A 65,000-nucleotide genomic window follows, 5' to 3' on the forward strand; every position below is an offset into this window, starting at 1 on the left:
ACACGTCAGATGGCGGTAACAAGACAGTGAGATAATTTAAGACATTTAACTTCTGTTCAGTCAACATCCAGTACACAGTTCTTTAATCATTGCTGGAAGTGTCACTGGTGGTTCTGCATTTGCAAGCTGCTGGGCACAGGGATGGGAAGTAGAAACATGAGGATGGGAAAAAGTGAGGTCTTTTCCAGCCTCCACCACATGGTCTCAGGACATGGCAGCTCTGGGTATTGCATGTGTGCTTGTCGCCACACTGCTGTCTGATAATGTGTGCATTTGATGTGGAAGGACAAGGCATCACTCTTCGGTGGAAGGGTCTCCAGTGCATGGGCTTTGACAAACATGATTGAACGTGCCTTGTTCACAGTGGTGGTATTTGGCACTTTGCAGTTGAACAGTTCTGCATCCTTGGTAGTTTGGTCATTAAGGTCAGCCTCACCTAGACATTTGAGCAGATGATGGTGCTTTCATGCCATGCCCTACCAAGTAGGAGGTGGTGTCTCTGCCAGGGAGAGCATGAAAATGCCGGCATGGTTTCCAGCACTGCTTGTTCAAATGGTAGTTGCTCCACAATGGCATGAATTGGGATGTACTTCCTCTTCTTGGCTGTCCCAGCCTTGAGCGAAAGTTTGGAACATGACAGCTTGTGAAAATAAGCCGAAAACAACACCAGGACATCAGTATCCCATGCAACTACCTTAATACTTGTTGCCTGACTCTCTACACAGTGGAGAATAATCCTTGCATCAGCCTCCTCATGCCGGGCTTCTAATTTCTCAGTGTCTACTAGGTCAGATGATTCCACTCTCACTTCAATACTGAAGCCACCAGCAGCTAAAACTGTCTTATTGTTTGGTGCTTGCAACATAAATTTGTCTGCTTTGTTTTCTGGATGTGCCAGAAAATTCCCTCACTTGGATGTCAGAGGAACATTCCTACTCTCTATTAACCTTCTGATTGCCCCTGAGCCATGACCATGCATTTCCCTAGTTCCACCTTTGATTGAAGCCTCATGGTATCTGTCAAATACTACATCAGTCCGACTGAACAGTACTCCACCTTGTAGAACAGGTCCAACAAACACATCAGCAAGGTCCCCAAATGTGATAGCTCTCTGAGGCTTCCCAATGACAAACACTAGTGCCTGCCCATCAATGATAAGTGATACTTCCTCACAAAGATTTGTGGCTTCAAGGCCAGGAGGACAAAGGATTTGTGCAGTAAGTACCTGAGACAGAATTGCCTCTGACCCTGAGCAAATGCTTCCATTCATTTCTGCAAGAGTTCATGTGTCATTGGTTGCACTGCTTTGCAAATTTTGGGGCACCTCACTGGAGAACAGGTTGAAAGTCTGTAGGGTTGTGCGAATGTGTGGTTTGCTGTGCGTGGTGAGAGGGTGATACAGGTGCTCCAAACAAGGACAGACACAAAGTTCACGGTTCACGGTTTAATTCCTCCAACCCCTTTTCACCGTTCAGAAATAATAAAGCTGGCTTTATCCAGCAGTAGGTATCGCCAGCACAAAAATCAGGGTTTACAGTCTCGAAATAATAATAAAGAAAACACCAACAGACACGTCTTCGGACAGTGCTCTTGGTGGAGGTGCGGTGCTGGAACAGTGAGTCGGCTAAGTGCAGGTGCAGTGAAGTTCAAGTGAATCGCTGGCCCCAAGGCTTCAGCTCCCAGCTCCATGCTCGATCAGTCTGGTGACAAAACACACATGGTTGCAAAAACAAACACCCACTTAGCTCCGTCTCTCAAAACACAGTCCTCGTTTCCTCCCATCAACTACATCAAAGGAACCAATCACAACGTCATGTCCCCCTAAAGTACCCATAGCCCCACCCTCTCTGATAGCTAGTTCAATCACGTCTCCTCCAATTAATGAATGAAACTTCACTCACCATACTAGGGCGGTGACTCCTGGTACCGTGACGTCGTCCTTTTCCTGAATGGCCGGCTTCTGACTCCCCTCATGAATGAACTGCCAAACCATTCAGTATGGGGCACGTAGTTCCTGCTGTGCAATGCTCTCACAGGTCAAGAGGTAGATTGTTGATACAGATTCATTCGCTCTTTGTCACAGGTTGTCAGAAAGTTGTCTTCATCTTGATTGTCTTCTTTCTGTCTGCCTTTGGTAAATTCATTGTGCAGGAAGGCATCATCTGACCCTAGGCCATACACGTCTGACACCCTGGGATCCTTCAAGAAGTTGCTTGATGAGATTCTGGGATCAATAAGCTACTAACAACCAAATGAGCAAGGTGGGCCAAATGGCCTCTGCTCGTTTGTAAATGTTCTTGTGTTCTTATGTCTCTTGTTTCATTGGTGAGATGAGACCTAAGATTGTGGGAAAGTGCCCATCCGCTCAGAGCTGAGGATGTCTTTGTAATGCCAATGATGATACCTCCCTTCTTTCCAGTACCATTCAGCGATTCCTGACTGATTCAGCCAGAATCTTCACTTCTATGGGAAGCCTGTGTATCTCATTCACGTAGATCGTACCCCAGCGGGCATAGTTTGTGTGATTGTACCTCATGAAGAAGGGAAGCATGGACTGGAATGCATGTAAATGGAGTTCCCAAATACCATCTCTCTGAGCAGGAGAAGAATCTCTACGATTTGCATGTAGCTCCACCAGAATTTGAAGTTGGCATTGTCATTGGATGCTACAAAAGCTTCCATGACATCTCTGAACTCTTTGGTAGCAAGCAGGCAGAGCATGTCTTCAAGATCATTGCTTATTGATTTGTCCTCTATCTCTCCTCATGACCTGTAGGGGGCAGCTTGTGTGCTCCCATTCCTCTGGCATGGGCTTGCCAGCCATCACCTGTTCTGCTGTTCTAGGCCTAAGACTATTTGTTCTATTTTGTTTGCTCTATTTTTGAATGTGTCAGTATTTCAGATGCACAAGCCAATAGCTATACCTGAACAATGACAATCAATTAAGATCTGCAACCTCAAATTCTGCAGAATTAAATGTTTATTGTTAAGTATTAGTTTTCATAATGATAAAATCATGTGGTAATACTGTAAGTTCTGTTTTTCTGGTGGCCCCCAAATCCTTTAGAAAAAATATATTTTACTCAAAAATGCCTGAACTTTCTTATAGAGCTTCATTTTTCAGATTTGTGACTAGTCTAGTGTATCATAAGAACATAAGAACATAAGAAAGTTTACAAACGAGAGGAGGCCATTCGGCCCATCTTGCTCGTTTGGTTGTTAGTAGCTTATTGATCCCAAAATCTCATCAAGCAGCTTCTTGAAGGATCCCAGGGTGTCAGCTTCAACAACATTACTGGGGAGTTGATTCCAGACCCTCACAATTCTCTGTGTAAAAAAGTGTCTCCTATTTTCTGTTCTGAATGCCCCTTTTTCTAAACTCCATTTGTGACCCCTGGTCCTTGTTTCTTTTTTCAGGCTGAAAAAGTCCCTTGGGTCGACACTGTCAATACCTTTTAGAATTTTGAATGCTTGAATTAGGTCGCCACGTAGTCTTCTTTGTTCAAGACTGAACAGATTCAATTCTTTTAGCCTGTCTGCATATGACATGCCTTTTATCCAGATTGTGATACACACAATAACTGGTCTTAAAGAATGTCTTTAGGAAGTTTCATCACAATTGGATAAGCAGTACTCTAGATATATGTAAGACTGACTATAAATGTAGGGGGCAGATGAACAGATAAACAGGAAGCCTCGATGTACTGTGCACCCACATTCTGATACAAAAACATGTAAACAATGTCCTCAGCAAGCTTGATCAGTGTGACCAGATAAGAATGAGAGTTCACACACGCAGCTGACTGGGTTCAGTAATATAACCACACCGCTGAACGTTGCTGACGTTCCTTCCTACCAGGCTACTTGCACTTTTTGAAAAGGTGAGAATTACTGATTTTTCACCCAATGTCTTCTTTAAAATCCGCTATGCTGTCACATTGGTTGAACCACAATGGCTTCCAAACAGTCTTTATCGTCAGCAGACCAATAGCTGTTTTTGTCTGTTTAGCTATTGAACCAATGCAGGATTAATGCCTAGATTAAAGTCACTAAGCACAATAAAAAAATTTAAAAAATTTAAAAATAAATGAATCGATACGACACAAGTTTTTGCAGTTTTTACTTGTTAGTTTTTAATGTGTTTTTTCTTTCTAATTGATAATTGCATAATCTCTCAGCTGGCCAGATAATGCAGCCACAGATATTCCCCCTGCACATATCCTTTGGTCCATTATGTCTTTGTTTTATTATATTTATTTACATTATGTAGGGTTTCAATATTAATAGGTTTCGCAAAAGTTTTTAGGGTGCTGTGACGAAGTGCCACACCGCCCCTGTGTATATTTTCTGTTATGTTGTATGTTTAATGTTGGTGTATAGTCATTGGTACACGGGATATAAACGGGTCTGTGTAACACGAGTGTTTAAAATGTATATTTGTATTTAGGCACGAGGATTGCACAGCACTTCACGTGCAAGTAAAAAGTAATAATATGTGAGCACGGGGAATTGCAATTTATTAATGCACGTGCAGTTGTACCGAGACTCCAATTGAATGATTGATTAGCAGTCGAGTCTCGGTACAGCTGCATAAAAACAACGTTTTCACCCACTCGGGGTTGGGTGTTCAGTGAGTGGAGAACGGGAGAGAGAGGATAAAGAATTTAATAATAATTGCTATTGCGTGCTGGTGGGACCAGCACGATACTTGTTTATTTAGAAACTCACCGTGTTTGTCAGTGTGTCTGTCCGTGCACCGTTTTGTTAAGTATAGTCCGTTTTTGTTTGTCTCTTTTATTTTGGCGTAGAGTGCCGTGTTTCTGTTCTCGTGTTTAAACCTTTATTTTGAATAAACCAGTGCAAGCAAGCGCCATCATCATTTCATTTCATCCTGTCTGTTGTGTATTTCATTCCTTCCTGGTTCTGACGCCGCCCACTTCGGCCGTCTCTGTGACAGGTGCATATTTCAATCATACTAAAACAATTTATATTATTTATTTAATTAGTGATATAAAAGGAACGTTGGGGTGTTTTATAAGAGGAAATTACAACAATGCACTTCAAAAACGTGAATGAAAACGAAAGTTAAATTAAATTGCCAATTAATATACAGTCTATTTGTTGATTTTGCCCTTTTTTTGTTTGTTTTGATTTTTTGAATCACTGCTCTGTGCAAGAAGTACTTGCTGTTTTTTACAGACTTTCCCCAGGCCGGTTCCCTTGGAGAAACGTGAAGCTCTGCTTTATGCAGTGGCCTGAGGCCCGTACTGGCCATGGGTCGGTTTCAACTACATCACCCAGGAGCGTGCTGGACCCAACAATGGGCTATGTAGTAAACAAGAAGCAGTGGAACATATATTCAGGAAATGCAACATATATAATCAACAACGAAACAGATTCAACAGGAAGTTAAGGGATATATATATATATATATATATATATATATATATATAGTAAGATAGCATCAGTAAATGATATTCTGAAGGTAAAAGAGAGAGAAAAACAAACAGAGAAAGAGAAATGTATATTACAATTCTTAAAGAGCAAGGGAAATGGAAGAAGCTATAAGGACCTAACTACAGTAGATACACAAATATACAGGGCGCGGGCGCGCATCATCTCCATTTAGATGGCATGCACCAACAAACCCTAAACGGAAGAAGACGTCTTGCGAGATTGCAGATAAAACTCAAGTGTAAAATTGTTGCTGCTGAAATGAGCAAGGGAAAACATTGCTTTGAAAGCCCTGTAATAATATCACCTGCTTATTACAATAGAACTCTGCATGCAAATAAGTCGTTTGAACGCAGAGCCTTTGCTTGCTCTGTTGTTTGGAGTGTAAAATCCAAAACAACGTAAGTACAGCTGGCTGCATAGAAATGGTGGCTGGTAATACATTTAATCGAGTGTTTGCACAAGTAATGGAATAAAGCAGAATTGGTTCATGTTAGCCAACATAAGTTATGATTTGTGTAAAAGCTTGTTTGACTGAAAACTGAAAAGAAAAAAAAACGTTTAAAAGTTTCCTCTGTGTTCAATAACTACCACCAGCTTGGAAAGGAACATGTGTGCATAATCTACTGTAGCATAGCATGTATGACTTGTGTGCAGGTCCACTCGTGAATACAGGCATGCCAAAGGTTATGACAGACTTCAAAAAGAGAGGAATCTTGTGGACCTGAAGTGAAACTAAGGAAACTAGATAGGTGTCTGGTGAAGTACTGTAGGGGACATTCCAAAGATAAAACTAAAACCTAGGGGAGAGGCCAGTTCACGTGTGACATTGAATACAAATCGAAGATGACAATATATTCTTAGGGGTTGCACCTCTTTTATCCTAATTTTCAGTCTCTCTAATGATAGTAAATACCGGTTTCAATTTCTCTGTCTTTTACCTTGTTTGTTAGGATCTGTGTCCGATGTGAGAGCCCTGTCTGCAGGACCTGACTATATGCCTACAAAATCCCTGACTGTGTGCAAGTGTACCTAGAAGAAAATTGATGCTGTTTTGAAGGCAAATGGTGGTCACACCAAATATTGATTTGATTTAGATTTTTCTTCTGTTCACTCACTTTGCATTTAGTTAATTGATAAATATACATCTATTAACATGTCTATTTTTGAAAGCATTTTTGAAAGCATTCTTACTTTACAGCATTTTTTCACACCTGCCTAAAACTTTTGCACAGTACTGTATGTATATATATATATATATATATATATATATATATATATATATATATATATATATATATATATATATATAACATTTAACATTTAAAAATAATATTTTTATTACCTTGTACACCAAACTGTGGTGTCATTTTTTCTCTGAAGGTTTGGTTAGTTTTGGTTAGATTGAAATCCCAGGACTTAATTACAGGATTTATGAAGACGGGTTAAAATAATTCAATCTCTTTAGCCTAGAAAAAGGAAGGGAAAGTGGGGACATCTTTAAAATCATAAATGGTGTCAATAAAGTTACCCTATAACACTATTTCAAATGTAGCACAGAGAGAAGAACAAGTGGGCAGCTGAGTAGAGTTTAGAACAGAAGGTTGGAAGCACTGTTTTACACTGAGAGTTATAAATGCATGGAATAGACTGCCAGATGAAGTAGTAAGATCTAAAACACTGGGGATATTAAAAAAATTAATTAAGACTAGATTGTGTGCTTTTAAATTGGGTCCCCCAATTGGGAAGAGTGGTGTGCTAACAAGGGATGAGCCTTGATGGGCTGAATGGCCTTTTCTCATTCTCAAACCTTTCTTCTGTTCTTGTATCAGCTCCAAACAGACTGTCTTTCCAAGTCGTGCTTTCTCTCTTCTACTCGATCCTCCTCACAGACAGGATGTCTGTGTGTGTAAAACCACTTTAAGCTTCACAGCCTCTGTTCCAGCAGGCTTCCTCTATCAGTTTGTAGCACAGCCTCTTCAAAGTTCCTCCTACTTGATAAAACGCTGGATTACTTTTAGGTTCAAATCCCACCTCTGCCACTGACTGACTCATTGTGTGACCCTGAGCAAGTCACTTAACCTCCCTGTTCTCCATCCTGCGGATGAGATGTTAAATGTCCTATTGTAAGTGACTCTGCATATAATGCACAGTTCACAGCCTTCCCCAGTAAAACGCTTTGTGATGGTGGTCCACTATGAAAGCCGCTATATTATTATTATTATTATTATTATTATTATTATTATTATTATTATTATTATTATTATTATTATATCTTTTCAGTTGGCTCATATTGCCTTTCTCTAACAATTCAGAGTTCTTTTTGTTGTTTTTAACAGCTATTGGATTAATATTTAAGTCTACTGTGATTCTACTAGATTTGCACAAAGCCTATAACCAGATGTGTTTAATGTGAGATTAGATTAGAATAGTAACAGTATATCAGAGGAAGTCTAGCTAGAACATAACAAAGCAGAAAAGCATGTTGTTCTAGAGGAGGATCTGAGAACGGGACGGTAAACAAGCTCAGATGCAGAACAGCTAACCTGTGGGCCTCTCTTTCAATACCAAGTGTGTGTGTGTGTGTGTATATATATATATTTTAAGTGAAAGAGCCCTCTCATGCGGGCTGTACCATGTGGTAGATGACCACGTCTGGAGTTATTCGTCCCGAGCCGTAGACGAGGGCGCTAATGAAAGTCAAGGTCATCTATCACACGGTAGAGCCCGCATCGAGAGGGCTCTATCGCTATCTATCGCTATTAGAAAATAATTTATTTATTTTCTCTTTTAAAAAAAAACTTATATTTATAATTAGAATAGAAAAACAACATACACGTAGAGAAAACTTTATTATTATTATTATTGCTAACATATTTATTTATTGGGGTCTTACTCTTTCTTATTATAATTATCTGGACATGTGCAACTGTTGAATAATCCGTGTAGTACTGAGTCTGACTCGAAACTTGGGAGTGGATTGGTTGGTGCGGAAAGAACTGAAACAGGGTTGGCAGTTTGATTGGCTATTTTTGGGGGAGAGTGTTGTTTGGATCCAGCCAATGACATAATTGTGTCCCATTGTGTCTTCCCTGTTGATTTGCTGTCCAGTAGCTGTGAATTGAGCTTTCATTAAAGGACCCTGTCACAGACATGATTTACCTTGTCTCTAGACCAGCGTCAGAAAGTATGTTTAAGTAGTCTTTTTATGTTATCAAATTAGTTGTAGATTAGAATGTTAAGGGAAAAAGCCGGTATTGCGTGGATTGATTTTAAATATAATTCAGTTAAGCACTTCAACGTTCCAGGGGGCATCTATACAAAATAGAAGCCAGCTAGATTTGGAAGCTGATTGGCTGTTTGCACTCAATCTTTTTCTAAATATTTTATATATATATAATATTATATATATATACACACACACACACACACACACAGAGTACCAGTCAAAAGTTTGAGTACACTTGCTTGAAAGCAGGTTTTTCATGATTATCTATGTTTTTAACTGTATAAACTTGTCTATAAACACTTAATATTTCATTATATGATACGTGTACTTATATAAGCTGATAATCATAAGTGAATTGCATTCAAAAATTTAATTTTTAAATAAAAATATAAATTTTGTCAATTTCAATGAAATGGTCACCCAAAGCAAGGGGATTTCAGTTTGAAGCCCAAGTCAGTTAAAAGTCTGAAATGTGTATAACACGGTGTTAGAACACTGGCCTAAGTATAAAAGTGTCTTTGTTAGATGTTCTCTGAGTTAACTAGCATGTTACCTAACTAACCTTTTGTCACCAATTATTGTTAACAGGTGAGGGTCCATGATTACTATAAATATAGGTAGCATAGGCACAAGTTTGTCATTCCTGAATGTAAGGGAGCAGAAAATGGCAAAATAAGCTCAGTTAAGCAAAGATAAAAGACAGTCTGTAATTACTTTAAGAAATGAAGGTCAATCTTTAAGACAAATCGCAAGAACTTTACAAGTGTCTGTAACTGTTGTGGCCAAGACCATCAAACAATTTGAAGAAACTGGTATTCATGAGGACCAAACATGGTCAGGAAGGCCAAGGGTGACCTCAGAATCATATTGCAAGTTCATTCGAGTCACAAGTCTGCGAAACTGGTGATTAACAGTCCCTGAAATACAAGCTCAGCTAAATGCTACTAGAAGTACAGATGTTTCAACATCAACTTTTAAGAGGAGATTGTGTAAAGCTGGCCTAACTGGAAGAATTGTTGCAAATAAACCATTGTTAAGAGTGCAGAATAAGAGGAAGAGACTTGCCTGGGCCAAAAAACACAGAAACTGGATGTTTGAGGAGTGAAAGTCGGTCTTATTGACCGACAAGTCAAAATTTGAAATATTTGGGTCCAACCGCTGAGTATTTGTAAGACGCAGAGAGGGTGAGCGCATGAGTTCTGCACGTGTGGTTCCCACTGTCAAGCATGGAGGAGGCAGTGTCATGGTCTGGGGTTGCTTTGCTGGTGATCTTGCTAGTTGGTGATCTTTGGATTTTCATCAGACCACAAAATCTTTTGTTACATCTTTTCAGAGTCTCCCACATGCCTTTTTGCAAATTCCAAGCAGGATTTTACATGGGCTTTTTTCAGAAATTATTTTCTTCTTGTCATGCTTCCATATAGGCCAGATTTGTGGAGTACCTCAGCTATGGTTGACATATGGACAGTTTCTCCCATCTCAGCCACGGAACGAGTTGGCATTGGCCTCTTGGTGGCTTCTCTGACTGATGCCTTTCTTACCCGGCTGCTCAGTTTGGGAGGACAGCCTGCTCTAAGCAGATTCTGGGTGGTGCCGTACACCTTCCACTTCATAATGATCGACCTGACCGTGCTCCAAGGGATACTCAATCCCTTTGAAATCTTTTTATACCCCTCCCCTAATCTGTACCTTTCCACAACTTTATCCCGGAGTTGCTTTGAAAGCTCCTTGGTCTTCATGGTAGTATCTTTGCTTTGAATGCACTACCCAACCGTGGGACCTTACAGAGACAGGTGCATTTAATCTGAACCACTTTTATTGCACACAATGGACTCCATTTAACTTGTGTGAATTCTGAAGGCAATTGGTTGCATCTGAGCTTATTTAGTAGTGTCATAGCAAAGGGGGTGAATACTTACCTAATGAAGACTTTTCAGGTTTTTATTTTTAATTGATTTGTTTTTTCACCCCCCCCCCCCCCCCCAACCCATTTTTTCACACATTGAAAGTGTTGAGTAGGTTGTGTAAATCAAAGGGAAAAAAAATCCCATTTAAATGCATCAGGATTTCAGGTTGTAACACAACAAACTGTGAAAACATCCAATGGGGGTGAATACTTTTGTAGTTTCTTTTGATTACATGCTGTTAAATAAAAGATCTACATTTTATGTTCATGTCACTGTTATTTATCAATCCTAAAATTACAGGTGATGCAAAACTTTTGACCAGATATATATATATATATATATATATATATATATATATATATATATATATATATATATATATTTTTTTTTTAATACAGTTTTCAGTGGCTGTCAAAAGAAAATATGTGTGTTTAGAAATAATCTAAAAAATGGTGGGATTAGAAACAGAGGATTTTTAAAATTAAGTTTAAAAGTTCATTGCGATGGCAGTGTGGTTCGGATTGTATGCCAGTTTGGCTTGCCGGGGTCTGAATTAACAATAGTCTACTGCAGTAGTTATCAACAAGTACCAGTATGAGCCTCTATTTCACTGAGCCCTGTATCTGTGTCATGCATTCAACTGAAAGTAATAAAAATAATAATCTTTAGTTTATATAGCGCCTTTCATGTACATCTCAAAGCGCTGAACAATAAAACATAACAATTTGTTCATACAATAAAAGCCATTGAATAACAATGTTTTCTCTACTTCGATTTAAAAGTGGTTCCAGAGTCACTGTCCCTTATGAGTTTTGGGAGGTCGTTCCACAGCCATGGGGCTAGACATGAAAAGGCTCTGTCCTAAAAGATCACCACTTAGTTCCTAGTACCTCGAGTAGACTGAATCATAGGATCACAGAAGCGGATTGGGGTATATGGAACCAGAGGCTCACAGATATAGCTTGAGTAGATTGAATCATAGGAACACAGAAGCAGATTGGGGTATATGGAACCAGAAGCTGACAGATACAGCTTGGCGCTAACCCATGCAGAGTCTTGAAAATCAACAATAGGATTTTAAATTGTACTCTGAACTCCACTGGGAGCCAATGTAACGTGGCAAAGACTGCAGTAATGTGATCAGTGAATTTGGTTTTAGTTAAAATTCTGGCTGCTGAATTTTGAACATATTGTAAAATTTTTAATTCATTTTTTGAGACACCAGCTAGCAAAGCATTACAGTAGTCTATACGAGAAAAAAAGGCATGAATCAGCTTTTCTGCATCTGCTTTAGTAAGACAGGAGCGAATAAGAGTAATATTACACAGATGGTAAAAATAAATTTTAGTAATATTACGAATATGCTCATAAATAGCCAAGTTTTGGTCAAAAATAATACCAAGATTTTTTAGACTAGTGCTAGGCTGTGTCTCAAGTCCATCTACAACCAGTTTAAAATTTCCACTTTTATTTAATTGATGTGAGGAGCTCACCTGCATTACCTCAGTCTTGTCAGGATTCAATTTTAAACAATGTAGCTGCATCCAGTTCTTAATGTCACTTAGACAAAGCGTGAGACACGAGATTGATAACTTCAAGTCTGGAGAAGTGTGCATGCAAATCTGTGTGTCGTCTGCAGAACAGTGAAATATTATGTACAAAGGAGATTGCTATGCACTGAATTTGCAAGGCTTCTTTCTTAGAGCTCCTGTACTGCTCTGCAGTGTTTGACAGTGCCTTTACTACTGTGCTTTACTCTTTTGTGCTGTTTTTATTTTGCTTTCCTATTTACAGAGAAGAAAATCCAAATTGTGCTGCCTATGAAAAAACCCAACCCCAGAACGCAGTGAGTCTGATGAAACCCTGTGGAGTTTTACAGAGGAATCTGATGCTCATTGCATGTTTTGATGAAATCTCAAGACATTCTCAATGGGAGTTCTGTGCACACACCCCGCAACAATGATATTCTCAGTGGGGACTCGATGTACACACGTTGCTCCAATGACATTTTGATTGAGAATTCTACCTACATGAATCAACACTCCCAACTTGACAATTCAGGTCAGTCTTTCATTTCTTTTTTTAATTAGCAAAAGTATAAAGTATACATTGCAAATGAACTGCGCTTGAAACCTGCATGTCCGGTTGTGATCAGAGGCATTTTTAAACCATGAAAGCAAGGTGACCTCAACATCAGGATATTGAGCAAATCGGAAACGCTGACGACCTGCATCTGCAGTTTGCTGTATTATAGACAAAGTGTTCACAGGAATGTTGAAATCTGGAGACTTTTTGATCGTGCTGCTTCACTGATACGTGAACACTGTGGATTAGGATCCGTAGTAGATTACAGTACAGAGGCTCTGATGGATGCAAGTTAATGCATTATCCAATTTTTTCCAATTGTTACTGCCTGACTCCGGTGCAGTATAGTTGTTTGCTAGCATGGCATGTTCATGTCCCGCCAGCACAGTAACAGACGACACACTGTTCCATTTAACCTTGGTATTCCAATCATGCCCTGATCAAGTACTATGCAATGGAAGAGCTGAAAACAGATCCAGTGTTTCCATCCCTGTGGTTTTACACACAATGCAGCAGAAGCCACTGAAAACAATTAGTTAATCATGATTTACCATGCTTACTAACTAATCCATTAAGATTTCCCTTTTCGACTACTTAGAAAGCAGAATTTTGGAAGTGACTTTTTTTAAAATCTAATTACCACTAGGGGGTGTGCAACTAATTTCTGAGCCCTCTGAAACTGATTTTCCAATAACTGCCACAGTTGCTGCTAAAGTGTTCAGTAAATGATTTTAAATAATCATTATCCTACAATTAATCTATCTTTTTTGTTGTTTTTATTTGCGTATTTCAAAAGCCTGAAGTGTCACATATGCAAAAAGAAATACAGAACTGCATACCACCTTCAGGGTCATATCCAAAAACATCACAGCGTCTAAGCAACTCTGATTGCATTCTTCTTCAAGGGTCTGGTCACTAGCATGTACCCAGCGACTTCACATTGTTAATGCAATCATTGTATGGGCAGAAGAGACTGATGTTTCCCATGCAAACGTCTGTTGACATTTACATCTAAGCAAAACCTACAAATGCAAGTATCCGCAGCACAAACGAAGACGATGCTCGAATCAGGTTTGGAAGTGTAACCTGCTCGTTTGGTAGCGTAGCTCTTTTACCCACAGTGCACATCTGGTGATGTCACATCCACATTCAATCAGTTGGGTCTGTGGCTTTGTCTCTATCATCCCAACACACTTTTAGCAATGTATCAAACTCCCAGTCTGCTTTCGTTTGCTCATACCTCACACAGCTGAGCTTCAAACCCTCAGTAAGAATGCGCCGAGCTAACGATTATTCAGCAGAAACAGCAGTTTGTAAACAAAGAGGCCTTTGTCGAATTTTGTTGGCTACCAAAAGGTTTGTTTTGGTTTTTTCTCAGGGGAACAAATTAGTTTTGTGTACACCCGTTTTATTTTTAATTACATACTTTAATTCATGTACTTGAATGTCTTAAATAATGTACAAAATAGAGAAGTTATTTTTGTTCCACACATCAAAACAATAACTAGTAAATGCTTTTGGATTTGATAGAAAACAAGTAGGTAGAAAACGAATATGCCCAGTTGAAGAATGCTGGTGTGACAGCAATGGAAATACTATTGCAGTTGGTAAGCATCCCTTTAAGATGGCTGTCATATTGGGCAATATAACTTTTTGCTTTCCAGAGTTCCCACACGCTGCAAGATCTTTTCTTCATACTCGGTACACAGTTTGATTGTGGGGATCATACATGCAGAAATAAGCCTCATTAACCCTATGTAACATTTCTGACGTGTATTTGCTGTGCCAGTGTCTGTCTCAATGATACCGAACACACACTGTGACAATATCCGTACAGACAGCTGTTTTCTGTCATGCTTTCCAACACTACACAAGAAAACAAGCAAGACTGTTCAGTGACACTTTGTTTATTATTAGCACAGCACATACAATGCTAGGTAATGCTTATGAAATACATAATACAGCGCATACAATGTTAGGTAATGTTTATTAAATACAGAATACAGCGCTGTGAGGTCCAGGCATTCTGAAACATGACTTAATGCTATCATTGGTAATTTAGAAAAATAGTGTGTTACTACAAAAGTATAAATTAAAACTACTACTGGTAGTTAAGAAATATTAAACACATAAACACACATGAGTTATAAGAAATATCTGGCAAGCCCTGTAGAAAACACTGCCCTAAAATGTAGCGTTTGTTTAGAGATGAACACATCCTAAAGTTAAATCAGGGTTAAGTTTGTATTGCCTGTAACTAATATGACAGAATGCAAAAAAACAGGATTGAGTTCTAAACAGAATATGTTAATTGAGTTTCTATTTATTCAGGACAAGAGACAGTATTTCTATAAAACCCACATGTGTGATGGCAGTAGAAAGTGAACAGCTTGGTTTGCTACAGATAACGCTATATACATACATTTTAATTTTTTTTCCAAAAAAGGACTATTTGGTTTCTTTTTGTCTTAAAATCTTCTTTACTACAAAGCAACAGTACAGAACATTAAAACCATGTTTTCTGTTTTTGACTTCTCACAGAAACACACACTGTGCTCTAAGTGTCTGTCTTGCAAGTTTACCAAGTGTACAGTATAAAGGTACAGTACTATACAGAATAGTTTTGAGGAGCAAAGGGATGCCAGCTTGTTTCACAGCAGTGCCCTCTACTGGGATGAAACTATGCAGCTTATATGTACATGCCAGTTCAATATAGTCAGCACTTGGATATCTGTTACCCAGACACACGTCAGTCGCGTTTTACCACCCTTGTACGAATAAAGTCAATCCCCATTATATACATGTAACAAATTCATGCATTTACCCCTCACACGCGATTTCCAGCTGTCACCAGTTGTGATATGAAGCCCATCTCTTCAATGTTACAATTGAGTTGTTTAACCATTACAGCCTGTGTTTTTTTTGTTTGTTTGTTTGTTTTCTGGCATGACAAATCAGTCTATCTTTATTGTGCACTGCAGTTACAAAGCGCTTCCTCCAAAAACAAAGCGAATGAGACAAGGCACAGTAATGTAAAAGTTACACAGTCATTAAACAGTTTTAGAGACTGTGATGTATTTATTTATTTATTTTCATTTGCAAGTGAACTGTGACATTAGGGTCTTATCGAGCACTGTATTCTGCAATTTTGAATACTGTTAATTCTGTATTTTTTTTTTTAATCTTTTGTTAAATTGCATTGCCTTTTACGTTGTACACAGTTCTGTTCATTGGTAACATTTTGGTTTCATTTTGCTGTTGGGTCGTTAATGGGGATTTTCACATACTGCTACAATACGTACCGGATTTAAAAGTATACAGTCCACATGTCCAGTCGTCTCTTTTGGAAAGTGATATTTTCAGAATCATACCGTTCTGTATTAAAATAACACTTCTGTTGAAATTATAATACCGTACCAACAAAACCAACTAAATCAAAATGGAAGCCCACTTACTTAGTCCTTTCATCTGTGTATTTCTGACATGGTATCTTTTTTTGTGTTCCCTGCTGTGTTACTCCCCCAAATTGCGAGGTAACAAATTTCAACTAAAGAATGAATGACTCCCTGTACAGTTCCTCAAACATATTTGCTCTCTGTATGAAATGACTGTGCATGGCAGGGGGTTGTTTGGGTAGCAGGGGGCAGGTTACACCTCAAACCAGATGAAATAATCAGATATGCGTCGCACTCTTTTAACTGTCGCTGAAGTGAAAATTGTAGAGTCGGGTGAGTGAGTGCTGACTGTACTGCAATCCTTTCCAAGTGTCAAACATTGACATATCCAAGATGTAACAGTGTCAGATATAACTACATTCAGCTTCTGCTTCACTGCAGGTAAAATACATGCATTTTAATACAAACACTGATATAGTTGTGCCCCCTCACAACCCACAGAAAGGCTTTGTCTGGCTAATTATTTCTAGATGAACTTGAATCATATTGTCTGCTGTTAGTTTCACTTTGTTGTTACTCAGAAAAACAGGCAGAGAAAGTGAACACCCAACCCCCCCCTTGGGTTATTAGGACCTGAGCGTGAAACAATAACACAAAATAAACTATTAAATATATAAAACTGCAACCCCCCCCCCCCCACCCCCACCCCCACCCCCCCCCCCCCCCACCCCACCCCCCATTGCCAGCACAGTGCCAGTCTGGGTGTCCGGGGTAGGTCTACACAGTATATAATCCCCTTCACTCTGATTTTCAGCCCCCTTGTAAACTAGAAGGAAAAAAAAAAATGGTGTTGAAATTTCCTTTGTTTTTGAAATTGTAACCCTCTGGGACATAAAACATCCACCACCCTTTTAAGAATAAAAATAAAATCTTTTTTCTTTGCGGTGAGGGAGCAGCTGTATTAATGAGTGTTCTCTGGTAGTTTAGAGACACAGTACTCTACACTCTACAGTATTCACACAGCATGGAGATGCTTACCCTCCTATACATTCAGTGTCTGACATCCAATATGTTCTGTTTCCCTCACAAAAATAGTTTTATATACAATGCATTATATACCAACGCTGCTTTCCTGCTTACTTTGAGCAGGGCTGCTATCAATACTGATGTAGCACTTGCAGCAACACCCAAACATACAATGATATTTAAAAGAAAACAAAAACTTACACAAGGGCAAGTTCGAATGCTGCTGTGACACGTGGTGCCTGTATGTGTAAATGTTTCAACAATAGGCAACTTATTTTAATTTGAATATTGCTTACGGATTAATGCAATCTGTATTTATACTCTACACTGCAGCGAGTTTGCCTTTGTTAGATAGATAGCTACTGTGTGTGTTAAACAAGTATTTGGCTGATTTGTTATCTATATACAAGTAGCAGATATCGTGACACAAGCAGGTTTAGTTAGTAAAGCTAGTTTAGGTTGAATTTACACTCCTCTGTTTGCATCTAAACCCATTTTTTATTAAAATGCTATCAACTTGAATGAAATGGTTAAATATATGTGGCTTTACATATAAACCATTATAACAAGCTTTGTTCTCAAAAATAGTATTGAATGACCTTCTACACAATACTGCTGTTCTAAAATACTATGAAATATTAAAAGAATAAAATAAAAACATGTCAGCAAACTGTTTGGGAGAAGATGAGACACACCAGGGGAATGCTGGCCAACTTAATCTAAATATATCAGTGTTTCAAATATTTCAGGATGTGTGGATGCTGTTTTCTTGTGATTTATAAAACAGGATAGCAGCCGTGACCCTACCAAGTATTTGACCAGTACTATACTCTGTCCAAATGGCCATTTCCTCTAGAAGATATCCACATGTTTGCTCTAGCGGCTGCAGGCTGTTCTCACGATGTCCAGCACGGGGGCAAGTCGAACATTTCTATTGGCGTGTCTGTCCTTGGCCTTTAGTTAAGATTTAGCACCTCTTAAATAAAGTTTTCAAAATTATTTTTTCTTAGTGACCTGTTCAAGACATGTTTGACTTCAAGAAAATAAGTTTATTCATTTCCTCTGGGGTCACCTGTCTCCTCCTCTTCATTGACAGCGCCTGCTCGCACATGCTGACAGACTCGCTCCTCGCACCCACCGCCGGCACAGACAGCAGCCAGAAAGCCAGCCTCGCTAGTCTGGGATACCTCTGGGTGACTGACGACCAGTACTGGAACAGATCTGGAGTCGCTTGGAACAGAGGTTCTGCCAAATATTCGTAAACTTCTTTTTTGACCTGCTTCTCATCACTTCCCTGAGCTTTACTGCTGCTGCTGGCCAGCCGAGCCTTCTTGGTGCTGGGCTCCATATCAGTGACCTCTCCGCTCATCTCTCGGATTTCTGTAATCATCTCACACACCTTGCTGATTATCTCCTCATGCTGGTACGCAGGAACCGGCCTAAGCTTCTGCTGGGGGTCCAGAATCATAGCTACTTTGTGCGCTCTCTCCATTTTAAAGTTCTCCTTAAGAGCCTCCAGGAAGAAGTGGCAGAGCTTGCTTACAGCACCGACGTCGTTTGCTTTGACCGTGAAGAGTTTTTCCAGTTTGACGTAGGTGGGAAGCACTAGCTGCAGCGTGGGCTTCTGTTCGCAGCTCAGCTCCACCACTGCCTGCTTTACTGGGGCCAGGATAGCCGCCAGGTTGCAGAGCAGCTGCTTGTTCAGGTTCTGGATGTGGCTCATCTTCTTGGCCCGGCTGTAAAACTCACAGATCTGCTCATAGCGTTCGTTCACCAGCAGCAGAGACTCTGTGACAGAGTCCCAGCAAGGTGGCGGCGATGCTTCTTCCAGGGAGCCAAAGGTCTCTCTGGACAAGCCAGCAGATCCAGCCATGTCCTCGCACACGTTCAGAAGGTCTATCACCTCGTGCATGCTGCGGGCCTGCAGAGTTCTCTTGCTAAGCGCGCTTTGCACTACACAGTTTAAGGCACAGGCTGAGCAGCCCAGGCACATCCCAGCCTTGAAGAAGGTGGTCAAGCTCACTTTGCAGTCCGTCACGTAAATGGTGCGGATCTCGGACATCACAAACTCCGAGAGGACGTTCTGCACCCAGTGATGGACCTGCTCGCCACACTCCTTTACGTCCACCTCCTTGACCCCCAGGACATAGCGCTTCCTCTGGATTCCTTCCACTTGATACGCGGTGAGCACATAGCAGGAGTCGGCACCCACCACCTGGGAGTGGCATGTGACGCCAATCCCCAGACAGGTGTTGCTGCCAAGGGCACAGGTCACCTTTACCTTCACCTGGTTATACATTCTGGGCAAGTGCTTCAAGGCTAGCTTGTTCATATCACCCAGAACATCTGTGACGGAGAATGCGCCGTACCTCGCTCCAGTGTCAACCAACGTCTGCGCTAATTTCATGAAGTCCTTTGTGTTCAGGACACTAGCTGCTCCCAGATCAGCATACATCACTTTCAGTAGTCTCTCAGCAATCTGTTGCCGTTCTTTCTCTGGTACAGTGCCGTTGGCTGCCGAGAGAGAATACAAAATGATTAGACTATTGCTACGTAAGAAACCAAGATGGGAAAACAAAACAGTATGGAGACACCATGAGGAGTTACAAGGAAGCTTCATTTAGAACATTTAAAATGACAGTAATACAGACAAACAATGTATAAGGCAGGCATAATGAGGAACATATTTATTTTTTCATGTGTGATTAATGTTTTTTATATAAACATGTAATAACACGTTTTCTGTGGTATCATTTTCCTTGAAGTAACTGACAAAGTGAGATAAAATGCTGCCTTTGGCGGCTATGTTATAATCTGTTTCCAGTTCTTTGAAAATGAACTGTGTGCACTTTATACCCCCCCCCCCCCCAAAAAAAAAAAAAAAAAACAAAAAAAACAAAAACCTAAATATAGTCCAGGGTTTGCCATGTGATAAATTAACCAAATGTACGAGGATAGCCAAACACACTCTCATATGCAGCGCTATCTGCTTTTACAGAGTATGTTCAAGTCCACATTTTTTGGCATTAACATTTCTTGTTTTAAAATACTTTAAGCAGTTGTGATGCCCCTTCCTTAAATTGAATATTTTCTGAGGTTTGTCAGTCATTCCCTGCTCCTATCTGCAACATGCAAGATAAATATTATAGCTTACAGTTGGTGGTGTGGTTTCTTTGGGGTGGGGATTTCCATTGCTGTTCACTGGTAACTGGGGCTGGAGCAGGAGCAGGAGCTGATGCAGGAGCTGGAGTAGGGGCTGGAGCTGGAGCAGGGGCCGGAGATGTTTTGAGCTGCTCAACAACCACACTGTTTTCATTGTCCGCTGTATCAAGAGCAAAGGAAAGAGTCCAGTCAGTGGTGATGCGTTTACCGGTCTGCTATGTAGGGATCTGCTGGATCTTGCAACATTTAATGAATGAATAAATAAATACATATATAAATAGAGGAACACCAGTCCAACATCTGGACGGCATATAGATTGGTTAAAATAACAAGACATATTGTGATGACAAACATTACGTACTAACTGGTTCCTCATTCAACAAGGTTTCTTTTAAAGTGCTTTTTGAGTTTTCTGAGATCATCATTCAAATATGAATGCATTGTGCACATGACTTACAAAAAAAAAACAAAAAAATACAAAACCAGGTTTGAGAGGTTTTGAGTTTGTTTGATTTCAAACTAAAGAGAGTGGAGTTAGAATTGAGTAAGAAATCTCCCTGTTGTGTGGGTGTTCGGGGGGTTGGGGGAAGGGGGGAGGGGGGTCAAGAACTTAAAATTTTAAATGTTATCATTGTATTACAATGTCTGCCACAGGTTTTACTGATCTTTCCCAGGCATGAAAAGATAGATGTAACCCCCCAGTAACACACGATTAGACAGCCCAGCCCAGCCTCACCTGCATGGGACTGCATGTGTTCCAGCAGGTTGTTGTAAAACTGGAACTGAATCCCACAAGCACCACATGTGTACGGCTCTACAAGGAAAAGAGCAGTTTTTTCTTTAATTAAAAGGAGAACATGATTCTTTCTGTTTCCACACTGACTGGGTTTGAAGCTCCTCAGCAGTCAATGGCTGCTTTTTCAATGATTCACGTGTTTTCAATGTGTCTGGGTTCCTTTGTGTCCCCTCCCGAAGCAAAGTGCAGCACTGGAATATCTGCATGGAACTGGTTCATTAGCAGCTTTAAAATAAATACCATTACAAAAATAAAATAGATATTTACCATAATGAGACTGTCTTTCACACTGTATAGGGAAATGAGAGACGTGTGCAATGATGCTATTGCAGTAGTAAGATTTACTGGAATGTATTTGTTAGCTCTATGAAAAGCAGATAGTGAGTAATGTGTTTCTAACTGATAAGACACCCTTCTAAATCCAGGACACTGTCCTCGACACACTGAAAACATTTCCATGGAAGCTGATCTGGCAAGAGTTGGATGCATTGTGTATTAAAAAGGAATGGAGGAGCTGCTGCTGGTACACCACCTGCTTTAACAAAAAACATTATTAAAGAGACTACTTACTTTGTAGAAGAGGAAAGGGGTTGGAAATCAAGGGGCTGGTTCCTCCTGTGGAAGACATGAGCAATTAAACAGACAGGCTGGATTCTGCACCGAGCCGGCTGGCATTCTGCATTTAAACTCCACAAAGGGAGCCGCTGCCTTCATTAGATAATGGGTTTTAATATACTCTGCATGGCTGGGAATTATTCCACTAATACCAACATCTGAACCTTGCTCTATCCTTAAGAGTATGGCTACATTTTACAAGACATATTTGAACTGAAGCAAGGGAATGTATTTTTGTATGTATTTTGAGATCAAGTTGCATTAATTTTAAAAGGGTTAGACCCCAGACATTTAGTTGTTTGTCAACCTTGAATGATGACCATGCTAATCAGATTTGACATGCTATTTCAAACCTCATAGTTCAATGCAAGCTGGCAGCGAGGCAGCCGTTGCACTGCAGTGCGTCAGCAATACACAACATACAAAGGCGTGCAGGCTCGCACTCACCACTGGAATTCTGGGAGCTGTTCGTTTCCTCCACGCTGTTTTGTGTTTTGCTTTCGGCTTTCCTGCAAAAAGCACTTTCTGCAAAACAGTTGAGAACCAACAGCACAATTAGTTCTTTCTTTGGACACAGCGTGGGCTGTGAAACAAGCAGGAGGGCCACTCAGACGTGTCCAGAAGCAAATCTGGATGTGATAAGAGCCCCATTACATGAGGGTTACATGGTAATCACTGCCTATGGCACTTTCACTACCTGCTTGGAAAATCCTTTATCTCAATAAAGATTACTGGATATACTGAAGTCTTATGTCAATAGGTGAAGATGACAACAGTGGAGAATGTGATGAAATAAAAAAAAAAAAACTACATGAATATGATATGTGATTGAGACCTATATACTCAGGCATTGAATTGTGTTGTGCTGCACACTCAATTGGGCTATTATTCCATGCGTTCTGTTGAGTTGTCTTCCTGTGCTTTGCTAATGTTGCCATATCTGAACAAGCCCAATCAAACCCGTTCAGGTAATATCCATGTGCTGAAGGATTCCTGGCTCGTCTCCACATGGCCGTGTTGTTTTACCTATTTGGCTGTGTTCTGTTTGTGGGGCGCCACGTTTGCTGCTGCTGGCAGGGCGTAGCCGTGAACGAGGTGCTTGCATCTCAATGGACCAACCTGTTCAAATAACTTCTTGTAAATCAATATTGGCATTGCTTCCCTGAGACACACCTGTATACAGTAAGCAGCTGCTAGCAGCCCAGACCAAAAACCACATTGATAATCATAAATCAAGGCAACAAGGTTTCCTATTAATACGCATAATAGTGACTAGAGAAATCAAATGAATACAACACACGGTTAACCTGTTTAATACAAAAATCCTTTGGCAATTACTGTCTGGTTGACACAGTGATTCCACAAGTCTTTATACAGAGATGTAGCATCTCTCTTACATCAAGATGTTCAAAGACACTCATTTGTGTGAATACCAAAAGAGAACCGTAAACTATGAAGACATTGATAGTGGAAAACACTTTTCCAGCTGTTGCTAAAGACAGCCCTCACACATCAGTATCAGAGTTAACCCTTCCTAAAATACACGATGAAGCACACTCATCTCCAAGTCAGACAAGATCATGTTTGCTGCAGTGTGGATTAATATGCCTCTACTTTTGGTATCCAGCTATGCTTTTCAAACAGGCACTGCTTTCCAGAGTACACACGAGGTAGCAGTGAAGGCGCTGTTTTTAGGTTACAATACCCATATAAGTAATAAGGTGGTCGGCTCTGTTAATGGCCATTGAGGACTAGAGTGGGAAACTACATTAGTGAGGTCCAAAGATCAATACAGAAAAACACACTGTAATATAATTTGCATTAATATAAAAATGCAAATCATATGCAAAAAGTTGGATCAACAGTGTGAAAGCACTCCTCCGTCTGTCTGTCCAGCTCCTCTCAGCTTCGCTCTGCATACCACTGGACTGGACCTCCACAACACAGGAGGGGCCCACCATAACTTTAACAGCATGAGCTCCACTGCAGCACAACAGGAATGTAGCACGCAGCTCCGGAGCCATACAATAATACAGAATAGAAAGTGGATGAACTCCGAGAAGCAGGTATGCTTGTTACCAATGTTACTATCTGGACAACCTGTAGGTTAAGTGTGAGCAACCTATTTAAGTGAAAGATGTGCAAAGCAGTGTATCTTTGTTCTAATTCAACAATGACACAAGTATGATCACCGTTAATGATGGAGGGGAATTCCTGGGCTTCTTCCTCAATGAGGTCAGTTTTTTCAATTTATTTTTAAAATAAGCAGTTAGATGATAAAGTTCTGACATAATTCCCTTATTAAACCCCAGCTAAACATACTCAGGCTTTTCCAGTTGCAGCATTGTACCAGGTTTATTAATTCAATCAAACCGTAAAGCTAAAACAGCATGTGTCGTCAGAAAATTATTCTGAACACACTGAACAAATACAAGTTCTTAGTTTAAATAACTCACACTAGGACCCAATGGAATGAATACCTGAAGCACTAACTTTAAATGTGCGAGAGTCAACTATCCCTAAGCAGGTTTGAAATTAAACCTTTCAATTAAAAAGGGTTACTCCGTAATTAAAACGTTAGGTCTTGTATTTTATCAGATGCACTCAATTGATCTTCAAAACCAACTAAAATGACATTCCTCTCCAATCCTCTCCAATAAAAACAAGTGTTCACCTACTTATGGGTGCGTGCAAAGCCACGTGCTCCTGGTAAGGGTTAAAGTACTTGTACTGTTTTCCACAGAATTCACAAATGTAGTTCCCAGTTTCTGTAATGAGAAAACAGTAGGTGTGAAAGATGTCATAGTCTGAAATTGATCATCTCAGGATTAAACACAAAATAAAGAGGACGGTAGAATTCCTACTTGGTCCAATTTTTTGGAAAGGTTCCGTCGGTTCCTCCTCTTTGGGATCGTCCACTGGAATGACAGCCTGGTCGTAGGGATCTGAAAGAGGGAGGGCAGCGTGTCAGGTGTTGACTCTTCAATATGACAGATCACCAGCCAACAGTATAGTTTAGACACCTTTAAAAAATATACACGTGATGCTATCAATTTTATTGAAATGTTCTTTTACAAATGGAACGTCTTTGCTTTCCTTCTAAAAAAACAAAATAAATGGCAAACAGATATTCTTGTACCAGTTTTTCCAAGTCTGTGATGTTTTGCATAGTATATACAAACAAGCACTGTACTTCATATGCAGATTTTCCTCTGCAAAACCAGCACACAATTCAGAGGCTCTGAGAGGCTCTGCTTGATTAAGGCCAGGACTGAAGAGCAGGTACTGATCTGCTGTGCTGATCCAGAGCCCTACATTAACAAGCACCACAAATAAACGACACAATCTCTTTAATATGAAAGGGCTTCCCCATCCACTGCATGCAGGTCACTGTGCTCCTGGAAGATCCAGAACACTACATTCACAAATAAATGACATTGGCTCCACAACAAAAGGGTTTCCGATCCACTGCGTGCAGGTCGCTGTGCTCCTGGAAGATCCAGAACACTACATTCACAAATAAATGACATTGGCTCCACAGCGAAAGGTTTTACCATCCACTGCATGCAGGTCCCTGTGCTCCTGGAAGCAGCTGTAGTATTTATACTTCTTCCCACAGATGTCGCAGGCATACCGGAAGTTATCTACGAAACAGGAAAGCAAAGAGAGACACTTTGTGTTTCTTGGTGTATTTGTTCCTCTGGTAAATTTAAAAGAATGCACTCACTGGTTGCTCCTTGGGAACTCCCCTCTCCTGCTCCCGTTTCTGTTTCTGTAGAGAGAGAACAGGCAGTTAATACGATGTCATTAGAGTAGTATAAATAAGACTGCTGCTCTGCACGACTGACATGATTTCCTGTCTAAACCCCCATGCATTAATACAATATCATGATGTTCTATTCTGGAAGTCAGGCATCATGTATATATGTTGATTTGAATTCTCTCTGTTAACCATCAAGACTCTAACAACCATGTTGCCTATATGCACCACACATCAAAATGATCCTGATTATTACTCTTTGCTTAAAAGACTTAAATTTGATTTCATACCTGAAAGAAACGGAGAGAACCCAGTATTAACAATCTGTCCCTTACATGCAAATAGGGCCAAACTGCATTTTAGGCTATTTTCAGATTAAGTGAAAAAATAATTGCCTAAAGAGAAAGCCATAACATGCTAAAATGGTTAGCATGAAGAGGTTAATGGGCACTGATTCTGATAATCAGGGACATATGAAGAGGCTAATGGGCACGGATTCTGATAATCAGGCTAATGGGCACTTCGCAAGCTATGGTTGTCCTGCAGGGATGGTGGATGGTGTGTCCCCTTGCAATGGGATTTAGAAAGGTGCAAGCTGTGGTTGTCCTGCAGGGATGGTGAATGGTGTGCCCCCTTGCAATGGGATTTAGAAAGGTGCAAGCTGTGGTTGTTCTGCAGGGACGGTGAATGCATTACCTCGGTGAGCCCGCACATGAGTCTGAAAGCAGTTGTAGTACTTGTATTTCTTTCCACAGATTCCACACATGTAGGACCCTGAAAGGAATAGGAAAAAGGAAATGCAGAGACATCATTGAGACAAACAGCACGACCAGCATTTAGTGGCGGCTCCACCGAGAACCAGATTCCTTACCAAGGGTCTGCGGGCTCCGTGGCCCCCCAATCACCACGCAGATCTCGGCTGGCAGCTTCCCGCTGCTGTCTTTGCTGTTGTTCTTCCTGTCTTTGGCATCATCTTGCCAGAGCACTTCCTGAAGGTTGTAGTCCTCGTTGAGCTCAGACTTGAGCGTCATCGGTGAGGACATGGTGCCAGCAGAACGCTGAGAGGTTGGCCCCCTGGGTTTGGGAGTGTTCCTGCTGTCCATTCAGACTGCAACACAGGAGGGCAGCGGGTTATTACTGTGATATACACACTCACTTCGTTGGAATAGCTCAGACAGAATACCTTGCCGAAAGCATTATGGAAAGGGGTGGTTATGCATGCATCAGTTAGGATCAACTGCCACTAACACTGGCAGTCAAAACTTAACCATTTATTCGTAAGACAGAGAAGTTTCCAAGCCTCCCCTTTTCATAAAATCAGACTGTGTATTAACTTATGGTATTCTAATGACATCCTAATGCCAATGCAAACTCTGGTAACAGATACAGTACTAAATTAAATTCAGGGTTAGGGTAAAAATGTAACACTGCCTCCACTCTTGTCAAAGCCTTTCCCATTAAATATTTTCCCAAAGACATTAAAGATACATTTAAAATCACATCACTAATAACTAGGGATGTACCAATAAAATCTGCAGCCTACTGGCACGGCACAGACGTGGGTTTTTTCCTATAATCTGCAAACGTCAGTTTTTGTTATTTTAGCCGATAACGTACACCATTATTCATGCTTGAATTTCTTTCAGTACAGAATTGAATGTTTGGTCAGGCACACTTACTATACTAATGACGCAAGAACACTGAGACAGTCATTTCCCAGTGTAATGGGCGATCAACCTCCAATAAATACATCTTAAAAAAAAGAGATTTTTAATATCTGAAGACACCAATAGGATATCAGAGTTGTGTGCAGAAAAACAGACTTGATGCTGCATTCAATCTGATGATGAACTGTGAGTAGAATATTATTGTGATGCTTTTTAAAAAAAGCTCTTTTTGAATATTTAAGACTTGAGTGTTCGCCGGGTCGTTACATTATACACATTCCTACATTTCTATTGGGAGACTTCACTTGCAAGATTTAATACGTGATTACAATCAGGATGGAAACTCGTTAGCAGGATTTAAAGCTATATTGCAGTTAAGATACAGAGGATTTAAAACAAAACTGTGGCAAAATGTACAAAAATGCCTACACACAAAAACCCCAGAAGAATCTGCCCGTGACCATAGGGATTTTGTTGTTGAAGACAGCAAAGGAAAGAAGGTTCCTGTTAATTTGTCAAACACAACATAAACAATATCTGTTCATTTTTTAACATTTATAAAACAGTTTAAATATAGGCCCTATGTCTTGTTCTATTAGTTTACAATCACTTACCTGCACTATCTATTATTATCAGCATCCGATCAGTATTGGCCGATATGGGTATCGTCCAAGAAAATCGAATAGGTGCAGCCCTAATAATAACCCCTTGGATTGTCTTAGGATCTCTGACCCAAATCCTTGCAGCATTGACAGGAAAGTAGTGATAAAAAAAAAAACAAAATCATTACTGCAATGTTAAAAACCTGACAATCTGGCTTCAGTTTGCGTTATATAATTTAAATTTAAAGATAGACTGGGCGATTCGAATTCCAGTATATTGTAAAACAGCCAAAAGCAACAGAAATGCAGAAGTTCAGCTGAAAGACGGCAATATCTTGTGGACTGTCTAGTGGGAACAAGGGAAAGTTCAGCAGGTTATACAGAGGGGAGGCAGACTGCTGTTGCAATATGGATGGGAAACGTGTTGTCAAAAGCAAGACAGGCAGGGATTGCTTTGAGAATGGTTGATGCACAAAGACATGCTGTCACAATTCATGAAGTTTCCAATACCAACAACAAAAAGCTCGAAAAGCAAGTTGTGCAACCAAACAAACGTTTGGCAATTCACAGACATCGTTCTATTCAAATAATGTAGAACAGAGAACTGAGCCACTGTGCATGTAGTGAATTGTGAAGAGACTGTTTAATGACACTCCCAGAACGGTCAGATTTTGTGTTTAGTGTAAACAATTCTATTTTATAAGGACAATGAGGAAAACATATTTTAAATTTAATGTTAATGTTATATACCATACCTAATCTATTCAAAGGTATTACATGATTAAATATCAAATCTCTAAACAAGTATAGTGCAGTATATTGCAGATGAAATGCAAAAGTGCACGAGAAACACGCCGCACAAAACTCCAAATTAAAAACACATAATAGGCTATAGGGCTGCTACGATTAAATCAAAAATCCATTCCTCATTATATACATCTATAGAAATACTGGATAATCCATTCAATAATTACATTTTTGAAGGTGCATAGTTAATAACATTATTTAAGTTTATCAAGACTTATCAAGCCTTGCTATTTACAGTATTTCTGCCACAGACAAGCAGTGGGCGTGCTCTGCTTTTCCTGCTCATGTTAACTAGCATCTGATTTGCTGGTCCCATCCTACCAGCGAATCGGTTTGAAAATGATTTGTAAGTACACGCCCCTCTGTGTATTTGATATAAACAAAACAAAAAAGCAGGCCTCCTTGAATCCAGAGCATTCCTGGTAGTATTCCTGGTAAACAACCTGTCAATAAATTGCGCACATTAAAGAAAATGAATATGTAATAATATTCAATAATGTTAAATAAATAAACAAACACACAAACAATCAGTGATATTAAATGCAATTTTGGAGTAGATTTACAGTATAATCGTAAATCTCGAAAAACTACTCACTTCTAAATCTTTTGTAGTCATTTTTGTATTAATTTAGTATAAATACATGTTAATTTGGATTCATATGTTGTTTTTTTCTGACTTTATGTGAACAAAAAGACACAAATTTGTCCGTTTTCCCATTGGAAATAGTGATATTTTGAAATATCACTGTCCTGGTCACAAAAGCAAAGTTTGTGGAGAATAATAGCCATCTTCTATACTTTTGAGGCATAAGCAATTAGGAAATAACACTACCAACCAGGAACAAAAAAAAAAAAAATTGTTACACAGTGTAATTATTATTATCATCATGTTTTAGGCAGGGATTTCTGCATTGTCTGTTTCACAGAAAGGGAAGGTTAGGTGTACAGTATTAACAAGATGCAATGTGTGATGCTGCAGCTGTCACGGGATCAAACATTTTTTAAAAAAAGACGGTTTTCATACACTCGTGTCTAGTCTATATGGATTACATTCCAAAGTGCTGTGATCTGTTTGGAATAAATATTTTAGTAACACTCCTGTAGTATGTTAACAAGCCTAAAGCAAGTTTTTCTCCTGACGCTACCAAGGCATAATTACCCCTCACATTCACTTGTTGTGCACAAGCTTTTACTAAACAGCAATGATATTAAAATAATAACGTAGCGAGGAGAGGAATGGAGAGAAAATGTACATGGGCGGGACACTTGAACGATTATATTTTGTGTGCCCAACTAAATCGACCTCTGTTTTGAGGCTTAACTGACAACCCTAATAGGCTACTATATCGTATTCATAAATTCTCAAATTATTTGTTATTTCTCAAATATGCCATTAATGTTGCTATAATATTTAGACAGTAGTATGATATACATGTTGGTTACCACCATGATAAGCAGGTGGTCATGTTTTTGCGACTCTCTTCTTTCACTTGTTCACTAGTAATTACAAAAGACATTAATATGATTAGCTGTAGTAGGGGTGTAGGCTATTAAAGTAAATCTATAAATTCACATACAGTAAAACGTCAAACATCATTTGAAAACGGCTGATCTGGCACTTCGAGAGAGAGAGAGAGAGAGAGAGAGAGGACATCATGACATTCGCAGCAAATACAAAATGAATTTTTCACAAGAAATCAGTTTTCAAAGGCAGTCTGAATGTAGCTGTGCGAGCTGTTGGCTCCTAGGTTGCACAGACCAAACAAAAGCACACATTTACCATACATGTCTATATAGAGGTGTTTTAAATGCCACACTTCCATGTGCAAACAATTTGTGATATTGAGATTTACTAACACCTATTACTTAAAAGTGTGCGTATCAGTGCATTACGCAAGACTGATAAATCAGGACTTAATAAATCAAGTCATTAATTTCACATGCTAATGATAAATATCTTATCTTAAGAGGGTCTGTGTTGAAATTAAACTTCTTTACTAAAGGACCTGCTTTCCAATACAATTAAAACACATACCATTTGTAATCCTATTGGATTTTCCCGTTTTTTAAAATGAGATAATAAATATATATATATATATATATGCAGTGGCGTATCTGTTCACTGCTGCAGCGCAGCTCAGCTTAACGTTGTTTTCAGGAACATGCATTGATCATTTATATCCATCAAAACTGTGAAGCAATAAGCAAGGGATCCACCACCATTGTTTGTTTCACATGTTACACATTTAAAAGAAAGATCTGAATACTACAGCCAGCGATATTTTACCAGAAAAAAAAACAAGCTTGGCTCTAGAGTACAAGAATGTCTTCATGCATCCTCCATCTGTATCAACCTGCTGCTCTCTGCACAGGTCAAATGAATATTTCACAAGCTGTGTTACTGTGAAATATGAACATATTAGAAACAGAAGCAGTAAGAAGAAATTACATCTTTAATTGCTTTAAATCTGAAAATACAGTAAACTGGCAAAACACTACACATTTCTCCCATTCACTTGCTAGGTCACTCCTTATCTCCAAACATCAGACAGATATTTTGTCTCGCAAATAGATAAGTTTAAAGGGGATCAAATTCACAGTATTTAAGCACAAATATAAGAGTCTACATTTCAACAGTCAGTGCCGAAGCTGATTACTTATTCTTCCAGAAGTAATGGTCGGGGGTAACAGGGATACAAGGTTATATTTACGCCGGGCCATGTTGTTAACAAGCCTGATGTTGTCGTCCACTTTACTGTGAAACTGACTGTAACCAGGGAGGGTGTGAGCGCACTCTACTGGACTGGAGAACACTGGCACGGGAGTTTAATTATGAAAATGCAAGTGTAAACAAACAAGTAAAAAAGATTAGCCTGTCATCTGGCATGTCATGTTAATACAAAATGCATTAATTTACTCCGTATTGGTATTGCGTCTGGTCTGGGAAGGGTGACACACAGGCGTGTGAAGAGAAATTAAGCGGGACATTTATTTCAGGGAGGCACTGGCGCAATGGCGAGGCCTAGCGCGAACACTGTGCCAGCGAATCATTTTTGAAAATGCTTTGGAAGTGCTCACCCTCTGTGTATTTGTCGTTGTCAGTAATGTAGAGGTTGGCATTATCTGAATTGGGTTCATTTCAACTCTAATGTGGAGGATGTGGCTGAAGTTTGTCAAGGCACCGACTAGAGGGGAGGCATGCCTTGATTTAGTCTTTTCAAATAACAAAGATAGAATAACTAAAACAGAGGTCAGAGAACCACTGGCAAACTCAGACCACAACATGGCCTCATTTGAAGTGTTTTTTAAATCCCCAAAAGTAATGACTAAAGCTAAGGTTTACAATTTTAGAAAAGCAAACTATGAAGGTATGAAACAGAGACTTACAGAAGCAGATTGGAATAAAATAGAGAAAACACCCACAGAAGAAGGATGGTTGTTCTTCAAAAATGTAGTACTAGAGGCGCAAAACAATTATATCCCTAAAGTAGACAAATCTAAATGTAAAACTAAATTGCCAAAATGGTTTAATAGATCAATTAAAAAAAATATTCAGCGAAAAAAGGCACTTTACAGAGCATTAAAAAAGGACCAAAAAGAAAGTACACAGAAAGAGTACACAGAACTGCAAACGCAAGTCAAAAAGGAAGTTAGAAAGGCCAAGAGAGAAATAGAAATGAACATTGCTAAGGGAGCTAAAACCAATTCCAAAATGTTTTTCCAATATTACAACAGCAAGCGAACATTCAAAAGAGGAGATTAAATGTTTAAGAGATATAAATGGCAAAATCGTAGATGAAGAAAAAAAATAGCAAATATATTAAATGATTACTTTTCACAAGTTTTTACAAAGGAAGATACTGACAACATGCCCCACATGTCATCCAGTTCCTATCCAGTTTTAAATAACTTTAGCATAACTGAGGCAGAAGTGTTAAAGGGACTAGGAGCTCTTAAAATAAACAAATCCCCTGGGCCGGATGAGATCCTCCCAGTAGTACTCAAAGAAATGAAAGAAGTAATTTACAAACCGCTAACCAAGATCATGCAGCAGTCTCTTGACACAGGGGTGGTACCGACAGACTGGAAAATTGCAAACGTAATACCGATCCACAAAAAGGGAAACAAAACTGAACCAGGTAACTACAGACCAGTAAGCCTGACTTCTATTATATGCAAACTTATGGAAACTATAATAAGATCCAAAATGGAAAATTACCTATATGGTAACAGGGTCCTGGGAGACAGTCAACATGGTTTTAGGAAAGGGAGATCGTGCCTAACTAACTTGCTTGATTTTTTTGAGGATGCAACATCGATAATGGATAATTGCAAAGCATATGACATGGTTTATTTAGATTTCCAGAAAGCTTTTGACAAAGTCCCGCACAAAAGATTAATTCTCAAACTGAACGCAGTTGGGATTCAAGGAAACACATGTACATGGATTAGGGAGTGGTTAACATGTAGAAAACAGAAAGTACTGATTAGAGGAAAAACCTCAGAATGGAGTGTGGTAACCAGCGGTGTACCACAGGGATCAGTATTAGGTCCTCTGCTATTCCTAATCTACATTAATGATTTAGATTCTGGTATAGTAAGCAAACTTGTTAAATTTGCAGACGACACAAAAGTAGGAGGAGTGGCAAACACTGTTGCAGCAGCAAAGGTCATTCAAAATGATCTAGACAAGATTCAGAACTGGGCAGACACATGGCAAATGACATTTAATAGAGAAAAGTGTAAGGTACTGCACGCAGGAAATAAAAATGTACATTATAAATATCATATGGGAGATACTGAAATTGGAGAAGGAATCTATGAAAAAGACCTAGGAGTTCTGGTTGACTCAGAAATGTCTTCATCTAGACAATGTGGGGAAGCTATAAAAAAAGGCTAACAAGATGCTCGGATACATTGTGAAAAGTGTTGAATTTAAATCAAGGGAAGTAATGTTAAAACTGTACAATGCACTAGTAAGACCTCATCTTGAATATTGTGTGCAGTTCTGGTCATCTCGCTATAAAAAAGATATTGCTGCTCTAGAAAGAGTGCAAAGAAGAGCGACCAGAATTATTCCGGGCTTAAAAGGCATGTCATATGCAGACAGGCTAAAAGAATTGAATCTGTTCAGTCTTGAACAAAGAAGACTACGTGGCGACCTAATTCAAGCATTCAAAATTCTAAAAGGTATTGACAGTGTCGACCCAAGGGACTTTTTCAGCCTGAAAAAAGAAACAAGGACCAGGGGTCACAAATGGAGTTTAGACAAAGGGGCATTCAGAACAGAAAATAGGAGGCACTTTTTTACACAGAGAATTGTGAGGGTCTGGAATCAACTCCCCAGTACTGTTGTTGAAGCTGACACCCTGGGATCCTTCAAGAAGCTGCTTGATGAGATTTTGGGATCAATAAGCTACTAACAACCAAACGAGCAAGATGGGCCGAATGGCCTCCTCTCGTTTGTAAACTTTCTTATGTTCTTATGTTCTCCTGAGCGAACCATCGCTACACCTCCAGGTAACAAAAGTATCTACTGCCGTTACTTTAGATTTTGGATGATCGGCGGCAAGATTGAAAATAAGGGGCTCCCGAGCGGCGCATCTAGTAAAGGCGCTCTGCGTGAGTGCAGGATGCATCCTACAGCCTGGACGTCGCTGGTTTAAGTCTGGGATATTACACAGCCGACTGTGGATGGGAGTTCCCAGGAGGCAGCACTCAATTGGCTGAGAGTCACTGGGGGGGGGGGCTGGGTCGTCCAGCCGTCTCCTCCGAGCACCAGTGGCGCGTGGTCGCCCGGGACATCATGCGCGGCTTGCCAGACGCCCGAACGGACAATCGACAGGTCCTCGACGCAACTGGGAGACTGCGACATCGAGGACCCATCACCAGGTGTGTAAAGAAGCGGTCGAGCTGAGTGCAGTGAAATGAGCGGTGCGGGTGGATCACACACTGGCGGAGTGCAGTGAAATGAGCGGTGCGGGTGGATCACACACTGGTGGCCCTCCAGTTCTGAAACAGCAAAGAATGTCAAAACGTGCACTGAACTGCCTGCCAACCAAAGCAAACAAATTACTGAAAGCACTTACTTTACTACATTCATCTGCCACGATATGCGGCCATAAAGGGTCATGGCTTCATGAAATGGATAAAAGTTACAATGAACTTAAGACTTACAAGGACTGGGCCCGCTCGATATCTTCAGCCATACTGTGTTCTGTGTCGTGAAGTTTTGTCAAACAACCGTCCCTTCTGTACCGCCATCTCAAGAATAAACATAAATCAATTTAAAAGACAAACCGGCTCAGTTTTTCAATCGCAAACTGGAAGAGCTAAAAAGGAGTTAAAAAAAAAAAAAAGGATAGAATTGAATTCTTGCATGGGAAACAGAAATGAAGTTCGAGCTTCTTATCTCGCGAGTTAGAGTGGCTAAAACAGGGAAACCACACACTACTGCAGAAGTATTCATTCTACCTGCTAATGCAAAAGACATGATGAACAGCAAGCTGGGTGAAAAAGCAAAAGTCATGCCGCATTGGCTGAAAATGTTCTCCCTCAGCTTGTGAATCATTTCAGAAACAGTGACTATTATTCCCTGCACCTAGATGAGTCCATGTATTTAGCTAGCCTAGCTCATCTTTTAGTTTATGTTTGTTATATGTACAAAGAGTACCATGCATGAAGATTTTCTGTTTTATCATCTCCTGCCTACCTGAACAACAGGAGAAGTGAGAGTCATGGTTCGCATCAGGGGTGTAGCAACAGAAGCTACATGGGTACATGCACCATCCACAAAGAGGCATTTGCTTCCAAAAACATCCCTGTAGCCTTAACGTAGTTGCCTGATGCATTCAAAATTGGTAACTTCATTAAGGATCAGCCTCTAAATTAAAAAAATGTTTGCTATCCTGTGTGACGAAATGGGAAGTGACCATTTGACAGTAAGAATGCACACTGAGGTTCGCTGGCTACCACGTGGCAAAGTGCTGAAATAACATGAAATACTGTACTACTATTATGGCTTACGGTCAACTCTTACAATTTAATTTTGGAGTTTTTTGATTAGGCTAGGCTACATGACGTTAAATAAAATATCTAAATTATGTTTGTATAGTTGTTTTTTTGTCTCAATCCTACAATTCTAGGCTATGCAAAATTTTCGCCAGAGCTGTACACCTCCCAAACAAAGCTGGAAATTGGAGTTAATGTCGTCATAAAAGCTGTAAGGAAAGAAAGGTAGCGAAGGAAGTCAAGCCTGCAGTTGTATCTAGAGACACAACGACTACCAATTTCTTTTCCCGAACATTGTCCTCCAGGGCCCAAGTTGAGGCCGAGTGAGTGACTGACTGAGTGACACCTGGAAGTCTTCGTGAATTGGCACACGCGCAGAAAGTCCTTGTGCAACAACATTCACTGAGACGTCGGTGAATTACTACGTATCAAGTGTGTGGGTCAGAGGCATTCAAGTCGCCCATCATAATAATAATAATAATAAATAATTTAATCTTGATGCACTGCAAGACAATGCACAGCGTACTGCTGCACAAAATGGCATCCTCTTAACACATAGTAAGCAACACACTACAGGGACAGCTACTGCATCTGGCACATCAAACTGTATCTATCATTTCATCTCATGCCTGTGTGCCATCACTGTCGTTACCTGTATTACAGCAGGGCCTTTACTGTGGACCAATAGAGGAGTGAAGCAGGTCGGGTAGAAAGGAAAAACATTGTCTAGCAGCCTGAAGAGCAATGAGCTTCATCAACTGCACGTACTCCCACGCTTATGTGCACACACAGAATGGCTCATTAAGTTTGACACCCGAACCTACTGTACAAATCAAGACTATTTGATGCCCTCAACATGACTGCAGTACAAAATTCAGCTCATTGAATATGTAATTCTGCTTTTGCATTTTCACTTTGAAAATAGAGCCCTCCAAACCCAAAAACATCTGCAGTAAAATAATAAAACTCGCACACACAGAGCCACAACAACAAGCACCAGAAATCCTTTGCTTTTTATACATAAAGGAAATCAACATGATATTGAACAGTTCAGAATCGACTTGAATATTTCTCTGCCAACCGAAGAATTCCATTAAAATAAAAAATCAATGTGTTAATGCACCACATTAAAATATAATAACTGCAGATATTGAAAAGCCGTTTTGAATTATAAGAATATAAATCCTATCAGAAGCCTCTAAAATTAGAAATTCAGGGCAGCCTGAAGGCTGCAGCTAAGCTCTTGTACGCTGCAAGATTAAATTTTCGATAAAATTAACACTGCACTGCACATAAATACGAGGCAGTAAATCTTCTAAACCAGGATTAATGAATTCATTAAACAAAAAGAACATACTTCCCTTCATAGCACAAGGTTTCATAAATGTACCTCTTATTTCTGGGCTGCCAGCATAGGGTCTCCGTGATACTGCAGTGCAAATCGAAATCTTTCTTTAGGGGGGATTTTAAATCTAAGTATTAAAAGTGTAATGTAGAATTTCTACAAAGGCACATCAATTCCTTTTCAGAAACATGAATACTGCGACTGCATGAAGCACAAAGCACATAGCTTAATGCGACAGAGACGCTCCGATTCAGACTTTTAGACCCTGGAACTGATCCTTTGACTCATTTTTTGTAACAAGGGCATTTTTGAAAACGTCAGGTGGATGAACCCTTAACTCTAAATTGTTGACCTTTTGTGAAATGATTTCTAGTTGTTTGAATGTTTTTTCTGTTATTTGGGATTCAAACCCACACCTTCAGGAAAGACTGCGACAGAACTTCAGACGGCCCAGCCTTCTTGACCCACTTTGAGACAGAACTGTATTCATAGATTGTGTTGCCTGATGACTATACTGTAACACTGCAACAAAGGGCACATTCTGACCTTCAGAAGACATTACCGAAGTAAGGTTCGAACCTTCCATGGGACTCATTTAGCAGCTTGGCATCACCTCAGCCCTTCTGTAGCTCACTTGATCAAATCCTTGAGCGTAAACAGTTTCACCGAAAAGCACTTTTTAAAACCAAGACTATAACAGTAAATACGACAATCTCCCTAACTTCCAAGGAGCTGTAGGCTCTCTAAACATTAAATGGGAATTTTTGTATATCTTGCTCTGTTTGTTTATCTTAATCTGCATTGGTTACGGGTGTATTAAGCAGCATTTTGAAGCTGGACTTGACTACTGTACCATCTTGTTTAGTAACAAATTAAAGTTTGACTGAATTTTAACCTGCTACTTTCATGGCATGTTTTTTTTTGATTACGTGAACAATTTAAGTTGAGCTGCATTTTTAAGCAGTGTATGCTTAAAATAAGAATTTAACAAACGTTGCTGTAGCTGACATTGCTTGCAAGCACACAATATAATACTACGCTATCCTTTGTGTTCATTTTTTAAAATATAGGACATACGTCTTGTTCTAGTAGTTTACCTGCACTGTCTATTTATTATCAGTATTGACCGATATGGGTAGATAACCATCAGCTATCGGCCAAGAAAATCTTATTGGTGCACCCCTAATAGAAATCTTATCAGTGCAGCCCTAAAAGAAATACTTTAGACTGATCTGAAAAAAGCTGTAGCCAAGCATCGTGTATCCAATCTGTCTGAGCTGAAGGAAATACACAAGACAGCGTGTGCCCAGATTTCACCAAGAAGATATAACACACTGGTCAAGAATGATCACAAACAAGATGCAACGCTCTGGTCAAGAATGATCACAAACAAGAGGCAACGCTCTGGTCAAGAATGATCATAAACAAGAGGCAACACACTGGTCAAGAATGATCATAAATGTCTGAAAGCTGCAACTAAAGAAGGACACACGATTAAGACGGGTGTCATACTTTAAACGAAAAGTCTGTCATTTTTAACAGATTATTTGTTGAAGTAGTAGAAATTGTGTACTTGCTTTTTGTTTCATTAACCTCTTTTGTGCTACACACGTAGCTGGCACGTCATGAAAAGTGCTTTCCCTGTGCCACGGATGTACCTGGTACATCGTGATTAGGCAGTGTTTAAAGTCCAGTACTTGTAACAAGAAGGTCACCGGTTCAAATCCCACCTCTGCCACTGACTGATTCACTGTGTGATCCTGAGCAAGTCACTTAACCTCCTTGTGCTCCATCCTGCAGATGAGATGCTGAATCAATGTCCTATTGTAATTGCCTCTACATATAATACACACTTCACAGCCTACCTCTGTAAAGCACTTTGTGATGGCGGTCCACTACGAAAGGTGCTATAAAAGGTGCTGGATTGCCGTTTTTCACTCAAGGTCGCTCATCCAGGAGTTATTATGTGACATATTAGGTCGGTGGATTTAATTTTATTATATTACACACATAAAATATATCTGATATAACACAGTTGTTAAATGTAATTTACAGCCTATCTGAATGCAAGTGGTGGCTATCTTTGGCTTGTACTGTGAATGAATCTGTGTGTAACTTTCGTTTTCTTTTCAATGAGGATTGATAATAGAAATGGTTTAACTTTGATTAGCATTTGTTTTATCGAGCAGTGCTTCATGAAATCAGCTTTGAAGTAACATTTGAGTCTTTGTCTACATCTTGTTTTGTTGATGTGACAGTATAGGAAGATGCTTCCTGCTCCGGACTCTGACCACATGACACCATTGTAGTGTATCGACTGTGGCGTAAACTCAGCGTTGTGTGTAAAAATGTTATTTTTGGTCAGTAAATGGCAAGGTGGCAGCTCAGTGCAGTGGCTTTTGCTGACCTCTTAATGGAGTCTTACTCGGAGAGCGATTTTGTGCCCGATGACTCTGGTAGTGAGTATGTGCCAAGTGACTCTTCCTCCAGTGACGTATCCAGCAGTGGTGAGGAAGAGGAGCAGGTGGACATTGAGCCTGAGCCCCTACCAGAACAGGATTTTCAGACACTACTACTGCCCCCAACATCCAGCCTCAAAATCCTCCTTTTTCTGGCACACCAGGTACCAGCGTGAACACAACTGGATTCACCCTAATTAACTTTTTCCAGTTGTTCATCACTGATGACCTTTTTGAGTATTTGGTTACCCAAACCAACTTGAATGCCCAACAATACATGACACAACATGCAGACAACCTGGGGCCACATTCTAGAGTGCGCAAGTGGGTCCCCACGAATGTAAAAGAAATGAAAAAGTTCTGGGGTTTATTACTTCTGATGGGACTGGGGGATAAACCTAGATTAGGTCCACCAACCCAATCTATGCTTGCCAATTTTTCCCTTCTACCATGAGCCGGGACAGACTCCAATTAATTTAAAAATGTCTACATTACAATGATAATTCTAAGGCTCTCCCAAGGGACCATCCCCAATGTGACAGGCTTTTCAAATTACAGCCACTTCTCAATCATCTACAGAACAAATTTGAAGAAACGTATACACCTGGCCAAAATACATCTGGGGATAAGTCACCCCTTCTGCTCAAGGGGAGGCAATTTTTTAAACTGTACAAACGGTGTGAGAGCTCCACTGGGTACACATCGGTTCAGTGTACACAGGGAAGGACTCTCACATTGAGCCACCTGGCTGCCCCCCATGCTTCCACACCACTGAGAATTGTGTGGGATGTGGTTTTTCCCCTGCTAAACCTGAGCTACCATTTGTACGTAGATAATTTCGACACGGGCATCCCTGTTTAGGGGGCTTGTGGCACAGTAAGACCAAACAGGAAGGGATTTCCTCGTCAATTGGAAGCCAAGAAACAGAGGTATGGCGAAACCAGCACACAGCGCTGTGAGGAACTGCTGGCAATGAAATACACAGCAATAAAAAGACGTGTACCTCCACCACCACCTGAGGCAGCAATAGCGGTTCCTGTGTGAGGTACAGGCATGCACACAAATAAGCCGAAGTGTGTCATGGACTACAATAAAAACATGACAGATGTGGAGAAGTTGGACTAGATTCTGGAGCTGTACAATGCTGCAAGGACGACCATGGCATGGTACAAGAAGCTTGGCATGTACATGGTCCAGATTTCTTTGTACAATGCCTATGTAGTGTACAGTATGGCTCCAGAGAATCAGCTCACTTTTCTGGACTTCTGTGATCTCAAGCCTCCTGTATGATGCACAACAAATGCCAGAGACTGAAAGAGTGGAAACAGTAGCAAGATTTAGTGAACGACATTTTATACTGACACTGCCACAGTCCGAGTAAAAAGCCAAACCACAAAAAAGGTGCCGTATGTCTTTCCACAAGGGCACGGTACTACTGTCCCCGCTGTCCCTCTCAGCCAGACCTCTGTTTTAAGTGTTTTGAAAAATACCACACGTACATGAGTACTAGAAAGACTAAATAAATCCCAGTCACTTGTTTATATGTCATGCAGCAACATTACCTTGGGCTCTAGAAGGACTATGCCACTTGAAATCAGGGTGGGTACTATGAGCCATGGGTTGTGTTTTTCAAAGTGGCCTAATCTCAGTCTAGGGCCTGTAAACACTTGGAAAAAAAAATGTTATTTTTGAATTTGGGATACTCAGGGCAATTCAACCCCACTGTCCTTTTAACAGTGGAACAAAAGCTGTCAGATTCACAGGTCTAAATACAAGGAACAATAATTGACTTTTGCTATACACAGTGGCATTACCTCAAATAGCAGAAGGATTATGGGTAACACACCACTGACATGCAAGGTCATGTTACCCATTTCTAAAATCCTTATTTTGTGCAGTTTCAAAAAATGTATACTTATGCCAGGATATCTCAATCTTTAGCGGCGTACTGGGCACATGAAATTGGGGTGGGTGCTATGGACCGTGGGCTGCATATTTATAGTGGAAAAGTCAATGTTGCCTGGTGTCTGTCTAGAGCACGTAAACCCTCCAAAATCAATGGAAAGATGTACACATAGGCACAGGCACATCCAGCAGCTTAAAAGTTTCTACATCCTTACACCAAACATTAGCATTTTAGGGACTAAATGTGATGCAGGTATAATACATTTTATATAAAAGTAGCATTTGGGTTACAATAATAGATGAATTTTGTGGTCACATGACCAAGTGAACCACAAAAAACTTAGCACCAATAGAAACTTCAGTGTCTGGCAAAAAATACAATATATATATTTCCAGGGGTATCTAAAAAAGGAACATATAGTAATTTTGATGTAAAACAGGCGAGTCCCAAAATCACAAAATGCCTGTAGCACAGGGCATCACCAGGGCCTCAGCAGAAAAGGGGTTAAAAAGTGGTTGAAGTTCACTACATGCATGTCTTTAATCTGTTGTCTTTCATCATAAGAGTAGGGGGCCTTTCGCCTGCGACTGTATATAGAAATCCCACACCAACAGAGCTATTCTTCCACTTGCTAATTTAGAAACTGTGTCACACAAATGGCAAGCTGGTAAATCAGTACAAGACAAAACACACTGCGATACATTTGTCTTATTTCTATCAATTGTGTCATTCCTGGCCTTTGAATAGATGCAAAGAAATGTTCGTTCAGATATTTGTCCCAACACTACCTGCAGAACAAAAAATAAATAATAATCACTGATACTGTATAACCTACTGAGAGTTAACAAAAAACAAAACTCGCTAAAACAATTCCTGAAGTGCCTTAAAAACACAAGCCAATATTTATTACCATATATTTATATTGTCAAAAACAAAGAACAAAACTTGAGGAAAGATCACGACCCTTTCAAAAAACAGATGGATTTCTACCGTGCGTATCAATGCTATCTCTGAAAAAAAAAAACACATGGATTTCTACAGTGTTAACAATGCCATCTCAGCAAAAACACACATGGATTTCCACTAAAAAGCCTTTAAAATCTACAAAAATATAAGCAAAACATTTTTCAGGTCAGTAGTTTAGAAATGTTTACAATACTTACAAGTGGTTTTCTTTCAGGTTTAAAGATAATAAAAAAAAAAATCTTTAAATAACTTATTTCAATTAATAAGTGTTTCAATTGCCATCACCCCCTTATTTTAATGTCCTTATTTTTACTACAACGAAAACAAAACAGTAGGAAATATTATATATTGTAGCACTGTTTATTAGCATTAATTGTCCATCTTATGATGGAGAAGTTTTCGTTTGCAGCACAGTGACTCAGCATTGTGGATGTTACACGCTGGAATGAGATTTCTAGAGTTTTTAGTTTCTCAAAGATTTACGGTCTGTCGTGACTCTCAGGTTTGCACTCATCTGTTTTCTTTTTTTTTTAATCATGCAGGAAACACAGCTGCGTTGGGGCAAGTATGGAAGGCCATCTTGGTCAAAAACGCATAGGTAATACACGTATTCATTTGGACCAATCAGAATATATAAAATAGCAAGTGTTCTAAATAAATACAAATTAAAACTACTTTTTTTTTTTTTTTTTAAGGCGTACCATACAAAACTAAAGCAGTGTGATCAGCCAGTTAACAGCTAAGTAATGTCTTAGGTTGTGTAAACACCATTCAAAAATTAAATAAACGATCTTATGGATTCTGTGTTTCACAATCTCTTTAATTTCTTGGGCCATGTCTATTTTTTACATTTTTTTTTTTTTATTTATTTTTTTCTTTGTAGTGCAGTGCCAGGGTTTTTCAGTTACTGTGCCCCCGTCTATGGAATTCTACTTCTCAGACTATCAGATACAATAACTTTTTCAATCTAGGTATAACGGTATTTAAAACAGGATTCACTTATCCAACTTTTTACAACTCCGCCCTTACTCTGGTCCCACTGCAGTCTGATATGTGACGGATTACTGTATTTTATATGCAGAGTTAGAAACTCTTGCTCGTCCGAGGAGAATTCAATCTGATGAGGACTAGTTGATGTCTGTGTCTTAGTTGTCTTCTGGGCGAGTGCTTAAAACGAATGTTCAGATATACTCTCAGGTTCAGTCTTTCATTTAAGAAATGCAAGAAGTCAATTTTCTAACGGGGTGTAGCAGTGGTGAATAAGCATTCATAATGTTCATAATTTTCTGTGTCATCCCGTCTGGTGCTTTGGACTAGTACCACAATGTTGTTAGTTTTTAACCCTGTATATAAATATTGGCTAAATTTGACCTCGGTAGAAACGTAGCTCTGGTTATGGTACTGCTTGAGAGGGGCTTCTCACGCACACTCTGCTGTGTCCAAATAATAAAACAACCATTGTGACTTCGCATACTGCATGTGCTCTGTGAATCAGACCAAATAATAAAATAACCATTCTGCATGTGCTCTGTGAATCAGACCTGTAACATTCCCAGTCCTTGTGGCATGGAGCGACCCAGCACTGCAACATCAAAAGAAACCAATTAGAATTTGTTTGATCATTCGCCACAACTAATTTACAACAGCTCAAGGCTTCTTCAGTATACCATATATCAATAAATACATAAGCACAAAATCTATCAATAAATAAATCAATATACACACATCCATGTTCTGCATTCAGCACTAACCAAGTCAGTAGAAAGTAAATTTGAATTCCTAATCCTCACCACCACGAAGATTTTATTTTCAGGATTTCAATCAGTGAGTCCGAAAAGCAATGCTTTAATAAAGAACAGCCACCCCCCCCCCCCCCCCCCCATCAAATATACATTTCACTTTATTTACCTTTTTTCCCCCCTCACTTTCTCAATCTAAATTGAATACTTAAATTCAAGGTTTTACCTCCTGAAATAATGGTTTCACATGAGGTACTGTTCAGAAGAAAGGAGTGCTGTCAGGTCAATCTACTGCACCCATTACTGTAGAGATGTACTTTACAAATAACAACACTGTGCCAAATCAACCAATCCTGGCAGATTTCTAAAAGTGTGGTACAGGAATTCACCAGTCTGCAGTGGGATTTCTAATTGCAATTCTGTATCTGCACTGAAATCCCAAAGGCTAAGAGGGAACACTTCCAGCTACAATCACAGCATGATATTACCAGTGACTACCATGACAAAATAATTTAAATACATGAAAACCACATAAAACGATGTATAATGTAATTAGAAAAATCACATTTGGGGTTACAACCTTGGAAAAAAATATTTTAAAAAGACATAATTTAGCTCAAATGCACAACTATATTAATATATCTTTCTCGTCACGAAAAGTACTAACATTTTACCAAAAAATATATAATTTGCAAATAAGAATTAAGAAAAATAAAAAAAATAAAAAATGTAAAAAAATAAAAATTCTCATGATATCTCCGACAGAGGGCGCTACTAAAATAAATAAACCTTTATAAAAAAAAAAAAAAAAAAAAAAAAAAAAGCAATCCTCTACTAACACTATTTTATTAACTTAAAAGTAGATAACAGTTGTAAATGAAAAGCAAATGCACATATCACAGATACTTCTTCAATATTTGAATCACAATATTGCCCATTTTCCAGAAATGAAAAATTGTTTAAAAAAAAAAAAAAAAAAAGAAAAAAATAAAATAAAAATCTGCAGCTGAAGATGGCTGCTGTTAATTTGTGGTTTTCTGAACTCGACCACTTTCATATTGAAATAATTATCCGCGTTTGACACTAATTAAGCGCACACCCGCGTTTCAACTTAAAATGCGCTGTACTGAACAATTCCAAAGTTTGGGTTTTTTTTTTCAAAACTAAAATTTACACAAAAAAAAAAAAAAATAACCCAGGGAAACGCTTCCCGAAATTAAAACCGCTTCGACGTTGTTTTAAATGAATTTTTTTTTTTTTTTTTTTTAATAGATATATATATATATATATATATAACTCTGAATTACAAGCCTGCTTTCTGTTTAATAATAATAATGAAGAAGATCTGCTGGGTTACCTTCCCGAAGATGCGGATCATGCGGTCCGCGCTGTCTGGATCGCGATCAATCTCCCCACGACAGGGTGACGGCTCGGGTGAAGAGGGGGGCTCTGTGAGGACGAAAGGCCGGTGCCGACAGTTATTCCGGTCACCCAGCAAGGATCATAAATTACTGGGGGATCTGCTGTTTTTTTTTTTTTCTGGCGGTGGATCAAAAGCAAGGCTGAAAAGCCGCGCTGTGAGGCTGTGTGTGCTTCAGCAAGCCCTGCTTCAGACCCCGGTCCGCCATCACAGACAGGCAGCGCCACAGCTTCAGCACTGTTCACATCAAAAAGCAGAGGCAGCACGGCTGAGCGACCATAACATTACACGAGAGCGCCAAGCTTTTATCACCTGTGGTTGTTATCATTCTTTTTGTTTTGTTGCGTTTGTTTAGTTATTTTACATTTTTGTGGATTTTTTTTTTTTTTTTTTTTTGTATTTAAGTCACTTTGTTGTTCCATTTTGTGCAGCGTTTGTGTCAGTGTTCATTAAGTTGGAGTAGACCCGTTTTCTATTGGTGAGATGAGAATCAAAGCTTTGCAACCTAAAGCAGTCACACACTTTCTTTACTGTATTGCTGTTATTGTACAAGGTGTTTGAAAAAGTACGTGCCTTAGAGCAATAGAACCTGTCTGTTTGCAGTAGCAGGCCTAGGGGAAAAGGGTGGCCTGGTGCACAGCTTGCATCATAGAGCTGCCTGTAACCACAGCCTTCCATAAGTCATTGTTCAATGCACATACCTCATCAAGGGCATAGTTAGGAATCGCAACATTTTTTTATGTTTTATTATTATAATTATTATTATTATAGTACTGCCGTATAGTTTCATATTCAATTTTCAGAACTTCAAAGCACTCAATCACAAGGTTGAACTGTGAGAAATGAAGTCAAGCAGATGAAGATTTCTGCTTGTGCTTTATTCAGTGTACTGGGTCTTCATATTGTTTATGGAGGGGACAGCTTTTATTCTGGTTACACCCTTTGCATTGGTGTCTTTTTAAGGCAATGGGTACAATGCAGTGTTCAGGTAGGATTCCTAATCTTGACGTTTAATCCATTGATTATGGTTGATGAAATACATTTCCCACAAGTGTAATATGAAATAGTTGCAGTAGTTTCCCAAAATGTTCATTGAAACAAGAACATTTATATTTTTAATTAGGTGCTAAAACATAATGGCAGTGCTGGCTAATATCTCAGTAAATGCACTGGCACCTATTTGGTTTTGAGGTTTGCTTCACTGTATTTATTTTAACTTGAAAATGTAAATCCAGAGGGGTCTCCTGAGTGGCCCTGGCCCTTTATCCTGGACATCGGCAGTTCGAGTCCAGGCTATTCTATTGCCAACCGTGGACAAGGGTTCCCAGGGGGCAGCGCACAATTGGCTGAGCGCCGCCCAAGGGGGTGGGTGGGGGATTAGGTCGGCCAGGGTGTTCTCGGGTCACCGCGCACCAGCGACCCCTGTAGTCTGGCCGTTTGCCTGCGGGCTTGCCTGTAAGCTGCCCGGAGCTGCGCTGTCCTCTGAGGTGGCTGCATGGTGAGTCTGCAGTGTGAAAAGAAGTGGTCGGCTGACGGCACCCGCTTCGGAGGACAGCGCGTGTTCATCTTCACCGCTCCCGAGTCAGCGCAGGGGTGCTACCAGTGAGCTTGGCCTAAATAATAACTGGACACTCTAAATTGGGAGAAAATAATACAAAATAATATGTGACTACTAAATAAAAAGAAAAAAGAAACTGTAAATCCAGCTAAAAGCTGTAGCTGGTACTATGTTCAAAATAGTCACACTTTAAAATTGCATGTACTGTGCTAACCTGGGGTCTGTGTGCATTAGCTGTTCTGTTTCGTACAATTGGTATATAGGGAAACACAGTTAGTTGATCGGATAGACTGCTGTGTAAAACTTCAATTTGATGCATTCACAAATTTAAACACTGGCACATTGACATTAGAAGTCATTCTCAATTCTTTTGCTTGTTTGACGTGAATGTTTAAGTTTGAATCCCTTTTCCCCATTGGCTTTCTCTATCTTTAAGTGACTGGATTTTATCTTCTGATTCCAGAGTGTTGTGTTCCTTTCACCTTTTGTCTTTACTGGCTCCGTTACCTCTACAGAATGCAATACCAAGTATGTGTAACATGCACCCCCCACCACGGCAGCACATTCACATCAGAGCAGCAATAATGATTTAGTAACATGCATCCCACCCACCGAGCTTCACATTCTCAGAGCAGCAATACGACTCAGTAACATGCACCCCCCCCCACCCCCCGCCACGGCTGCACATGCAGCAATTTGACATTACAAATGGTGACGACAGTATATCTGAAACAGAATAAAGTACGATTTAGCAATGAAACGTTTAATCACAATTTGATAGAAGATTCCAGATACATACACTGAGTGTACAAAACATTAGGATCACCTGCTCTTTCCATGAAATAGACTGATGAGGTGAATCCAGGTGAAAACTATGATCCCTTATTGATGTAACCTGTTAAATCCACTACAATCAGTGTAGATGAAGGTGAGACAGGTTAAAGAAGGATTTTTAAGCCTTGACACAATTGAGACATGGATTGTGTATGTGTGCCATTCAGAGAGTAAATGGGCAAGACAAAAGTTTTAAGTGCCTTTGAACGGGGTATGGCAGTAGGTGCCAGGCACGCCGGTTTGAGTGTGTCAAGAACTGCAATACTGCTGGGTTTTTCACTCTCAACAGTTTCTTGTGTGTATCAAGGATGGTCTACCACTCAAAGGACATCCAGCCAACGGCAGGCCAGCGGTCGAAAATGGCTCATTGATAAAAGAGGCCAAAGGAGGCTGACACGAATTGTGCAGAGCAACAGACGCTACAGTTAGTCAACTGACAGTCCAGTACAACATTGGTGCCGAAAGACCATTAAAAGAATGCACACGGTTGCAGTGGGCTAAGGAATGAAAACACTGGACACTAGAGGACTGGGAAAACATTGCCTAGTCTGATGAATGGAGGACTATGGTATGGAGAAAACCACATGAGTACATGAATCCATCATGTCACATGTCAACATTGCAGGCTGGTGGTGGTGGTATGTTTTCATGGCACACATTGGGCCCCTTGATAAAAGTGGAGCAACGTTTGAATGTCACAGGATATCTGAACATCGTTGCCAATTAGGTGCATCCCTTCATGGCAGCAGTGTATATCTGCTAATGGATTTTTTCAGCAGGATAATGCCCCAGGCCAGAAGGCTAGGATTGTCCAGGAATGGTTCCACGAACATGACAGTGAATTCAGCTTACTGCAGTGGCCTGCCCAGTCACCAGATCTCAATCCAATTGAGCATCTGTGGGATGAGATGGAACGAGCTATTCGGAGTAGAGATCCACTACCAGCCAACTTGACACAACTGTGGGAAGCATTGGAGTCAACATGGGCCAGCATCCCTGTGGAACGATTTCAACATCTTGTAGAGTCCATGCCCCTACGAATTTAGACTGTTCTGAGGGCAAAAGGGGGGGTGCAACTCAATATTAGGAAGGTGTTCCTAATGTTTTGTACACTCAGTGTATATCATTTACAGTATGACATACAGAAGTTCAGACAGACAGGCATCCACCTCATTTAACCTCATAATCTAGTCAGTAACTCTACTACATAATGTAAGCAGCAGGTTTCATAACAGTTGTACGAGCGGTTCTCCAGATGCATGGAAACATGTGAAGTGTGACGTGCGATTCCTCCACTGCATCCCCTTCACAGAGGATTTCAACACACACGTGAAGTTTGACATGCGATTCCACCACTGCATCCCCTTCACAGAGGATTCAACACACATGTGAAGTGTGACATGCGATTCCTCCACAGCAACCCTGCACCACTCTACAACATGAGGGGCAAAGCATTGTGACTGGTTACATCAAACTCTTCTGGTAAATGAAGGTGTGAAACATTTGCAGTAACACTTACCTTGCAATACTGAAATGATCTCTGTACTTGGTTCACTGCTTATGAAACAAGCCAGCAGTATATTGGATGCAGACCGAAGCAGTCTGTGCAAATATCCAGAAACCACATGACTATGGCTACTACTGCGACTGCATTCAAAATAATTGCATTTAAAATTCCTAAAACAGATGGTGGAAATAACTGTCTAGAATTAGAGCTTGTGTTTCTCTGTGTGTGTGTGTGTGTGTGTGTGTGTGTGTGTGTGTGTGTGTGTGTGTGTGTGTGTGTGTGTGTGTTTATAATGCTTGCTGGGTCAAAAACTTCCCCACAAAGAAGGGATCCTACCTTATGCAGACACTGCCTAAGTCCCTGTAATGTTTAAATAGGTATTTCAAACATAAAAATGCAGCAATATTTGCTTTAGCCCCAGTAACTCTCATTATTATATTATTGTGCTGACCCCCTGGTCCCTCTAGACTTGAAGATAGGACATCTACAGTGTATAGAGGTCAATGCAAAGTCCTCAAAATTTACAAACAAGCGTGTGTGTATATTTTTTTTTAAATTGGTTTAACTTACTATATGTAGATATTTGGCCTACTGACGCACATGACAGTTTCTACACTGCAGATCATTGATTACCTCTGGTAACTTCATAGTTGGCCAGAAAATTCAGACTTTCAAAAAATAAATTTACAAAACGTCTCGCGACAAAAAAAAAAAAAAAAAAAAAAAAAAAAAAAATTCTGACGCTGGGTGAAATTTTATAATTTACTGTCTCGCGACCTTGCAAATAATTTGTAGTTTACAGTTTTTAACCGGGGTATTTTTCGTTTTTATTTATTTTTTAATGTTCTTTCTGTTGTCAGAGAGCAGAGAGGCAGAGTTGACAGCAGTGGAAAATAAAGAATCTGGTGTTGCTCAACCGACAGGATTTAAATCAATGAAATTCGTGAAAATTTGATGTGGTGCAAAAAAAAAAAAAAAAAAACATGATAATAATAATGTAAGGGAAATGGTATCTCTGACAGAATGGTTTGTGTGCGATGCAGAAAGGAATAATGTATGGAAGAAATGTGTTGTTACCAGTGTATCAGATAGAGTAGGAGGTTAAAACAAATGTGCCCACAAAATGTACAGTATCATAATATAGCGTGACGGTGAGAATCATAGAACACAGTTGTGCAACAAATGTGAAGACAAAAGAGTGTGCTGTATATCGTTGTTGCAGCTACAACTGGAATATTAATCAAATGAACATTAAAACAATGAATTCAAATTGAAACTTGAATACACCCGCACAGTACATATATACACACAACAATACACGTGGCTAATGGTGTGGTTGATTCTCTGGTCCACTGCTTTATATGTGGTTTCAGATTACCTCGGTCCTCTCTGTCTTGGCTTCTGCGTTGCAATTTCTGTAACCCTAACCCTAACCCCCGCCAAGTACTTTTCTAAATAAACAGTTAATACCCTGTCAATACATGCTGGGCTGTATTGATCAGCAATTGAACCAATGAGTTAGTTACTCAAATCGAGGTTTGGTTATATATATAAATATATATATATATATGATATATATAATATATATTATATATATATATATATATATATATATATAATCGTTTTGCAACGTAGCTTTACGAATTTTTCGGTGCCATTTTTTCTGGATAATGTGTTCGATGACCTTCCATGTAAATGTTCCGCAAACAAAGGACGTGTTGGTGTTTCGTGTTGCCATGACAATACCACTCAAAAAATGAAAGAATGTGTTTACCCGCCTTTGCGAGCATATTTTTTTTTTTTTTTTTTTTACTTGTAATGAAAATACAAATGACAGTTAGGCTTGTGCGTTTAATTATGCATGAAATACACTGATTAAGTTTGAGGGTTATTTTAAAATACCCACTTATAACTTGTTCAGTACAACTGTTGACACATTTTTTAAAAAATAGCTAATCTCTGTTGCTCTGTACATATGCTTGTTCCAGTATGTTAGTTATTTCCCTTTCAATTACAAAATATAACCATTACCTCATGGGTATTAATCCTTTGATACCGTCTAACAGGGGTTTTCAACCGGGGATACGCGTACCCCTGGAGGTACTTCTAAGGGTCGGGGTGTACGCAGGACGACTCCGAAATGCACAAATTCAAATTAAAGCAAAATAACGATCTTGAATTGTTTGTGTGTTTTAACAGTATTATATATTATCTAAACCATTGTATTTAATCTCTGTTTAGCAGCTCAAAGTGAACCGCAGATTTAAAAAACACACGCACACATTTTCCACCTGCACGCCTGCAGCGCAGCGATGGCGCGGCTTTCCAGTCTGACAGGCGAAGCAGGAGTCTGGCGGTGCTGCTGAGAGCGCTCTGTGCTGCTGGCGAGGTTTGTTGTTTATCGCTGGTAGCATCAGTGAAGCACGGGGTTTCTGTGTTTTTTAGAAGTATAAATCCTCCGCTAAACATACATATTCGTCACAATACTCATATATTTTTTTTTTTTATTACCTTAGCTGCGGCTGGTTGAATAATAATTAAAACAAAGTGAGATTTGGCAGAATACAGAGTGCGGGGGTGTTTTATTTTTTTCATTTTGTTATTTGGTCTCCTACGCACCTGTGATGAGGCTAATCAGGAGTTTAATTTATTTGACTAATGTTTTTGATATTATAAACATTTTAAACTGCACACATAATTATGCTAATATGGGAAGTAAATAGTAGCATGATAAACATTTATAGTGCAGACTATGTTGTATTATTTATAATGACTTTGCCCAATAGAAAGCGAATACGAGTTTCCAACGATTCATAAATACTGTCTTTAAATTCTGTGCACCCAAAGACATGTAATTAAGTTTTAAGAATGAAGCTACAGTTTGGTTTTCTGTCTTAGCAGTTCGTCAGTCCCAGACTGTTGTGAAAAATTATATATTAAATAACTGGGAGAAGAAAAAAAAGAAATGTGTTAACCAGATTAATCTGCCTTTTATTGCAACTGTGGTACCATTCAGCGAGTGAAATTGTAAAGGGTACTTGAGCTAAAACATCCCAACAGAAGGGGTACAGTTTAAAAAATCCCTGTGATTATTTTTTACATATTTTATAGTCAAAATTGACTTCACGTACTGTCCACTTGTACTGTGGTTGCTCGTTAGGTCTTCAGTGGTCTTGTGTTCCGCGCAAAGCCAGCAGCTGGTGCTCGCTTTGGTTGAAGTGTAAAATAAAAAAAAATGTGTTTTAAGTAACGGTAGCTGTTTGTTTACTGTTTTGTGTTTGAACAAACTGTTTTCTCTGTTGTATTTTCTTTTTTATTCACAGAAAGCGGCTGGGTCAGAACGAGGTTACCTTTCCGATTCGCCAGCAGTTTCTGGGCTCAGCTCCGCTTCGGGGCTGATTTCTTGCAGTCCTTCCCGCAGTGTTTCGTTGCCGCTCTTGCAGTGACATTGCGAGGGCTGTCATGGTGACAGCAGGCTTCCTCCACTCTTAGGGCTGTGTTGTGTTAAGCTAGAAGCTATACCGGTGGGCATCCATGCATATTACTTCTTCGACAACTGTAGGTCACTAATCTACTACCGTTCTGTGTGAACGAGGTTACTATAACGGCAGGGGACCGTGCTCTGCACCGCACCATACCGGGTGTACCGATCTTATACCGTACTGTACTGTACACTGCAGCGTGTGCTATATACTGACTGTATACAGTACATTGGGCATTATAATATATCATTAGCACTATACCGTATCGTTTATACCGTACTGTACATTGCAGCATTCGCTATATACGGATTGTATACAGAACACTGGGCATTATAATATATCATTAGCACTATACCGTATCGTTTATACCGTACCGTACTGTACACTGCAGCATTCGCTATATACTGACTGTATACCGAACATTGGGCATTATAGTATATCATTAGCACTATACGGTATCGTTTATACCGTACTGTGCATTGCCCACCATACTGTAGTGCACTGTGGTTATTGTGCAACAGGGCTTGTGAAATTTTGGTAATGCTACTTGCCCTTTGGACAGGCCATTGTAGACATTTGGTTGTCATAAAAAAATGTTCAAGTTGCCCGTAATTGACCATAAGGACTGTGATTTGTTTAAACTCAATGACATTGTGAAACAAAGACTGAAACCATTTTTTTTTTTTTGAAATGTGAAAAATATGTACACATTTAACATTGTTTCCAGAAATTGTTGCGTCTCAAGTCACAGTTTCTGAGTTCTGCACAAAGCTTCTAAAATGCACATTAACGGTCTGAAAAAGATTCTCTTCTGTCATCAACACAATAAACACTATAGTGATCATAGCTTTGTGCTGTGAGCTTATAAACAAGCCATGCTGTCATTCTATGAGATATCTTAACAAGCTACAGAATGAGCTGATGACATCACATCCTGATGTTGATGGTTGAGCCACATCCACAGATTCATCCTCTCTCTGGCTGCCAACCCTAGTTATGTGGTTTAGAACTGGAGTTTTATGGGTCAATGCCTGCTCCCTTTGCCAGAGAAGAGTCAATATTTAACAGCTTTGTCTGGAGAGATCGCTGTTTAAGTCCCCTGAAATTAGTAAGCTTCTCATCATGAAGTTCAGAGAAGTTCTCTTACAACACCAGGTGCATCTGCTTGTTTAACAGTGTTACATTTTACCATTTTTGTTGTAGCTGCTCTGTTATCCTGTACAAACCTAATGTAGACTATTTCCTACTCAATAATACTGGAGTCAGTGCTTCCATCAGCTAAAACCGACACAAACCTGCTCTGTTCAATGAAATCTGCTGTCTGATTTCTCTTTGTGTATGCAATTGCACAAATGAAGTCGTGACAGATGTGGTCAGTTATGTATTTTTCCTTAAATTCCACGCTGTTTGCTGCCTGTAATTTACACGAACCGGCAAATTTATTCAAAGCCAGTTCTTCCTTGGCAACATAATAGGCAGTGCGAAAAAGCTGTGTCATTATGTCAAAATGTGACATGCCCATTTCTTCTACCCTGGATTTTCCCTGGCTTCTTTGGGATTTACACATTTCTTGTGATGTGCAGAAGAGTCATGGATTTTTTATGGGATCTTTATGGAACGTATTTGTACCCCTGACGAAAGGACTTCCGCGCTCTGTGGTCTTCCCAGCAAACCTGGCAGAACATTTCCTCCTTCTGCTTGTCATCTGTGAGCCAAAATTTTTACCGGGATGATTTGTGAGCGGAATCTCGATTGAGAAACCTGTTTGACTAAAGCACAGAACGATATCTTGTTATAGAGGGCTGATGCTTATAATCAAAAATCGGATTGCCCGCCGCCTAGCAGCCAAAAAAACACGTTGTCCGACAGATGTTTTGGTTGTCCTGGAACAATTTTTTTTTGGTTGTGCTGGGCTAGCGATTTTGCGAGTCTTCACTGTACCATACTGTTGCACTGTACTGTACTGTATGTAATGTGCTTGTGAACTATAGACTCGTTCTGTGTGTACCGTACATTGTGCTATAGTTAGGGGTCTATTTAAATCGCACTAAATTTTTCGTGGGTATGTTATGGAATAAAGCTAGGATTTCGTGAACATTTCATGGAGCTGTTTAAACATTAAATATACCTAAGTATACAATATTTCAGAGCACTATAAAAACCTAAAAATAGTAGTACTTCCTTCTTTACTAAAACAGATTGCTGTCATTTGTTAAAGGCAAGCATCCAATATCCCCCAGCAGTTGCTGCTGACATTCTCTGTCTGGTGTGGACTTGCCCATACAATGAGACTGCACGTCTGCATCCACTGAATTGGTTGGAAGTGTAAGGCAAAGCTTTGCCAAGTTATACAGATGTGGAACTCGATTAGAAACAGTCCCAAAACTCGGTTACCCAAGGGCATCTGGCATACTTTAATAAAGGCAATATATGCAGCACGTTCGTCGTCATGTTATTTGTCCCATCCAATAATTTATTTTATTAGTACCGAGTCAAAACAAAGAAAACATGCCTATTCGGAGTAAAGTGGCTGCGCTAGATCGTACCTGTAGTACTGATTTAACTTGGCTACAACTGACAGGAATACTTTTTGTCTGCACTGACTTTCCAGTTTGTTTTCTGAAAGCTGTTTAGTTTACGTTCTACAGCCTCTGTAGTAGCCTTTCGTTTAATGTGTGATTCTGATTCTGATTCTGAAGCTAAATAGCGATCGATTGTATTTTCTCCAAAGACACATTACAAAATATGCAAAACAATTACCTCCATCTGCATGTACAGTTTCTTTGGGAAATATCTTGACACAATCATCAGACAAAATATTCTTTGATTTTTTTTGCTTTGTCGTCCATTTCTGGTATTTTACCTCGAAACTAGATTTCAGCAACCTAAATCAAAACAATGCAGTACTGACTTCATCCCACCCCTTACTGTACAGTACAGGTCACAGAAAAGCCAGTACAGAACAGTAAACAAGAATATTAACTGCTGTGGAGTATTTTTATGTAAATGTTATTTGTCTAAGGATGTTTTTTTTTTATTTTTTTGCCTAAGTTAACGCATACAGGACGGCGATGGGCACGACCTGGCCTGGTGGCCCGGCTGCTGGCATCTAAAACAAGTAGGGGGAAGGAGGGAGCAGAGGTTGAATATTTGTCTCGTTGCTGGTATGGCAACGGGGCAGAGGCAGCAACTCTACCTATAGCTGGGGGTCAATCTTAGCCTCCATGGAGGGGAGGCAAGGTTTCCTATTGGGGCAGCGGACTAGAAGTTCTCAGACCTGGTCCCGGTGATGGCGGAGCGGAGAGAGGAGGTAGTGCTCGGCTGCTCCATTGTGCTGGAGCGGTGAGGAGGTGGTGCTCGGCTGCTCCGTTGTGCTGGAGTGATGAGGAGGTGCTCGGCTGCTTCATTTTACTGCAGTGGTGAGTTGACTGGCCTGGGCTGAAACCTGGGAGCCCTCGAAGTCCTTGGCGAGTTTCACCGCCTCTTCCAGGGTGTCGTGGTTGTGACACTGTATCCACGCCTGGGTATTGGCGCCAACCACATGGCAAAACTGCTCAATCACAATCGCCTTTCCCATCTGTAGGCTTGTTTTCTGGGTGGGTTTGAGCCAGTGCACCATCTGATCATCCAGTATTTGTGCAGCAACCCTGGTGCGTGTATCCGTGGAACTCTTGTACTCCCAGAGCCAGCCACTCAAAAGTGACCAGGTAAGCCTCTGGGTCATCCTCCTACATCATTTTCTGCACTCTGGCTTTTGGAGCTTTCATCATAGGTTCTGCTGGTGCCATAGGCAGTATCGCCAGCCCGACCCTCTCGATTAGCGCCGTGTGCCCTCACTCTGTCTCTCCGCGACCTCTCGCCTGCTGTCCAGCTGCCCCAGCAGCGCTAACAATGATCCATCCCATGTTCTGACACCATATATGGCAAAGTGGTTAGCAGTGTGCAGGTAATCAGACAAACAACAATAATCCAGGTGCAATGAAGGCTTAATTATATAATTCAATGCCTGATGGCTAACAGCAGTAAACAATAACAATGTTAGTGAAGCAATACAATGGCGTGTATTGCTTATTTATAATTCAGTTCACCTACACGTAACACATACACAAACACCAACACCAGTCCACAGTAGGTGCTCTAGTGCTCGTAGTGAATACAGTTCTTTCATGACAACAAAGTGCAGTGATGTTGATGAATCAATCAATCAATCTTTATTTTATATAGCGGTCTTTATAGTGGACTACCATCACAAAGAGCTTTACAAGATGCAGTAACAACAAGAAAAACCATAATACTTTAAATACAGAGAAATGCATATACAGTAAAAAAAAAAAAAAAATAAAATAATAATAATAATAATATAATAATAATAATAATAATACATTGGAAAGTGCATAATATATGATAGTAGCATAATACATGAAATAGTACATTAAATACAGTGGAAAGTGCATAATACATGATAGTAGCATAATACATGAAATAGTAGCAGCAACTCAGCAGCTAAAAGCAGATATCAGGCTTAAAGAGCATGGAAAGCAAATGAGAACAGGTGGGTGTTGAGGGTTGATTTAAAGTGAGCGACGGTGGGAGCATCACACACCAAAGCTGGGAGAGAGTTCAAAAGAGTCCTCGGGACTCGGGACCAAACAAAACACTCATGTATCACAACACAGGTTCTCCTTTTGGTTGTTTGATTTAACCATTCACAAAGGAACAGATCCCCTCACTATGCCCCCTTTATATACCATCAACCATGACCCCTTGGTTAACGAGTGCCCCTGCTCCTCCAATCCACGGATGCCACACCGTTAACCTTCTGGGTCAATGGTTTAGTGTACCTTAGCTCAGTCCCCTTTCTAGATGGCAACTTCCACCTAACCCTGGGATTGAACTGTTGGGCCATCCAGGGTATGCTGTTCCCTTTACTCAGCACCCTCACAGGTCGGGAAAGAGATCTACCACCAAGAATCATTCGATCTCTGTCACACTTTTCATACTTATTTCAGTAAAGGTAAACGAATCATACACACCAGAAATGGACTACCAGATGTTCTCCCTCATTGCCGTGTCTTTATAGTTCTTGTGTCCTTTATTGTACATCTCCGGGTATTTGGGTACTGCAAGAATTGTCTTTTCTTCTAGAGCTATGCGAACCTGTTCCTGCTTTGGAACTGACTAACCGGATACAAACATCAAGGATCCAGTTCTAAAACTGATTATTAAAAAATAAAACAATTACAATTATCAAAGACTTTTAATTTCTGTCAGAAATGCATTTACTAAATATAATTAACATGTTTATACTTATAAAAAAACAAAAAAAAACCCACTAACTTATCTAGACTACATATTTGTATTTTTTTGTTCTCATTTTGGGCTACTGACTGATCGTGGCTGTGACGAGTTTAGTTATTTTTTGCTCTGGGATTGTTGTGGTCTTTCTAATGTTTTTTTTTTTTTTTTTTTTTGCAGACTGCCCCCCTCCCCCACCCCTCTTCCAAAAGTCTCCTTAAATGCACATTGTTATTGTTTACTGATGGTGTGCAAACTGTTCTTCATTGGTCAGTTCCCTAGCTGCCGTGCGACAAAATCGCAGAAGGTATTAAGTAGGTATTTTAAAAAGAACCCTAAATGGAGATCACCTAACTTGTTCCACTTATAACCTGGGTCAGATTGGAACTCAGACACTATTGGTCAACCTGCACCACTTATCAGCCCCTTGACTTTACTATAATTGGAACAACCACCAATCGAAGTAGACTAGAAGAATAAAGAAAAATCTAAACTAGATCTGGCAATGTGTTTAGAGATTGTAAGAGCAGAGCATTGCAATCAATAGATCAGTGAGTCCAGGGACAGTAAGTGCAGAGTATTGCAATCAATAGATCAGTGAGTCCAGGAACAGTAAGTGCAGAGCATTGCAACAATAGATCAGTGAGTCCAGGAACAGTAAGTGCAGAGCATTGCAATCAATAGATCAGTGAGTCCAGGAACAGTAAGTGCAGAGCATTGCAATCAATAGATCAGTGAGTCCAGGAACAGTAAGTGCAGAGCATTGCAATCAATAGATCAGTGAGTCCAGGAACAGTAAGTGCAGAGCATTGCAATCAATAGATCAGTGAGTCCAGGAACAGTAAGTGCAGAGCATTGCAATCAATAGATCAGTGAGTCCAGGGACAGTAAGTGCAGAGCATTGCAATCAATAGATCAGTGAGTCCAGGGACAGTAAGTGCAGAGCATTGCAATCAATAGATCAGTGAGTCCAGGGACAGTAAGTGCAGAGCATTGCAATCAATAGATCAGTGAGTCCAGGGACAGTAAGTGCAGAGCATTGCAATTAATAGATCAGTGAGTCCAGGGACAGTAAGTGCAGATCATTGCAATCAATAGATCAGTGAATCCAAGGACAGTAAGTGCAGAGCATTGCAATCAATAGATCAGTGAGTCCAGGAACAGTAAGTGCAGAGCATTGCAATCAATAGATCAGTGAATCCAGGAACAGTAATTGCAGAGCATTGCAATCAATAGATCAGTGAGTCCAGGAACAGTAAGTGCAGAGCATTGCAATCAATAGATCAGTGAATCCAGGAACAGTAATTGCAGAGCATTGCAATCAATAGATCAGTGAGTCCAGGAACAGTAAGTGCAGAGCATTGCAATTAATAGATCAGTGAGTCCAGGAACAGTAAGTGCAGATCATTGCAATCAATAGATCAGTGAATCCAGGGACAGTAAGTGCAGATCATTGCAATCAATAGATCAGTGAGTCCAGGAACAGTAAGTGCAGATCATTGCAATCAATAGATCAGTGAATCCAGGGACAGTAAGTGCAGATCATTGCAATCAATAGATCAGTGAGTCCAGGGACAGTAAGTGCAGATCATTGCAATCAATAGATCAGTGAGTCCAGGGACAGTAAGTGCAGATCATTGCAATCAATAGATCAGTGAATACAGGGACAGTAAGAGCAGATCATTGCAAACATAAAATAGAGGGCCCAAAGTGTGAAAAAAATATTGACTGTTCATTGTGTGAGACACATATTAGCCGAGTTATGAGCAAAGAATAGAACCCTCAAACCTAAAAGCACAGGGGCTGAATAGAATAATATAGTTCAGTACTCTCTAACAAGCCCAGGTTGTGTTTCATATAATTCTGTTTTATTTCTGCTTCGATCGGTAATTACTTTGTTTAGCACTGTGACACTAGCACAGCGTCTGCATCTAAGATAACTTCTAACAGCTCAGTTTCACATCTAACAAATCACCACTGGGGGTATGAGTCTCTCATGTGTGCCCCCTCTGTGTACAACTGTGAGCTAGTAATGGGAAATCTCTTCAAAAGCAGTGACAGAGAGAACAGGCACTACAGCTGCACTCCCCCCAGTGGTGATTAGTTAGATGTGAAATGGAGCTGATAGGAGTTATCTCTGATGCAGACTGTGGTTGAGTTACAGTAGTAAGCTAAGTATCTAGTCAGCGCTCAACTCGGCTCCACCTTGACACATGCTTTACACCAGGTTTTGGGTGTTGTCTTGTGGAATCCTGGCCCATTCCTCTTGTAGTGCCGAGATAAGCATTTACCTGTTCAATGGTCTTGAGCCCTAGAATCCACACATCTCCCAGTTGGTGGCCTGTCACTGACAGAGTGTGTCTGGTTATACAATCTCGCTAGGTTTGAAATTGCTGGCTGTGAGCACCCAAGATGGCAAGCCACAGTACGCTGCCCTAGTCCAGCCTCCAATATGACTCTGTCAGGTGTGGCATATTGTCGTTTTTTTTTTTTTTTTTTTTTTCTGTGATTTTTTTAATTGCTTTTATTCAAGCTTGCAATTCAACAGCTGAACAAAAAACATGTCCATCATTTATATACTTAATTTTTTTCTAAAATAAATGTTATAATAGTGATAAATTTCTCTTGATGCTCACTATATATTGTGAGCAGGGAGAGGGTTAATTCCTCCCTGCTATTTAAAAAAAAAAAAAAACATGTGCAAATGCATATTTGTTAATTGTTTAAGGGTATTGTTTAATTTGTTTGTTATTAATTATCTCCAGGAACTGGCTATCATTGGAAATTAGAGCCAGGTACAGGGTATTTCAACAAAGCAGCCAGTCTGTTCAGGGCTCTTGCTGTGTTGAGAGCCTGTTTGAGAGTGTGTATGGAATAAGGGACTGTGTTTTTGTTTGTTTTTGCGTAAACAGCTTAGCTGTCCTGTTTGTTAGTTAGATTCCTGTTTATGTTTAGTTAGTGCTCAAAAAGGAGCTAGGTGTTTATTTTGTTTTGTAAATAGGTGTGGAACCGCGCTAAAACTGCGGGTCAGTGATTTTTAAAGGGCCAATGAACCCAAGAGTAGTGCAAGCTCTATATATATATATATATATGTACAGTGATTTGCAGAAATATTACTACATATATAATTCTAATAATAATTCACATTTTGTTGAATTACAAATAATGTATGCACAGTTTTTCAAACAAATTTTTTTTTTTATTCAAAGCTGTAGTGGTTAAACTGAACACAGTTTATGTGAGAAGGAGGTTAAATGTTGGCAAAACTTACAAAGAAAATGTACAAAATAAAATGTATTGGTTGCATAAGTATTCAGCACCTTAAGTCAGTACTTGGTAGAAGCACCTTTTGCAACAATTACAATTAGTCTTTACTAGATTCAATTCTTTTAGCCTGTCTGCATATGACATGCCTTTTAAACCCAGGAATAATTGTGGTCACTCTTCTTTACACTCTTTCTAGAGCAGCAATATCCTTTTTGTAGCGAGGTGACCAGAACTGAAATGAGGTCTTACTAATGCATTGTAAAGTTTTAACATTACTTCCCTTGATTTAAATTCAACACTTTTCACAATATATCTGAGCATCTTGTTGGCCTTTTTATAGATTCCACATATTGTCTAGATGAAGACATTTCTGAGTCAACAAAAACTCCTAGGTCTTTTTCATAGATTCCTTCTTCAATTTTAGTATCTCCCATATGATATTTATAATGCACATTTTTATTGCCTGCGTGCAGTACCTTACACTTTTCTCTATTAAATGTAATTTGCCATGTGTCTGCCCAGTTCTGAATGCTGTCTAGATCATTTTGAATGACCTTTGCTGCTGCAACAGTGTTTGAACACACACTGTCATTAATGTAGATTAGGAATAGCAGAGGACCTAATACTGATCCCTGTGGTACTCCACTGGTTACCTCACTCCATTTTGAGGTTTCTCCTCTAATCAGTACTTTCTGTTTTCTACATGTTAACCACTCCCTAATCCATGTACATGCATTTCCTTGAATCCCTACTGCGTTCAGTTTGAGAATTAATCTTTTATGCGGGACTTTGTCAAAAGCTTTCTGGAAATCTAAATAAACCATGTCATATGCTTTGCAATTATCCATTATCGATGTTGCATCCTCAAAAAAATCAAGCAAGTTAGTTAGACATGATCTCCCTTTCCTAAAACCATGTTGACAGTCTCCCAGGATACTGTTACCATATAGGTAATTTTAGTTTACATATAATAGAAGTCAGGCTTATTGGTCTGTAGTTACCTGGTTCAGTTTTGTTTCCCTTTTTGTGGATTGGTATTACGTTTGCAATTTTCCAGTCTGTCGGTACAACCCCTGTGTCAAGAGACTGTTGCATGATCTTAGTTAGTGGTTTGTAAATAAATATTTATTTATATTTGCAGGGATATTTGCTTTTTTTCATCTATGATTTTGCCATTTGTATCTCTTAAACATTTAACCTCCTCTTTGAATGTTCTCTTGCTGTTGTAATATTGGAAAAACATTTTGGAATTGGTTTTAGCCCCTTTAGTAATGTTCATTTCTATCTCTCTCTTGGCCTTTCTAACTTCCTTTTTGACTTGCATTTGCAGTTCTGTGTACTCTTTCTGTGTACTTTGTTTTTGGTCCCTTTTAAACGCTCTGTAAAGTGCTTTTTTTTGCTGAATATTTTTTTAAATTGATCTATTAAACCATTTTGGCAATTTTGTTTTAGATTTTGATTTGTCTACTTTTGGGATGTAATTGTTTTGTGCCTCTTGTTCGGTGATGTAAAACTTCTTGTCGGTAGAAAAGCCACCTACAAAGAGAAGAAATCTCTTCTGTTAGATGAAGACAATCAGAGAGACAAAGTATGAAATACTTTCATCACATATACAACCATCGCAATATGATGCTGCCACCACCATGCTTGACAGTTGGGATGGTGTTGACTGGGTGATGTGCAGTGTTGGGCTTGCGCCAGATGTAACGCTTGGAATTTAGACCGAAAAGTTCAATTTTTGTCTCGTCTGACCACAAAACCTTTTTCCACATGTCTGCAGTATCATCTACATGCTTTTTCGCAAACTCTATACGTGCTTTAAGATGAGGCTTTTTGAGTAATGGCTTCTTTCTTGCCACCCGTCCATACAGGCCAGCTTTGTGTAGGGACTGGCTTATTGTTGATGTGTGAACACTGACTCCCATCTCAGACACAGAACTTTGCAGATCTCTCAAGGTCATTGTTGGCTTCAGAGTGACATCCTGAACCAGTTTCCTGCTTGCCCAGCTGCTCAGTTTGGGAGCCACTGACCTGATATGGGTAGTGTCTGGGTGGTAACGATGCATCTTCCACTTCTTAATGAATGGACTCTTCGCTGTGCTGGAGAGGGATAATCAGCGCCTTTTGAAATGTTCTTGTAACCTTCTCTTGCTCTGTGCCTCCCTACCACTTATCCCTGACTTGTTTCCAAGCTACCTTGTCTTCATGGTTGCTTTGTTGGTTCACTTTGTGAGTTGCAGCTTGAAAATTTTCATATACCTAAGAGAAATTATCTACAAGTTAAACCAGACTCTGAGTACACACAGGCTGAAACCATCTCAATAATGTTGTGACCTGCAAGCCACTGTGTGTGTGTGTGTGTGTGTATGTATGTATGTATGTATGTATGTGTATATATATATATATATATATATATATATATATACACACACACACACACACACACACACGCACACACCTGTATATCTGAAAACTGTTTCCCTGGACGTGTTTTGAATAGTAGCATCTGCAGCTCTGTGAATCTGGAGCAGAGGTGCTAGATTCCAAAGCACTCCAAGGATAGTGTTAATAAAGACTAAGAAACTAAGTGTAGTACACTATATTTCAGATATTTCTTAATCTTATATTAAGAATTGATTACCTAAAGTCTGTTCGTTCTTGTATGAAACTCAAAATATTCGTGCAATTTTAAAACGAATTGTAATCTAATTGGTCACTGATCACACAAAGCAGAGAGCTTGCCAGTAGTGTCAAGGAATAGTGTCAGGGTTATGCAATACATTTCAAACTAATGCATATTTACATTTATATAGATTTTTGCAGATCGAAATTGTGCTTTCAAAATACATTTTCAGAACCTTTTTATAACTATAATATGCAAAATTGGATTTGAGCCCTGTTGCAAAATTCTCAAAAGTGAGGAAATTGCGAGTTAAGGTTAACATGCAACATTAACTCTGCCCCTTTATGCGTATGTATGACATCACATATGACATCACTGATGAGATAACTAATCACAAGACAAATGCTCCCCAAAGACTGGCCATAGGAACATAACCTGGGTGGGTCTGCTAAAATGCATGTTCTTAATAAAAATATTGGGGAGGTGGATTCCATCTTTGTGTTGCCACTCAGTGAGAAATATAACCATGGTTGAAATACAATGTAGACATTTAATCTATATTAAAAATAGGTGAAATTAACCTTTAACCTGCTAACCCCCAGCACTCTGAGCAGCCTGACCACGTGTGTGTGTGCCCTGCGCCTGTCAGCTTGTTCTTTCTTCATTTTAAAATGAATAGCTTTGCCTGACCTAAAATTGATCTGCTCACATATGTGCCTTTGCTTTTGCCTATAGGGGGCTGTGGCAAAGTGGCTGCTGATAGTGAACAGGTGCAGGGGTGATGCAGTACAGGAATAATCATAGGCAGACAATTATAATCCAGTTTAGAAAAGAGTGCTTTATTTTGTATTCCCAGTCTGGCGACCAAACAAGAAAGCCCCCTGCAATACACAGTAATGTGTAAAGCAGGGAGGGAAATAATGTAAATGGTTTTGCAAACCAAAACAATAACACACGTTATCCGCCCCACAATAACACAATACACGGTCACCAGTCCAGGTGCGTGCTGTAGGGCTTGTGGTGGGAGATAATTTAGTAGAGACAGTGAGTGAAGTGCAGTGATGATCCGCTTTAGTTCTGGCC

General features: G+C 39.7%; 1 protein-coding gene across 3 annotated transcripts; it reads right to left on the reverse strand.

The window, feature by feature from the left end:
- Positions 1-16,815: 16,815 nt before the first annotated feature.
- Positions 16,816-45,682, reverse strand: LOC121303548 (zinc finger protein 618-like). Of its 3 annotated transcripts, XM_041234310.1 has the most exons (13): positions 45,289-45,682; positions 26,301-26,537; positions 26,126-26,203; positions 25,397-25,441; positions 25,224-25,313; positions 24,534-24,614; positions 24,348-24,437; positions 22,696-22,788; positions 22,117-22,194; positions 21,625-21,669; positions 20,995-21,072; positions 20,251-20,418; positions 16,816-19,610 (listed from the first exon to the last, which is right to left on the reverse strand). In XM_041234310.1, the coding sequence occupies exons 2-13, from the start codon at positions 26,530-26,532 to the stop codon at positions 18,115-18,117; spliced, it is 2,574 nt and encodes an 857-aa protein (XP_041090244.1). In that variant the 5' UTR covers positions 26,533-26,537; positions 45,289-45,682; the 3' UTR covers positions 16,816-18,114. The 3 variants fall into 3 exon arrangements, with proteins under 3 accessions (XP_041090244.1, XP_041090245.1, XP_041090246.1); XM_041234311.1 differs by lacking the exon at positions 25,224-25,313; XM_041234312.1 differs by lacking the exon at positions 22,696-22,788 and having other exon boundaries at positions 45,289-45,678.
- Positions 45,683-65,000: the final 19,318 nt, after the last annotated feature.

Source organism: Polyodon spathula, chromosome 33 (genome assembly GCF_017654505.1).
Source record: "Polyodon spathula isolate WHYD16114869_AA chromosome 33, ASM1765450v1, whole genome shotgun sequence".
Lineage (NCBI taxonomy): Eukaryota > Metazoa > Chordata > Actinopteri > Acipenseriformes > Polyodontidae > Polyodon > Polyodon spathula.

Bases quoted from the DNA above. Each gene is read 5' to 3' on its own strand.
- LOC121303548 (XM_041234310.1), bottom strand. From the start codon at position 26,532: ATGGACAGCAGGAACACTCCCAAACCCAGGGGGCCAACCTCTCAGCGT. The intron at 21,073-21,624 runs GTAAGTAGTCTC...TTTTCCTTGTAG, and splicing joins CCCCTTTCCTCTTCTACAAA to AGCCGTACACATGTGGTGCT. The intron at 19,611-20,250 runs GTAAGCTATAAT...CTCTCTCGGCAG, and splicing joins AAGAAACCACACCACCAACT to CCAACGGCACTGTACCAGAG.